The sequence below is a fragment of the Pseudonaja textilis genome, chromosome 6 (genome assembly GCF_049901715.1).
Source record: "Pseudonaja textilis isolate UNSWEBS1 chromosome 6, rPseTex1.2, whole genome shotgun sequence".
NCBI lineage: Eukaryota > Metazoa > Chordata > Lepidosauria > Squamata > Elapidae > Pseudonaja > Pseudonaja textilis.
The window spans coordinates 62,161,431-62,233,519 of NC_141995.1; the positions used below are offsets into that span (position 1 = coordinate 62,161,431).

At 40.5% G+C, this 72,089-nt stretch overlaps 1 protein-coding gene across 1 annotated transcript; it reads right to left on the bottom strand.

Annotated features, from left to right (window-relative positions):
• Window positions 1-24,722: 24,722 nt before the first annotated feature.
• WDR1 (WD repeat domain 1) lies at window positions 24,723-59,001 on the bottom strand. Its single transcript, XM_087936701.1, has 15 exons — window positions 58,496-59,001; window positions 57,972-58,093; window positions 52,924-53,014; window positions 52,267-52,414; window positions 50,920-51,100; window positions 48,393-48,470; window positions 46,676-46,756; window positions 40,699-40,932; window positions 35,631-35,720; window positions 32,641-32,795; window positions 28,475-28,562; window positions 27,462-27,572; window positions 26,999-27,172; window positions 26,181-26,325; window positions 24,723-25,373 (listed from the first exon to the last, which is right to left on the bottom strand). Exons 1-15 carry the CDS (start codon window positions 58,509-58,511, stop codon window positions 25,264-25,266), a joined length of 1,824 nt encoding a protein of 607 aa, XP_087792827.1. The 5' UTR covers window positions 58,512-59,001; the 3' UTR covers window positions 24,723-25,263.
• Between the last annotated feature and the right edge of the window lie 13,088 nt (window positions 59,002-72,089).

Below are 72,089 nucleotides of genomic sequence, written 5' to 3' on the forward strand. Positions count from 1 at the left end.
ATTTTATTAACTTTACAATTAAAACAAACCTACAACACATACACAAATGAAAGAAAAGAAAAGAAGGAGAAGAAAATAGAAAGAAAAAATAGAAAGCAATTAAAAACATTCTCATCTTCAACAGTTTGTAAGATCTCCTTTTTTTAAAAATCTTGATTTATGCCATATACACACACCTGATCTTTACATGTATTTGTATATCACTGCTATGGGTTTATTCTATCCTCTTTTGCCTTGTAGTGTAAAATCTATCTTTGGCCTAACCATTTGTACCAGCAGTTCCAGCTATTGTAGTATATTGAGGTGTCTTTATTTTTTAGTGCCAAGGTTAATTTGTCCATTTCTGCACAGCTTGAGATTTTTTGAATGATCGTTTCCTCTGATGGAACCTGAGGCTGCTTCCAACATTGGGCCAAAGCTAATCTGGCCGCTGTCAAAAAGGATGTGGCCTCCTCTAATGCCAGTGTTAATTTAGCTCCTTCAATAGGGATCTCATGGCCATGTAGATGAGGATATGGGCCAGGAAGGACCCCAGTTGTTGGGGGTCCCATTGAATTTCATGATGGGGTAGTGGCCTTCCTCATTTGGGACACCACAGCACTGCCCTGTCTCATAATCTTGGCTCTGGCTGTGTCTTTCAGTGGGGGGTCCCACAACTTTAGTAGCCCCTGCTGGGGTGGCAGATACTGCCACTGTGGTGTCAAGCCATGAAGGTTTCTTGTCTTCATTTTCAAATTGGGCTTGCTGGCTGTCTTCACTGGACATTCTGGCCCGGGCATCCTGCATTTCAATTTCTGGAATGCATCCATCATGAAATGCATGGCTTGTTTCATGAGATCGGCATGGTCGGGCTTGCCCCCTTCTTCTTCACTCATCTTTGAGTGCTTTCAGCTCTTCCTTCCATCCAGGCTAGTAACAGCCTCAGGTGAGAGTGATTCCTTTGGTCTTCCCCTTCCAGTCATCCTTCTTCCTGACACCGATGGACCACCTAGGTTTCAATGAATCTCCCAGGCTCGCAGCTTCCTCCATCCATCCAGGGAGCCTGGTCCCAGGTAAGCCTTGGCGGAGGCTTCATCCCAGCACTTAGGTTCCTCTTGTCACTTGTCACTCTTGTCACAAGGTCACTACCTTGTGTGGACATCCTTTGCCTGGTCCCCATGGTATGCCTCTCTGGGTTGGCCATTTTGTAGATTCCACCTAATGTAAGGACCTGCCTCAGTTCCTCCCTCAGGAAAGCATGACTCTTGAAACGAGTATCAAAAGGAACTTTTACTGAAAGAAGTCAGGCAAAATCTGAAGTTCCCATGCGAAGCGTTAAGTTAATTCTTCCCAATTCGAACCCACCCCCTGCACCAATCCACCAACGCAATGTTGCAGAGGTGTTTTGAGAACTCCAAGGTGTTAGCTTGATAGTAGTTCACCCGCAGAGAGCAGCAACATTGGTGTCATGCTAGAACTGGCTGGGAGGAAGTCCCTCTGTCTTCAAGAGAGTCCCCTCCCTAAATCCCACGAGGTTATAGCGAAAGCGAAAGCAGGCAAAGAATTGCAACCCCCATACTCTTTCCCCCCTCCTCCATCAGAATGGCACCCCAGAAGGCGACCCGACAGTCTGAGTTCTGGGCCACCACAGTTGTGGTTCCATTCCCACCCCCCCTTGGGGTGCATCATATTTAGAAAGAAAAAAACCCCTCCCTTTTTAACAAACCTGTTGTCCCTGTTCTGGGTAGAGTTGGATATCTAGATGGAGCTGAGTGTTTATTGCCCTTCCTGACGCCTCTGCAGAGTTCACCGCAGATATTTAGGAGAGATGTTTAGAAGAGAAACATCTGCTGCTACCTATCCTTGAACTCTCAACTTTCCGAACGGGAGGGGAGTGTTTTCACCACTAGGCTACCACGCTGCTCACCATTTTTAGAAAAAAGAAAAAGACAAGATAATACAGTTTTATCAGTACAATGAACTATATGGAAGAGGACAAGAGAAGATTTCCCTATTTTTCTTCTTTATTTTTATTTACACTGGATTCCATTAGCAATGAAAACACACCAAGGAAACAAAATTTCAGGAGTTGAATTTGCAACTCAAAAGCATTAACTGGAATTATATGTTGGTGATATTGTACTTACAATTCCTAAGCAGAAAGACCTCCTAGTCCTGTCAATTATGTTTTGCAAAAATACAGTTTAGCATTGGGTTATCAGATAAATAAAACTCTGTTCAATTGTTGACATGGCAACTGAAGTAAACAAGTGTCTGAATTTAGTATTGGGATTCAACATTATTGTCCAAAAGGTTGAATACTTAGAAATTCACATCACAGGAATTTATTCTAAAATAATTCCATATTGTGATGGATAAGTATAACAGCAAACATCTCCTGATAAAGAAATAAATCTATAATCATTAAAAGGAATACTTTATCAAGATTTAACTTTCTTTTCAAATTATTCCAATGCATATTGAAGCAGAATTAAATAATTGGCATAAACAAAGTGTAACCACATACAATAGAAGAACAGAACAGAACAGAACAGAACAGAACAGAGCAGAACAGAATGAGCTGGAAGGGACCTGGAATGTCTTCTAGTCCAGCCTGCTGCTCAAACAAGAGAACCTCTACCATTTTAGATAAATGTCTGTCTCTCTTCTTAAAAACCTCCAGTGATGGAGCACCCACGATTTCTGGAGGCAACTTCTGTTCCACTGGTTAATTGTCCTCACTGTTAGGAATTTTCTCCTTAATTCCAGGTTGCTTCTCTCTTTGATTAGTTTCCAACCATTGTTTCTTGTCCTGCCCTCTGGTGCTTTGGAGAATAATTTGCCCCCCTCTTTGTGGCAGCCCCTCAAATATTGGAATATTGCTATCCCAGGGATCTCAAACTCAGTTTCAATGAGGTTTCAATGCATCAGGGTTGTGTTTGACCTTGGAGGGGCCAGGGTGGGCAAGGCCAGGGTAGGTGTGACCAGGTTGGTGTGGCCAAGAGACGAGTGAAGTTGAGCTGGCAATGCCTACCCTGGCCACACCTACTCCAGCTATGCTCATCCCGGGCCCCCAAGGTCAAACCTAAACTTGATGTGGGCCGTAGCAACAATAATACATTGGAAAATCTGCAAGAAATACCTGCATTAGCCTGCATTACTACTACTACTACTACTACTACTACTACTACTACTACTACTACAAACATTTATTCATTAAACATGAAACTCAGTCAACTGAACATTTAAAAATGTATCATAAATAGCATTGACTGGCTCTGATGGTTGATACGAATTTCTGCCAGCATCCTAGGTATCAACCAAGTATCTTCTTAAAATGTATATTGTTCTTTTGAAGCTCTGCTGGCGCTACAGCAGGAAGCTGCAACTTCTTGATGTATTTTGCAAAATTCTTGGACGTGATACCAAGTGCCCAGATGACAGTGGGCATCACTGTTGCATGTTTCACCTATAATTGCATTGTTTCGATGGCCAGGCCACGATATTTCATAATTCCAGTTCTTTTTCCTCAACTCTGGAGTCTCTTGTTATAGCAATATCAATAAATTGTACATATCAATAAATTGTACATTTCAGGTTTCAACAACTGTATTGTTGTTGTTGTTATTATTATCTCATTTATTCATTAAACATGAAACTCAGTCAACTAAACATTTAAAAAATGTATCACAAATATCATTGACTGGTGCTGATGGTTGATAAAGGTTGCTGCCAGCATCCTAGGTATCAACCAAGTATCTTCTTAAAATGTACAGTGTTCTGAGTAGCAGTTTTTTGTAGTTCTGCTCAGTGGTGGGATTCAAATAATTTAACAATTGGTTCTCTACTCTGTTCTCTGTTAAATATGAGCCAGCACTGTGTGGCAGCAGCCAAAAAAGCCAGTGCAAACCCAGGCTGACTTAACAGAGGGATGGAATCAAGATCATGTGAAGTATAGGTAGTCTTCAACTTACAATCACAGCTGAGCCTAAAATTTATGTCACAAGTGAGAAATTGGTGGTCAGTTTTGCCTCATTTTACGATTTTGCTTGCCACATTTGTTAAATGAATCACTGAAGTTGTTAAATTAGTAACACAGTTGTTAAGTGAATCTGGAATGCTGATTAAAGGAATACAAATTAAAGCCTCATTGATTTTATTTTTTTCCAATTTTTATTTTTAAATATACATCAATATCAGTACATGTACAATGTGGCCTCTGGGTATTATTGATTTTGATACAAACAGCAATAATTATAATTATAATAATAATAATTGTTATATTAATCAAACTTATATAATCCTAGTATTAATATACATGATTGTTTTAGAGTAGTTATTGAGTATTTCAATATTCCGTTTTAATGCCAATGATATTATAAGCATACATGATAATACCATCTTTCAACCACTGATCTTTTCCATCTAATTATTACTTATATTCAGTTATATAAAAATATATCTGCTAATATTCCCCCATTTCTTATTTCTACCTCTATTCTAGCTTCTAGTCAGGTCACCATTGCTAATCCTAGTATTAATACACATGTTTATATTAAGACATAGTCATTCAGTATTTGGTTGTTCAAAGTCACAATACACCATTCAAGTACCAGTCATCCTATTATTTAAACATACCTAATAATACCATCTTTCAACCTCCAAACTTTACATCTATCTATTGCTTCATATAAAGGTGTGTATTCTTATTTCTACCTCTATTCTAATTTCTAATCAGGCCATCATTATATTAAAAAATGTGTGTGTGTGTGTGTGTGTGTGTGCACGCGCACATGTAATTCCTTTCTATCCATCATCTGTTGGTCATTTTAATACTTCAATTCTTATTTGTTTTTGGCTTGCCTCCCATACTCCTCTCTTGAATCTTTGTCTCTATCAAAATCTGTGTGTCTTCACCATTCAGACTGAATATTTCTCCCATCTCTATCCTCCTAAGCTGCCAGGTCTCCAGTGTATCCACCCAAACCCTATCTCCCTTTCAAAAGTATCTTCCAGGTTATCCGATTCAATTTTAAATCTCTTAAAGTACTTTTCGCTTGGTTTATGTCAGCAGACATTATTGTCTTTATCATCTTCTCCTTCTCACCTTCTTGCTTTGTTTGCTGGTTTGTCTGTTCTATCTTTTCTTCTGTTCTTTCTTCTGTCTCCTCTCTTTCCTGGACTCTTTGATCATTATCAGTTGTAGCATATTTTCTATTTTCCCATTTATGCCTTGCATTAGGTTCTTTATCTCTCTGTGATTTTTTGTCATATACCCCTAATGCTTTGAAACAACACAATTTTTCTTGCAATCTCACTCTTTTCTCCCTGATGGAGCATCTTGTCTTAATTTAATGTCCCACTCTTACTCAGATCCAAAAACAATATATTCCAGTCCAATGTTGTTCCTCAGAAAGTTCAATAATCATAGGGTTTTTTTTTTACATCTCAGGATTATTAATCAATTCCATTTAAGTAGTTCAGGCAAGCTTCCGCAAATAAAAAAGGTCATTTATTCTCACTATACAGTCTCTAGTAATCATAAAGTAGATAGTTATAGAACCGAAAGTGTTACCACAGCCCTCCAGATGAATGTTATTTACTTGTTATTACTTGTTAATGTTATTTACTAGAAATTTTTCTAAACTTGTAGGGGTCTGGTATATTCCATTCACCAGTAGATGATGCCCTCAGCTTAGGTTTCAGCATTGTTTCAAGTCTTATAGATTTGATTAATCCAAATTTAGTTCTATTTATGGAAGCAAAGTGGTTATTCAAGTAGATTCAAATAGATAGTTCCAGCATTTTGTAATGCCTTCCCAAAACAACACCTGACCAATTTAAAAATCTAATTTTCTATGTTTAAAAGGTCTTTAGCTTTTCTCCCCTTAGTTCCTTTCTTTTGGGTCTAGGATTTTTCTTTCTATTGTTGTTTGCCACTTTAAGAAATAGTTCTAAGAATCTCTTTTCCTGGGTTTTCCTTCCTTTTTTTTCTTCAAAGTTAGGGTCTAATAAAAAGGAATCTTCTCACCCAGCTCCAATCACTGTTCATCTACATTGCTCCTGCACATTTCATTTTTGCCTTGGCTGTCCCAGCTTTGTGGCAGCCATGATGGCTGCCTCTTCTCCTCACTGTGGATGAGAGAGAAGCAGCCCTGGGTCAGGCAGGAAAGTAGCTGCTCTCCACAACCTGCAGGGCACCCCTCTTTTCTTCACCACCCCTACAGGGTGACTTTAGCTCCTTTCAGAGCCCTCCAACAGGGAGAATTCAGTGTGGGAATGCAGAGACCCGTTCCTCACATCTGATCTCGCTGTAACGTCTAAGCCTCATCGACTTTATTAATGTTGATTGATGCTTTATTAAAAATGTTTTTTTAAACCAAAAAGAATTGCTAAAGACTTACAGGTTGAACTTCTCAAGCAGGAGTTCAGAAATTAGAAGTTTTTCTGAAAAAAATAGCAGTATTGCTCAATGCTTTAACAGGGAAAAAAGATAACAGTTTCTTCTCACTTAAAGAAATTGCATTCAAAAGAGATTTTGACCTTGTCTGTTATGAGACAGACTGAAACAGCATCCCTTAAGAAAAAGGGAGGGAAAAGTAAGTCATCCCTATAAGTCATTGACTTCTTTCTTTCTTTTTCTCTTTCTTTCTTATCCCACCTTTCTTATTTTTAAAAATATTTCAAGGGGGCTAACATCCAATACACCTTCCTCTATTTCCGTAGAACAACCCTGTGAGGTGAGCTGGGTTGAGAAAGAGTGGCCCAAAATAATTCAGCTGGCTTTCATGGCTAATGCGGGATTTGAAGTCACGGTTTCTCATTTTCTAATCTCAGACCTTAACCACTAAATCAAACTGGTTCTCATTTCACCTCGGCTGTTTTTTATTACCACAATCCAGTGTGATATTCCTAGTTTCATCTCCCTTGTGGAAATAAATTGGGCTTATTTATCTTGGCTTAGTGGGTAATCTTCTCTTTATTCCTAATTGCATCTCCTGTCCTGCATTTTACCCATAGAAGTGCAAGGCAGTAGCCATTCCCTCCTTAGGAAAATAAATAAGAAATTCTGTGATCCTATGCACTTTATGAGTCTTTATTTTAACAAAGACATCCATTACATAAAATATTTTATTAAAATAAACTGTTATATTAGCAAAAATGACCCTCTCTGAATAGTTGTACCTTCCCAGTGCCTCTCGCACAACACCAGGCCATTGTGTGCATAAGAAAAGAACCAGTATAGAAAAGAACCAGAAACAGCAATTCAGAGGAATAGGAAAACACATCTACAGACGAGGTTGAAGGAAAAGAAGAAAACCGGGCACTTCAAGAGAACCTGAAGTCACTACGTTGTGAGGCCTGAGCCGCCTCTTGTATGAATGTTATACAGTACAGAGAGTCTGAAATTGATTATAATTGGTGGGTCTGGGATTGGGGCAATGTGGCACAGTCTTCTTTTCTTCTGTGTCAGTGCTAGACAGTGGGACAACTTCAAAGTCCTGCTTTAACAGATTCTCCAGGTTCCACACTACCTCTTTTTCTATTTAATTTCTATCAGTTGGGTAACAGCAGTATACTGACAACACCTCTCAATTACAGGCAAAAACAGTGATGTAATCAAGTTTCTTTTCCCAGTGTCTGGAGGCCATAGTGCCTGAAAGGGCACTATATAGTGCCCTGAAAGAACAAGCTTCAGCTTAACCCAAGTTGCAGAGAGGTTTACTCGCCGCCCTCCAAAGAGTGCAGAGAAGAGCAACAAAAATGATTAGGGGATTGGAGGCTAAAACATATAAAGAACGGTTGCTGGAATTGGGTATGTAAGAAATAAAAAAAAAATCAAAAATAAAATGTATGTGAAGAGAATAGTATATTATAGCATTAAGAAGACAGTTGCTCTATAGCTATTTGCTATCTTGATGTAATCCTGCTGTAAATATATTTTCTAATGCATTTACTCATTGTTAAACATGCATCTGCAATCAATTACATCCTCCCATATCAAGTTATGCCACCGCTATTTCCTCCAGGAATTGGTACGTATCTCAAACTGTCAAGGCAATTCACACACACGTTCGACATAAGAAAAGACCAAAGTGATCAATTAGAAGGACAATAGGAGAAGAGATAATAAAAGATAAACATTACCCTAACTTCCTTGATCAATTGAAGTTAGATTTTGTTTTTCAAAGCTTAGTTTAATCTTTAATCAAAGCTAAGTTTAATCTTGGCACATTGTGATTTTAAGTTATAGCCAGACTTTTACTTTGCATAGGTGAATGTGTTAGAGATGCATATAATCATGATGTTGTTCTAAGATGGCTGGAGAGAAGATGTGCTGAATGTAACACCAATATGTAATAGTGTGGTGTTAGAAAATAGATATTTCTTTGTTCTCAGACCATTAGAAAGGGGCCCTCCTGAAGGGACATTCCTTAATGCCAAGTAAGATAAGAAAAAGCCATGTTGGCCAAATATGTGATGGGCGGTCATTGGGAGGTATTGAAGGAGATGATGATGTCTCCATAAGGTGTTTTGGATTAGTTGTGTTCAGTCACTAGGTCGATGTAGGAGGGGCATGGGGGGCGTTGGGATAGAAAAACTATAAAATGTAATGTTTTGAAGTCTTGAGGTGGGGGTCTTGGCTCGAACTTCATGTGAAGTTAAGCTAAGATCTAACTGCTCTTTACAAACAGCTTTTGATAGTTTTTCCTTTTGTTTGCTTTGATTTAAGCTTACAAATAAAATCTTTGTGTTTTCACCGATCCAAGTTTTTGATATTTGGGGTCATTTACAACATAGTTTAATGAAGAAGTTGATTGAGGGCAAAAGAAGGGGATTACGTCTGAAAGCAACAAGGTGATTTCAAATTGTCCTGTATGTTATTTATCTTGTAGCAACAGTGAGATGAATCTCGTGAGTACAGGCGCTAGAGAAGCACACGTCGTTTCTGCCTATCCAAAGACATTCCGAGTAGATTGTCTATGGAGGTTCTCAGTCCTCCAGGTCATGGTTGTTCCAAAGGTGCTTTTTTAAAGGGGCAACTGGACTTTCTATTTTTTCTTTGAAGACGTTTCACTTCTCATCCAAGAAGCTTCTTCAGCTCTGACTAGATGGTGGGGGATGGAAGGATTGCAGACAGCTGGTCATTTGCATTCTTTTAGCGGGTCATGAAGGTCACCTGGAGGTTTATCTGTGTCCTTAGGGTCACCTGAGTGGTGCAAATTGGTGTGGACCAGGGGTATCAAACTAGCAGTCCACGGGCCAGAGATGTCACGCATAGGCCACACCTATCCCAGTTCTGCAAATGGAAAAAACGTCACGAAATGTGATGGCAACATGACATGGCGAGTTTGACACCTGGAGCCTTCTTGGAACTGTTGAAAGGACTGTGTTGTAGATTGAAGATACATGATATTATATCCCCCCTCCCCTCTGTTGAGAGAGGACTATTCAGTTTTGACATAAATGGTCTCTTTAACTCCTCTTTCAAACCAGCGATCCTTTCTGTCCAAATTATGGACTTTGCTGTCCTCAAAAGAGTGACCTGATCTAAACCCAGATGGACTGCTGAATCTAGTCCTGATGTGTTTGTTCTCCTATGTTGCGCCACATGTTTATGAAGTGGTTGTTTTGTTTCTCCAATGTACAGATCTGCATATGACTCGATGCATTGTACTGCATATACATCAAATTCACAGGGAAACGTGTTAAGGAAAATAGTGTAGCCTTCCTGGACTTTGCAGTACACATCAAGGAAGACAGAAGCCTTAACACTGAAGTTTACAGAAAACCCACTCACACATACCAATATTTATATGTTGATTCCCACCATCCACTGGAACACAAAATAGGAGTTATATCCGAACCTTACATTACCGAGCTGAAGTCCTGCCTACCAGCAAAGATGGGGGAAAAATGTAAACACATCAAGGAAGCTCAAACAGACTCTGGGGGATTGTAGAGGACAGGAAGACCTGGAGGAATGTTGTCCATGGGGCTGCGATGGGTCGGACATGACTTCACGACCAACAACAAGAAGTTTAATGAAAAGGAGGACGAGGGGGTGACATGATAGCAGTGTTCTGATATCTCCGCAGTTGCCACAAAGAAGAGGGAGTCAAGCTATTCCCGAATGCACCTGAGGGCAGGACAAGAAGCAATGGATGGAATGTGATCAAGGAGAGAAGCAACCTTGCACTAAGGAGAAATTTCCTGACAGAACAATTAATCGGTGGCACAAATTGCCTTCAGGAGTTGTGAATGCTCCAACACTGGAAATTTTAAAGAAGAGTTTGGATAACCATTGGTCTGAAATGCTACAGGGTTTCCTGCCTGAGCAAGGGGTTGGACTAGAAGACCTCCAAGGTCCCTTCCAACTCTGTTATTCTATTCCAGACATGCTTACATCTTTAGATCTGGATGGGTAAACTCCAGGCGGAACTGGTGTGCAATTAGAAGATGGACACAGCAGCAGATGGCAGCCATAATCTTTGTACAAATCCATATGAGTTCTAATTGCCCTGTTCCTAGATCGGGATGCCCTGATCAGGGTTACTCCTGCCTTGGTCACCTCATTTTATGTATAGCATGGGGAAGCCCTTGAAGACTACAAAGAAGCTGTAACTGATCAAGAATGTTGTGGCACAATTAGTTATGGTTATTGGATATAAATGCAATTGAAAGTCACAGATTGTTGGTTGAGGAGCCATATAGCTTAAATAAACTAAAACAAAATTGATTAATTAAAATTGTTTGTGTGTGTGTTTGTGTGTGTGTATAAAATCGCTATCACAAAGAATTAATGTATACATTCAATATGAATTACATTATTAAAGAAAACTTTTACATTTGAGACCCAGATTGTTGGGGGCAATATGCTGACTCTGTAAACCACTTAGAGAGGGCTGTAAAGCACTGTGAAGCGGTATATAAGTCTAAGCGCTATTGCTTTTGCTACATTTACTGTATGTAGAAAACTAACAGAGATCAGTTAATTTTTCTTTAAGATTGTTTTGCAGAAATTATTTAGTTTGTTGAAAGCAATTTATAAGCCTAAATCAGGGGTGTCAAACTCACGTCATCACAGTGTCATCACATGACGTATCATGACTTTGCTAAAGAGCCATCGCCAGTGCGTGACTCATCTGGCCCGCAGGCCGCAAGTTTGACAACCCTTCTCCAAATGATCAAAAAGTCCCATTTGTTCTAGAAGCAACAGGACTTTTAATTTACATCTCAAATTTTCCAACATTTTTTTCTTGTGTTACAATTCCATCATAAGTGTGTCTGGGATCTAATCTACGAGATTATCAGATGCATTCCTTTAGAATTTTCCAACTTGAAAACCCACCTTCAAGGAAAAGCTAAAACAGGCAATTCTGTCTCGTCAATTTTTCAGATGATTATTGTGTTTTAACACATCATATTGTATCATACTATATTATAAAACACCAGAAATTGCAATTTGGCAGTAATTATATTCATAAATGTATTTGCTTCTGCTGTATATTTGTGAAAGATGAAAAATGAAATCCTTTGGTGAAACATTTTTAATATCAGACGCTGAAATCACTAAGTTTAAAAGTAGGCAGCTAACTCCTAGTTAACATTTTCTCCTTAGAATGCAATCTATAAGTGTGATTTAACTGAAGGGAGAAAATTACATGTAATTACAATGGAACAGAACTGTGATAAACACAGAGACATATTTAAAGATCTAAACGAATATTTACCCATCACTGGGTAAAATCACTGACCTGCATAGAAATAATGCGAAACATAAATAATAATAAAAAAACCATTGCAGGGTACTTACACTTTCGGAAAGGATCTCTACTTCACAAGCACCTGCAAGTACAGTAACTTATATAAGGCACAGAGACAGGAGGAAAAGGGAATTAAAAATAACCAATGTATAAGCCCACTTATTCCATCAGCAACTTTCAGTTTTACGGGTAATGAATCACAATTTTATCATGAGTAAGATATTTCAATATTTTGTAAATTCCCATTACCAATGTAACAGGAAATGGCGTCTCTCCAAATTATTTTCTGTTATCTGATTCAGGTATTCTGGACAAACATAGTGCAGAATATTTGCTTAAATAACACAGCTATTTATTTTACTTAATCTTTTGTTTAAAAAGCCATTACTTCCTTATATGCAGGATGATAATATTCTAAAATCAGTGCCTGTAGGCCAGACTAAGGCAGGACATAAAAATATATTAATTTTAGAGAAATAATGATACAAGTTTTATAGATAGTGAAATATGTGATACTAGCAAGAGAAAGAACAATGAACGGTGAAATTCCAAACCACAAGGATAGTCTACTGGTCACAAAGTCATATTTGCCAAGATACCTTGTCTCGCTTGTAACAAAACCACAAGCTAGGGAGTTTAGCAAGATAGGTTTGTGACATCCAGCCATCCTAGCCTAGCAACAAGGGATGGGGAAAGTTGTGTTTAACGTAACCAAGGAATGACTGACAAGTTATATTTCTGTGTTTTGCCCCTTCTGAAGAAGCACATAGGCATGTGCTGTTCAATAAGAAAGTTGTTCAGAAGTGACTCTCGCTAAAATACTCTGAACCTGTTTGCGCAAATAAAACCAACTTATTTTTGGATTCCAAGGTCTGAGTCTCATAATTTCCTGCAACATTTATGGCGACTCTGCCGGGCCTCAGAGCGATATTTTGCTGAGGACGGCACGGACCGACTGGTGCCCAGCTGGGGCTGTCTTGCTGACCCTTCAGCCGGCACGGATGATTTATCCGGAAGGGGCAGATGGCACCGTAGGGGTATCTGGTGGACAACCAACCGATCCAAGAACCTAAATGGAATCAAAAATAAGTCACGAAATAACACCAGCTGGAAAGAAGACGCCTGCAGGCAAGTATAAGTATTGGGGAATTGTAGACCCACTCATTTGAGAGTGGAAGAGGGGGCCTGATCACCTCCCTGGGCCCAGGATCAGTGAATCCTAACGAGGCCCAAGAGTTGTGTGGGTGGTTAAGCCATTTCAGTTCCTATTGGTGACCACTGGAACATCTGGCACCACAGGTCAGTGGCAGTGTCTAGAAATGGGTGGTGGAGGAAGTGTCCCCTGGATACCTCTTCAATGTATGCTGAGGAATTTTAAGAAAGGAAGCCCGAAGGCAGTTTTAATCTAGACATCATTTCAAAAGTCCACCAGATTGTTCCTGACCCAGATAATGGTCACCCAGATCAATACCAGTATATTGACCAGTGGCAAGTAGTAGTAAAACAGAATCCTGAATGGTTTCTCAAATGCTGAGTCAAACTCATGAGGGTCTGCGTGGCCCAAATGAATAGAAATCTCAGATCAAGGCAAGTCAGATTAAAAGTCTTGAAAACTGAACCCTATGAAGAAGATAATCCCCCCCCCACTCCCCCAGTGTTGATGATGGCAATAATCAAGTTTCCAGGGTAGGAGCGCAGGGAATACAGAAGGAAATGCCAAAAACAGATCACGGGGTTAGGCCTAAGGAACCTCTTCAGCCTCCTCTGAACCCTTGGCCTGAATGAAGCTAGGGGGCATCTAGATTTTTAGTTACTAAGTTGTTGGCTCCCCTTTTCTGTTGATGTTATAAATATACCAGAGGTTGATAGCTCTGTAAATTGCCACCCTTTTCTAAAGCCCCTGAGATGTTCCCTGAATAGAAGGGACGTTGAACATCAATTCCGATACATGCCCGAGTGTCCCATTCCCTTATTGGGCTGGGACATGTTATGCAAAATGGGGGAAAATTTGTCATTTGAGGAAGATAAAATGGCACTAGTCATCAGGCGTTCTCCCAATGAGATGTGGCAAGTAATGGTGGCCCAAGAGGTTTGAGTCCTCGATACTTGGCAGGAGTTTGACGTGCATCAATAATGGGCAAAAGGTAATCCGCCAGGATATGCAGTGCACCATATACCACTAGTCATTCAAGCAAAGCCTCTGACAGTACCTGTTCGTCTCCGGCAGAGAAGTTACCCTCGCCTCATTGCACAAGCAATTCAAGACAAAGAAGAGGAACAGTTACACAGGTTAGGGAATCTCGACAAGGATGGGGAATTCTTGTAGTTGTTGCAGCTAACTTTCTTGCTGCAGGAGGTAGAGCGAACCCTTAGGGGTGACTCTAACACGTAAGGGCGTGAAAATACCCTTTAGAGCAGCCAGTGGAGTGAGGAACACCTGCTCCCCTGGACTAAAAGTTTAAGTAAAAACAGAATGATAAATTTGTGCATTGAAAAATGGCAAAATACATAATCGAGGAACCACAATACAGGTAGGATCATCTGGGGGAAACAAGCAAATGTTGGTTGGGTAAATTAGAACAATACTTAATCAAGAGACCTACCTTTAAAAAGAAATTTAAATACCGTATCTTAAACCCTGCTATTTCGTAAATTGGGAAATACCTGAGCCCCCAGCGGATAGTAAAATGCTTTTGGCTAAAGAAGAAGAAACGCGAAACTCCTTAAGGACTGAGAAATAGGTAAGGTTGGTGTTATATTTGGAAACAGGCATAGGAGTGTTTATCTGGAACTGGTAAGATTAGGGCCGTGTTCTCCATGGAGCCCATGGGGACACGTTAAACAGTAAACGTTGTCTTTAAAAAGAAAAGTGGAGTGCAAACATGCTCATGAGAGCCCTGGCCAGGTGCAAATGAGGTGTGAAAGAAGGTCTCTATAGATCTTGATCTTTAAAAATAAGCCAGCATCGTCTGGGAGATTCTAAGATAGATAGAGAACAATCTGGATTTTTAAAAATAAGCCAGCATCGTCTGAGCGATCCAAACTAGAAAGATAAGGGACAGAACACCCAGGACAGAGACAGGTAGTACAAATCTAGTGCTTAACAATGAGTGTAACTTCAAGTAAAACTGAGAAGTTCACTAAAGCAATAAGAAAGAAAGCCCAATTAGTGAAACCCCAAGTTAAATACTTAGGTTATACTATAAGTCAGGGCCACAGAGCTATCGGACATGAGAAAAAGCAAGTTGTGTGCTGAATTACAGAACCAACTGACAGGAGTTTTAAGCAGCAGGCTATTGTAGAAGTTTTGCTCTGCTAGCCAAATCGCTCTATGAGTCCAGGGAGAAAGGGAACCCTTTGTTTGAATGTGTGAACAAAAACAGCTTTTTGAGATTTTAAAAATTGGCATCTCAAGCTCCTGTTATGGGACTTCCCAGCCTTGAGAAATCTTTCAATTTGTATGTGGACTCAAAGAATAATATGGTTCTTGGAGTCCTGACTCAAGAAAAAGGGAAGTGTCAACAACCCATTGCTAAAGAAAGAAAAAGCGGAGATTGAAAGGGACAAAACCTCCCCAGGTCTGGAAATGTTGTGTGTGTGAATGTGTCTGTGCGTAATCATTTCCAAACCTGGAGGATGAGACCCTCTAACAACAGTAAAATAAAATAAATAATGGAGCTCATTGGCTTGTGAGAAAAAGCTCTCAGAAAAGAATTGTAAGTAATGATTGATTTGCTTGGAGAAAGAATGAAAAAATGAAATGAAATTTTTGTGTGAGAAATTGCTTATGCAAGCAGTCTGATTACAGTATAAATGTGTGAGTATGTTAACGATGAAGAAAAAATGAACATTGGTGTAAATGTCTGTGTGTTGACCGCCATCCCAGATTAAAAGGAGAGTACTTTCATATAAAGAAATTGCATGTACGAGGAAATGAGAAAGCTCTCAGGGAGAAATGTGAGTGATTTACCAAAGCAAGAGAGAGAGGGAGGAACAGAGAAAATTAGATGATAGAAAAATAAAATATGTCAGGAGTCATTGTGTCTGAGATTCCACCAAGAACACTGGATAAAATTGCAAGTGGGACCAAGAAATTGCGAAATTGAATTTTTAGTGGATACTGGGGCATCCTGGACATCTTGAAGCATAATCCCTCTGGGATGCCACATTAGCCAGAATTTGAATTTCAAAATCAAGAAATAAAAATCAACCCATGCCACATCAAATTTAAAATTATAGTATGGAGAGAGAGAGATCAAATATATTGGACAACTTGATTAGTGAAGGGAGTAGAAAAATAACTCCTTCTAAAATTGAGGAACTAAGAGAGACTTGAGAAAGTTTTTTGGGGGCTGTTAGGCAATGGTCAACACTAGATAATGGACTTTACTGAAATAGTGGAGCCCCTTTATACTAAATTGCTTGATAATGAACCATGGAAACCACAATCAACTTCAGCTGACCTAGAAGCTATGGAAAAATTAAAAACAGCATTTAAAACAGCTCCAGTTCTCTCACTACCTGATGAAAAAAAAAAAACCTTTCCACTTATTTGTAACAGTCTGTGATGGAGTAACAAAAACGGTTCTTAGCTCAAAAAAATATGGGGAAATCTCTTAAAACCAGTAGCCTTCCTATCCAAATTAATGGGCGAGGCCAGTGTGCATTCAAGCTATTGCTGCCACAGCTCTCTTAGTACAAGAAAGAAGAAACCCCGCATTTGGGGAGGGGGCGTTGGTGGTTACAACCCAACATAAGATCAGGAACATCCTGCCTCAACAAGCTCCTAGATGGTTAGCCAATTCTCATATCCTAAAGTATGAGGGAATCCTCATTGGAGACTTTAATTTGGTACTCTCCACAAGCAATCATGTGAACCTTGCTCAATTATTGATGAGAGAGGGAATAAGCAAAGGAGACCGACGTGATTGTGTAGCACTACTTTATAGGTGGAAGTGCCAAAGTAGCGGAAGGAGAGATGAGATGTTGTTGGGGATCCCATACTGTGGGGAGGAGGGTTTGCCTAGAACTGAGTTAACTGTCAGCTGGTGCTCCGTTCAAAATCCAAGAAAGAAATACTTAAGACTCTTGTAATTAGAGAAAAGATATCTTGTACTGGAAGTGAAGTGGTAGCAACAAGAAAATTCTGAATCTGAGGAAATAGGCACGTACGTCACATCTATCAAGGGATTGAAATGTTCCCACCCCCAATAGTTCAAACGGTTCTTCCAATTAAAAGTTGTGAACCTCATCATGCGGACATGTCCAGGTGGTGATGATTAGTTGACCTTGGCTTACTCAGATAAAGGTCTGCAGTTGTGCAGAGAAGAGAAAGCTAAGCAAGACATAGAAACCCTCCTCAGTTTATACAATATTAGTGAGTAATACCTCCAGCTCACTTCCCACACTTTTCCCCTTCCACCCCCGTTACTCATGACAGCCAGAAAGAAGGAAGAAGATCTTGAAAGTTGACATTAACAGACAAAATTGTGAGAAAATATATTCTTGAATTGTCCCAGTCTCTCTTTTAAGACAAAAAGGGATACTTGCACAAACACTGCCTTGGACTTTGTTGTCCATAAATTTAAAGCAGGACAGTGGGTTTTGGTAAAATCCTGGAAGGAAGAAACTGTACATTCCTTTTCTACTTAGGACTGAGTGGTTGCCGATGTTATTTCCCCAACATAAAATAACCACCACACAACAAATCTCACTGCTAAATCTACCTGATGTGCTGATCTTATAATTGTCTTGAGACTGGTGTAAATACTGAATGTTTGGATGGTGAGAGTTGGGAAATTACATTGAGTGAGGACTTTCCATAGAAAGGAAGGAGAGAAACTTTGTATCAAACTTTTAATGGGACCAAAGTGGCCTAAGAACACGTGGACAATTTAGGAACCTTGAAAAAACAACACAACCAAAACCAAGACCTACAGTGTGATTGCAAGTATCTGCTAATAAATGGGAAAAGCTAACTCCAGCATCAATAGCCAGAGTTGGGAGATGAATATTAATTTGTAAAGCATTACTCAAAGAAAACGGTGGCTACAATTGTGCAACAGACCTGACCTTATACTTCCCAGGCTGGAGCAGCAATAAGGGTGCTTTAGAGCAGTGTCTCCAAACAGTGGGCTATGGCTCACTGGTGGTCCCTGAGAAAATTTTGGTGGTCCGCAGAGAAATGCCCCCCCAAAGCAATTAATCCAGGCTGTGCGGGAACACAAGGCTGCGCCACCCACATGGCCCACCCACCCACTGGCCCCCACCCTTCAGCCGAATGCAAACCTTCAAAAATCAGCGCAGCCCTCGCCGGCCAGGATGAGGTAATGGTGCTGTTGCAGCAAGCGGGGGCTGGCGGCACAGGGGGGCTGAAGCCGCGATAGAGATGCCTGGAAGGTGCAGGAGCACCTGCTACTTGTGTTTGCGTGGCATTCCCGCATCTTCCAGCTTGCCTCTCCTGGCCTGGGCTCTTCCTCGATGGCTGTAGGCTGTAGGGACGGCCCGGGACAGGGAAACACCAGCTGGTGTTGGTGGGAGGGGACGGAGTAAGCAAGTCTGCTCTCACCGTCCAGTTCAGAGGTCCGGAATGGGGCATCAGTGTCAGTTTCCTCGTCCCTCTCGGCGTTCTGCTCTGCTGCCCCCTCCATCGCCCCAGCTATCGCTGCCCAAGGAAGGCACAGGAAAAGCAAGCAGAAACACAGCTCTTGCTGTGGTGAAAGAGCTGAGATCGAGGAAGGCCCAGGGAACAGAAGACGCAAGTTGCCGCCTTTGAAAAGATAGCGGTCTTCCAATATTTGAGGGGCTGCCACAGACAGGAGGGAGTCAAGCTATTTTCCAAAGCGCCTGTAGGTCAGACAAGGAATAATGGATGGAAACTGATCCAGGAGAGATTCAACCTGGAAATAAGGAGGAATTTTCTGACAGTGAGAACAATCAACCCATGGAACAGAAGTTGCGCTCGGAAGTTGTGGGAGCGTCATCACTTGAGACTTTCAGGAAGAGATTGGACTACCAATTGTCAGAAATAGTGTAGGGTCTCCCGCTTGGGTGGGGGGTTGGACTAGACGACCTACAAGGTCCCTTCCAACTCTGATTATCTGTTATCTGAAAAGTGCCACAAGAGCTACGTTTCTGCTGTCTTTCTTTTCCTGTGCCTTCCTCGGGCAGCGATGGCTGGGGCAGGGGGGTGCCCAGAAATGTCAGGGCTGCTCCCCCCACTTAACAAGCCAGGCCTGGAGGAGCATGGAGCGTTGCGGGTGAGAACCGCCGGAGGGTCAGGAGAACACTTTGAATGCATTCTGCCCAGAGTTGACTGGAATCAGGTGGCGTTCAGGAATAGAATAATATTTTAATACTCTGAAGAAAAGTATGCCATTAAATTATAATTTATAAAAAAGTTAGCTAGAACAACTGAACTAGAAAGCCTAACAATAAAAATAAACCTTAATTAACAGTTCAATGTTTGTGCTGCTTTGTTTTTTTCCTCCTTGGGGAGAGGCTTCCCAGTTAGGAGCCTTGGAAAATACTTCCTGTAAAGCCTTAATATTGATTCTAGCTTTTTTCCCTTGCCAAATAAATTTAAGTGTTACCTTATTTATATCTTCAAAAAAAATTTGGGGTAATTTAATTGGGATTGTCTGGAATAAGTAAAGGAATTTTGGTAAGATGTTCATTTTGATCGTGGCAATCCTGCCCAGTAGAGAAAGCTGCAGCTTATTCCAAGATTCTAGGTCTTTCTTAATTTGCTGTAATAGTTTATCATAATTATTCTCTTTGAGCGATTTACTATGTGGTGTTAACCATATGCCTAAATATTTGACCTTTTTTGTTGCCTGTATCCCCATGGTTTTTTCTAATTCTTTCCTCTGATTCTCTGTTAGATTTTTAGTCAGTAATTTTGTCTTATTTCTATTGATCTTTAATCCTGCTACTGAGCCAAATTGTTCTAGTTCTTTTATTAGGTTATGTCCTTTTTCCATGGGTTCCTCTAGGAAGAAAACCATATCGTCTGCAAACGCCTGTAGTTTATTTTACTCTGCTTTGACCCTTACTCCTTGGATTTCAGAGTTTTGTCTTATCCGCGTTAACAGTGATTCTAAAGCAAGTATAAATAGGAGGGGTGAGAGGGGGCAACCCTGACGCCCTTTTCAATGTTTAATGGGCCTGTTTGTTCACCATTAATTAGTATATTGGCCTGTTGGGTGTTGTAAATTGTTGTGATAATGTTCTCGAATTTAGTGCCCAGACTCATGTTATAGATTTTTTGTATTAAAAAGTGCCAATGTAGATTATCAAATGCTTTCTCCGCATCTACGAGCGTAACATGAGCATGGGAACCATACTACGTAGCACTACCTGAGGAAAGAATTTGGTGGATCACAGGCCGATGCTGTTCTTCCTTTCCAGCTTCTTCCAAAATGATTGCTGGTGTTTTCTTAAATAAATAACTTAGTAACTTCCTTCTGGTTTTTTAATATTTGGTTTTTCTCCCATCTATGATATAGCTCTAGTATAGTAACAGAAAAGATTGCAAATGTTGGTCACAAGATTGGACGCTATTTGGCAACCAGTCATAATTACAGATTGACAAACACTGAAGATTGTGATCATGTGACTGTGGGGTAGAGGGACAATGTTTTTGACAGCAGGAAGTATTTTATGGACCATAAAAGCATCCAGTCGGTGGCCACCATAATTCTGGACTGTTATTAAATGAACAGTCATATCTTGAGGACTATCTTTTAATTGATTACTTGCTTGCATTATTGTATTGCATAGAGGTAAATATGTGAAATGGACAGCTATATAAACTTAATAAACAAACAACTACTTCTTGCTATTACATCATGTAGCTTGCTTTTTTGGTCCAAGTTGTGTAATGCATTGTAAAATACAAATAACATTTAAAAAATACAGCATGCGGTGATATTTATATAATAACCTAGAAACTGTTAACAATGTGATGTGTAAGATAAATTTAAATGTTGAAACCAAAGAAAAATATATAATAAATAAAATAACTCCATAGGTGTTTTCCCACAGTGTCACTCACACTTGGCATGAGAAGCGGAGGCTATATAATAAAGTACCATTGCGGTGGGTAGTATTAGTATGCGCTGAGTCATAGACATCTGGTGAAGGAATTCAGTCCTAAGATATTCACGAAGCCATTTCCTAAGTGTGTAAAGTACTTCAAAGCTTCTCAGAATATAAGTAGATCAAAATCAGTAATGAAATGCTTGGAAGAAATGTAATAATTAACTCACTTGATTACATTTTTATGAAATACTAAAGATGCTGCTAAACTTTGTTTTGTTACATTCCAAAGGAATGACATATTAGGATATAATTTGAAAATGTAAAATAGCATTTCCTTCTCTCCATAAAATACAATGGAAAAATAGATTGTTGTGTGATTAATGGCATTGATGAAAATAACAACATTCATTGAATTATTTTGTAACATGAAGAAAGTTTAGATCATAGAGCTCAATGCTACATATTTAATACCAAGGTCTGTTGTATTATTCCAAATATGACTGTTCATTTAATGATAGTCCAGAATTATGATGACCGACTGGATGGTCCATAAAATATTTCCTGCTGCCAAAAACATTGTCCCCCTACCCCACAGTCACACGACCACAATCTAAGTGTTTGTCAATCTATAATTATGACTGGTTGCCAAATGGCCTCCGATCATGTGGTCATCTTTTGCAATCGTTTCTGTTGGTTTCTCCAGAAAATCAATGAGAAGATTGCAAGCTGCTGCCGTCTGCTGTGGAATTGAGATTCCCTCCAAGCAGGCAGCTCTTTGGGAGCAAAAAAACCCCCTGCCTGCTGGTAATGAATCTTAGCTGGAGGGAACCTCAGTTCAGTGTGATTTCCCTCTTCAGAGAGCCTTGTTAGATTGAAAGAGCTCTCTGCCAAGGAGAAGGGAATTCTAGCAGGCTGCAGAAACGTAGGTCAGATCCCGAAGATCTGAGCTCTGTCCTGACGGGTCTTTGAGGAGTTCCCTCCTTCATATGGAGGGAGCTAAATTCAGCAAACAGCTGTTTCGCTTCGTTCGCTTAGTGACCCAGGAGATCGCTTAACTATCACAACCAGGAGTGCCAGGACTATAGTCATAGGGTGAAGCAGGCCAGATGAGCGTTGTTTAAACATCATTTCACTCAATGGCTGGGATTCTGGTCTGAATGGTGGTTGTAAGGTGAGGACTACCTGTATAAACCAACAGTATAATACAACGATTTAAAAATTTAAAACAAAGATATAAATAAGATTATAGGAGAGAGAGAGAGAGATGAATGAAGTGGCCGACCAATGCCTTTCCTGACAGGCTAAGCCTTTATAAGAATACAAAATCTTAACTCCTGGTTTTTCCCTCAAATGGTCCTGGTCCCTCTGGCCTCCCCTATCTGCCGCACTTTATGATGATTGATCACCAAGTCCAGGATGGATCCTTTCCACCTAAATGAAAGACATGTAATCTGAGGAAGAGGGTTGTTCTAGGGAAGTAGGGAAAGGTGCATTGGATGTGAATTTGATGTATAGGCAGTACAATGCATCGAGTCATATGCAGATCTGTACATTGGAGAAACAAAACAAACACTTCATAAACATGTGGCACAACATAGGAGAACAAACACATCAGGACTAGATTCAGCAGTCCATCTGGGTTTAGGTCAGGTCACTCTTTTGAGGACAGCAAAGTCCATAATTTGGACAGAAAGGATCGCTGGTTTGAAAGAGGGGTTAAAGAGGCCATTTATGTCAAAACTGAATAGTCCTCTCTCAACAGAGGGGAGGGATATAATATCATCTATCTTCAATCTACAACACAGTCCTTTCAGCAGTTCCAAGAAGGCCCCAGGTGTCAAACTCGCCATGTCATGTTGCCATCACATTTCGTGACGTTATTTGCCATTTGCAGAACTGGGATAGGTGTGGCCTATGCGTGACATCTCTGGCCCGTGGGCTGCTAGTTTGATACCCCTGGTCCACACCAATTTGCTTCTTGTCCTGCCCTCAGGTGCATTCGGGAATAGCTTGACTCCCTCTTCTTTGTGGCAACTGCTGAGATGTCAGAACACTGCTATCATGTCACCCCCTCGTCCTCCTTTTCATTAAACTTCTTGTTGTTGGTCGTGAAGTCATGTCCGACCCATCGCAGCCCCATGGACAACATTCCTCCAGGTCTTCCTGTCCTCTACAATCCCCCAGAGTCTGTTTGAGCTTCCTTGATGTGTTAACATTTTTCCCCCATCTTTGCTGGTAGGCAGGACTTCAGCTCGGTAATGTAAGGTTCGGATATAACTCCTATTTTGTGTTCCAGTGGATGGTGGGAATCAACATGTAAATATTGGTATGTGTGGGTGGGTTTTCTGTAAACTTCAGTGTTAAGGCTTCTGTCTTCCTTAATGTGTATTGCAAAGTCCAGGAAGGCTACACTATTTTCCTTAACACGTTTCCCTGTGAATTTGATGTACAGGCAGTACAATGCATCGAGTCATATGCAGATCTGTACACTGGAGAAACAAAACAACCGCTTCATAAACATGTGGCACAACATAGGAGAACAAACACATCAGGACTAGATTCAGCAGTCCATCTGCATTTAGGTCAGGTCACTCTTTTGAGGACAGCAAAGTCCATAATTTGGACAGAAAGGATCGCTGGTTTGAAAGAGGAGTTTAAAGAGGCCATTTATGTCAAAACTGAATAGTCCTCTCTCAACAGAGGGGAGGGGGGATATAATATCATGTATCTTCAATCTACAACACAGTCCTTTCAACAGCTCCAAGAAGGCTCCAGGTGTCAAACTCGCCATGTCATGTTGCCATCACATTTTGTGACATTTTTTCCATTTGCAGAACTGGGATAGGTGTGGCCTATGCGTGACATCTCTGGCCCGTGGGCTGCTAGTTTGATACCCCTGGTCCACACCAATTTGCACCACTCAGGTGACCCTAAGGACACAGATAAACCTCCAGGTGACCTTCATGACCCGCTAAAAGAATGCAAATGACCAGCTGTCTGCAATCCTTCCATTCCCCACCATCTAGTCAGAGCTGAAGAAGCTTCTTGGATGAGAAGCGAAACGTCTTCAAAGAAAAAATAGAAAGTCCAGTTGCCCCTTGAAAAAAGCACCTTTGGAACAACCATGACCTGGAGGACTGAGAACCTCCAGAGACAATCTACTTGGAATGTCTTTGGATAGGCAGAAACGACGTGTGCTTCTCTAGCGCCTGTACTCACGAGGCTCATCTTACTGTTGCTACAAGATAAATAACATACGGGACAATTTGAAATCACCTTGTTGCTTTCAGATGCTAACTCTGCTACAACATACAGACTTGACAGATTTCGTGCAGAAGCGCCCAACATTTGTTAGGTGAGGAGTTCCGACTTTTAAGAAAAAGAGGTCCTACAGAAAATCAAAACCTGCTTCCTCTCCTTTCACAATTCAGGACAAGCAATTGTGGACTTAAGGCACCGAAAGACAGGTGCTTATTAAATCTTAGGGAAAAAAATCCTCATGGTCAGAACAATTGAAACATGGAACCAAGTTCCTTTTCATTGGAGCTATTAAGGGGGTTATGGGTAGTTATTTGGCAGCAGATTGGACTCCTTGACCCTTCAGCTATGTTCTAAAGCTATACAGATCTGAATTTAGAACATGAATTTCCTAAAATTATTCTATTTCACTGGGTTTAGATTGATCTTTGCAAAGAAAAGTTCGAAACAAAATAATGATTTGGTTTATTTTAATAATTAACAATGAATCTTTTTATGATAAATCCACGTTTTGTTACATCAACATCTTTCTCCACATGAAAAATGTATATTTAAAGCTGATCTTGAAGCATTCCTTTTCCAAACAAATCATGATCAAATATTCTCATTTGTGCAAAACAGTAACAAGTGTCAATCTGAAAAAAAAAGCCTTTATCTTAAAAATAACTACAAATCTGCACAGGAAATACCAAAAACTTTATTATGGGTGCACCCCACTGTTTTCATTTGCAGGAAATCTGAGACCACAGTTCGGGGGATTACAGATAAGCCCATATACAGTAGCTGCACATCACAATTCATTTTTGTGGATCACAACAAGCATTCGTATGACTTAGTACAGAAATGTTCTGCAAGTAGAAAAAAATGAGAGTTTTCTCACGCTGTTCAAGATCAGATGGATATGTGTTTCAGATATAGTATTAAAAATAAGGAACCAAATCAGGTCTATCACCCAGCTAAAGTTGCAATCTCTGGAATGTTCAGCACACAAAAGATTTTTTTAAACTCCAAATATAATTTAAGTGCTTTTCATGTGCAAACCGTTACTGACTAAAGCTTTTCAACAGTTATGTAATTACAGATATAAACACTGTCTGCAAAGATAGTAGAATATGCTATAGAATCCCATTATACATTTGCTAAATTTTCAGAAAAAGAAATGCTTTGTGTCGCTCTAGTAGTCTCTCCTGATGAAGTTATTCTGACTGAAGGCATTTTACTTGTAGGAAATAGACCACTCTTTGACTGAGGCATCATGTGATGTTGTTACCAAGGTATTTTCATCCAGCCATGCTAAACCGCTAATGTGATGTAACCTGTGTGCATCTAGCAAAGAGAAGATGAAAAAGAAACGTGAGCAAGTTACAATCTTGTCCAATTGTTTAGATACATTCTGAAAAAAAGCTTAGCGCTAATGTGACTTTTAGTCTGCTAGCCCCTATAATTGCTTTCTTGGCTAATACTGTTTGCTTACCTTGCACTTCTCTGCTACAGAAAGTTGGATCTTAATTCCTTTTCTGAGGCTCTTACGGTTCTTCTCTTTTAACATTAAAACACTTTTGCAGGCTTTCCTTAAAAAATAAGTCTCATGAAAAGAGCGGGACTTTAATTTGCCAGAAAGCAGCTTCCAAATCAAAAAGGGGGGAAAAATTGTTTACAGGAGCTGCTATTTAATAGCAGGACCAATGGCTCGTAAAGATGGTAGGAACTCCTTCCTTGGACATTTCAAAGCTGAAACTAAATGGAATCTATTATGGATTTCTATGCGGAGAAACGGCTACAGAAACTGAATGAACAAATGCGTCAACTAAGTAAAATGAAAGAAAGAATGAATGAATGGTCTCCCTGGTCTCTCAAAACTCTACAATTCTTACGGGGGGAGAAACAGGGGAGATAAACATGCACAGACTGGACGCTCTTCGTTAATTAAGCCTTGTAGAAACAACGGATTGTAGAATTTCCAACTAACTGTGGAAAATTTTATTTTCAAATTCTAAAGTTCTTCTTGAAAACTTCAATTCTGTCTATCAAACAGAATGCAGCCTAGATAAGTAATGCAGACGTCACACTACCTTTTTCAGTCAATTTCAGCATTCATTCTTTCAAAGAAAGAAAAAAAAAAGCCTGAATCACCTGGTATTTTGACTCGGGTTTCTGGGTCGTTTAGAGTCCACACATTCACCAGCATGTCCATGCCACCAGTAGCAAAGTGCTCGTTATCAGGGGACCAGGCAACACAAACTATTTTTGCGTGATGGCCATAGAATACATTATGTTCCTTTTGAGAGAAAAAAAATACAATATTTTAATGCCCAAATTAAATTAATTATTTTTATTATTGTAGTTTGTCACACAATCAGCCAGGTGTTCATACTTTATCTGGCATTTTTGTCTACCTATAGAGTCCTTTCCAAGGATGTGGGATAAGCATATGTGGATATTTGGTGGTATTAAAGGTATATTGCAGAATGAAAGCTGTTCTGAGTAAAGCTGCCTTTTGCAACTTACTAGTGATGATTAATTATTTATTATTCTAATAATTATTCAACCATTTATGTACTTTCATCCTCTAATTACACCAAAGGCACAAGCAAAATCAATACAGGTGAGTAAACAATGCAAGATTACATTTGATAGCTACATTTAAATGGTTATGCATACTTTTTTTAAAAAAATGGAGGAACAGGTTCCAACAATAAACTTTGATCATTTCAACCCATCAATACTTTCATTAGGCAACATAGTTCTTCCAAAGTACCTCTTAATTGCCAAAACTATAGGCCAGCAGCCTTTATATTACTAATAAATCTGCTTACGAGGATCGACCATAAACCTACCAGATGCCACTGCAAACTGATTAGAATAGAGACATGTGGCAGAACTATTATTATGCTTTCTATTTAAGACCTGAAACTAAAAACTCAATTGGAGATGATTAACGTCGTTCTTACCCCGTAATCATCAGCAACGCTGAACACCGTGACTACTTTGTTTGCATCGGTCACAGCTAGGAAAGCACCATCGGGAGAATACGCCAGGTCAGTTACCGGTCCTTTGGCTTCCAGGACCTTCTCTTCACTTTTTAGAGAAGCTCCATGAATCGCATATAAATGCACTTTCCCATCCTGGAGATACAAACACAGTCAGTTTAAGCGCGCACCCAAGGAAGCGGTGGCTGCTTTCAAATCTGAAGAGAGAGGCGGAAATATGACACTCTGGCCAGAAAATAATATAACACGGCTTATGAAGTTCAGTTATAATTGTATAATAAAAGGAGCATATTCAATGACCCCCCCCCCAAAAAATTAAAAATTAGAAGATTTTAAGAAAATTCTGTTACAAAAAAAAGAAAAGAAAAAGATTTTACTGCATATCTGTATGTATGTATGTATGATTTCATGAAAATATTCTTACTGTTCCTCCGACTGCTGCGGTTCCACCTGCAGGGTGAACTGCCACTGCTTCTGGTTCAAAATCAGGGTTATCAATTGTAAGACACTTCTTCTTATCTTTCATCAAAATAATCTGTAATTGAAGAAAAGTAGGCATGAACTTTTGTCTATATTTTTTTCTTTCTACCATTTCCCCCCTGCAAAGGCGGGGTCCACATTATTTCCAATCAATTGAGTGCAGCAGGAATTGACTGACCAGTTGTCAGGCCTGATCTCATGGTCCGAGAGGGGGACTGGCTCAAGGTCACTCAACAAGCTTTCATACCTGTGTCCTGTAACTAGAACTCGTTGTCTCCCGGATTACTAGCCTGGTGGTTTAACCCAAAGTTCCCCAACCTTTCCGGCTTTGCGGACCGGCCAGGGAGGGAGAGGGATGGTTTAATGCACACGGCGTGAAGTGCGCGTATCACTCACACAAATGGAGCACACCTGCCCAGGCTGGCCTGCTGCTCGCGCAAGTGGGGATGTGTGCATGTGTGCTTATCCGCCACTTCTGCAGCTCATTCCAAAGGGATCAAGGCTCGGTGGTGAGCTAGGCCTGGAGGTTGAGGGACCCCTGCCTTAACCGCTAGACCAAACTGGCTCTTGCTCTTTCGCCTAGAGCGCAATGTTCCAGTCGGGGATTTCTGCAACAGGATTTCTCCCTTCTATGAGTTCAAATCAATTGCCACAACCCTTTTCCTCCACATGCTCATTGCATATTCATACCTCTTTCCCTAATCTGTAATTAATTTGTGGGGAGGAACCCCCAAAATCCCCATTGCTACATTCTAACAGCATCTAACAGCACCTAACAACATTCTAATATTAGCTTAGTTACTGAATTATGTTTTTACAGTTTACACAATACAACGAAATGTCAACTGCCCACAGCAGTTGGATTTATAAAACGTACTAAAAGCACAAAGCCACTTTCCCAAAGCAACAGGATTAAAATAACTGAATAAAAGAATGAACTAGGATTTGTTTACTCACTTCTCCAATGCATATGACCACTGCATATCCTCCAGGTCCAACTGCTACACATTTTGGTTGAACATCCATTTTGATAACATCTTGGTTGCTTAAAAAAAGAGCAAATTTTCCCAACTGAAGAAACACAAGTAGGTGCATACCGTGAAGTATTCAAGCTGCTTACAAAAACAGCCAGAACAACAATGGCACCGGTCTGCAGACATTATCATAGCTGAATATATTTTACAAGTTCACGGCCCACCCCAAGCACTACTGACTGACCTGGACTTGTTCTGTTAAGTATTGTCTGGATTAAAACAAGCTAAATACAATCCACCAATCAGAGCTTTTAAACTAAACCCGAAGACCATAAAAAGGGTTGTGATCTATCCCTCTGTCATTAGAATTCTTTCCATTGGTAGTGGACAGACATCTCATTCAAATTCCCAGGGTTGTTTCATTTTATAGATTTTCTAAAGGTCAAATGAAGAGAGACTTCAATTGTCTGAGGGGTGCTTTTCCAAAAGGGTGGGGGGGGCGGCAATAGAAAAGGCCACGTTTCTGTGGCCTCTTGAGCAAGTAGATGGACCACCTCATCCAGGCAGATACCACTGGGAGAAGGAGGACGTGCAGATACATGGAACTGTACATGGGTTTCAAGGTGACAACTAGCCCCTGGAATTCAAATGGTTAATCTGTTTTTTTTCTCCAGAAGTGCTACACAGCACAACAAAGAACCCCACAATTACTTGTAGTTTCCAAATACTTTTCAAGAACAGTCTCATGTAGAATATACTACAATAACTCAATCGAGATGCATGAATCAAGCCTCCCACTCCAAACAAGGATGCAAGCGGCGATGAAGATGGGGCAATAACTTCCCAGGACGTAATTGCCACCTTCTAGTTGCGGATCCTAGAGCTATGGATCGTGGAGAACACCTCCGTCACAAGCCAGTTTGGCAGGAGAAAAATATGACCAAAGCCAAAACTAAATAGGGAATCTTTCTCAGATTCAATAGCACATATAATCCAGAGCCAGTCTGCCTCGCTGGGATTGAACATCCACCGGTTTCCCCCTATCCAGACTCAAGCCACCTCAGATCACTCTGCAGGTCAGGACTGAGGTAGAGTATTTGGTATCCTACACTGATGGATATTCTCCTCTAGTGATTGTATGCGAGTGTTGAATGAGACTTGGGAGATCATCAAGCCCTCCACCTGCAGCACCCCACATGGACAACGTGATGGCAACGGTCCCACCCACAGTAGTTCAGTTGGCTCATCCAATAAAAAGTTGTGTATAGCGTCACGTGGGCATCTCCAGGTGGCGATGAGGCCTCTGTCCGTTGACCTTGACATATTTTGATAAAGAGTTGCGGCTGCGCATAGCATAGGATAGAAGCCTAAGCAAGACTCTTCCCCCCGCACCCCCCAGCTTATACAGTTCTGTTTTGTAACACCTCCAGCTCACTTCCCATAATCATATCCCCCCTCCTCCCCCCCTGTTACTTATGACAGCGGGAAGATGCAAAGCAAAGGGAGAAAATCTTGAAGGCCGACAGGCTCCTCGGGGTTCTCTGTATCACTGCTGTCAGACTCCATAAGCTCTGAAGGTAGCACTCCACTCTCTGACAGTCCTGGCCCCATCTCTGCATCACACACAGGCCCCTCATCTGAGTCCTCACTCTTCGAGACCTCAGCTGTCCGCACCTGCTACCGGCGAACCACAACACAGGGTCATTGTCCCCTTTACGTTGCGTCTTGACTTGAAACCTGACTAAAATAGATCCAGATAACTGGTTTTCTCCACGGTTCTCTTCTGCTGCAGCCCCATCATTTTCTCAACCTTTTCCCCAAAAGAAAGATTTGCTTGCTTAATAACTGCCCACATATCCTGTTATAGTTATCAAATCACGGTCTTCTTTAAGGAGGATAGTAGCACAACCCTAATTCAAGGATTTACCAGCCTCCTAAACCAGGCCCTTTCACCTTTCATCAACCAGGAAGGGCAGGGATCGAGATTCCTTGGTAGAACCAAGGCACCACTTCCTCAGAGTTCACACAGTCAAACTAGACAAGATATAACTAAGTTGCGGAGGCGGAGCTGACGACATGGCAAAACGGTTTGGATTCATGGGGTTCCATGAAATCCTGCCAAATTCTGCCTGCCAGGAGGTCCTATGGGCCCAAAGTCCCCGTTGAGGGGTGACAAAGACAGAAGGGACATTCTGTCGATCACAAGGAGACCGCAATCTCCTTGTTTGATCTGGAGAAACTTCTCAAACTGGTGGGAGAAAAAGACAACCACTATGGCCAGACCAAGGCTATGACGGCCTGACTAAAGAAGCAATGAAGAAATGATCTGACAACAGTGTGGCTGATCTGGATAAGATTTTTTTCCTACTTCTGTTGAGGAATTTGCCCCTTTAACACTCTTTTATTGAAAGTAGGACTCAAGAGAGGAAGAGGTGGACTTTTCTCCCACTCCTCAAGAATAGCGGCGACAGATCTGGAAAAGGTAGAAGATAACTTTTTGAAAGAAATGAATTTTATATATTTTAAAGCTTTAGGAAAATGGACTGGTTGCTATAGCAACCCCAATTGAGTTAAAAATGCTAGAATGTATTTAGAACGAAACTTTGACTTTTGAAACTTAAAAAAAAAGGATTTGGGACATTTCAGAAACTCAGAAGCAAAAGTAGAGAAATAGAGCAAAGGCGACACCTATTGATGGGGACGGACGACGGGAAAGTGAAAGGACCTTAACTGTCTATTGCTGATAAGATTGTGTTTGTTACAAGTAACATCTGCAAATAGTTTACACTGGATATTTGGAAACAGTGAAAACACTGACACTTTTTGAACACTGTAGCTCTCTGAACCTGTGGATTATAAATATGCTGAGCAGTTTGAAGTTGGGAAATAGCATGGATTTATCCTGAGACTAAGTTGATGGCTTTTTGATCTGCAAGACACTGTGGTTTATGAAACATTGATGATTTGATGGGCCCTTGTGGATTGCAAATATTATTTGCTAAGAAAAGAAGAAATAACAGCTGTTCTCGAAGAAACTTTCTGGACTAATTTATAGACAGACTTTGTGAATTATAATTGTAAAGAACTGGGAAGCTGGCTGACAACTGAGGGGGTGGAAGGACCGTTTGGTGAATTTCTCTTGGTAATATTTTAGAAGTGGGAAGAAGAGTTGGCTGGGGATTTTGGATTATTTTTGTATTAGTGTGAATCATTGCTGTTTATCCTTTTTAAATTTACTGATACAGCTTAAAATAACATCTTTCTCCTCCCTCCCTCCTTCTTTCTTTCTTTTTCTTTCAGTCCCTTCGTTCCATCCCTCCCTTTATCTGTCCCTTTATTGTTCTTTCCCTTTTCTCTTTCTTTTCTTCCTTCTCTCTTTCTCTCTCTCTTTCTTTTCTCTCTCTCTCTTCCCTCTCTCAGGCTCACCCCGTTGACTTGGTGCACTGATTTGCTCAGATTTGCTTGGGCAGGTCCCTCCGGTGCAGCGGGCTCAATGGGGTGGACCTGCGGGGCTGGCACACAGAACGTGGCAGTGGCAGCATGTTTGAAAAATAAAGCAAAGCCAGAGGACAGTAATTTTTGCTGCAAAGAATCACATAAGCTTCTGGGATGTGCACAAGAAGGGACACACATGTCAATGTAATTCAGCAACATAAAATAAATACAAATAAAACAAATCAACAAGAATCGGCAAAGCATCTCTGATTAGATTCTATTTACTACTCGGACCTAATCAGAGATGCTTTCCCAACTCTAGTCCAATGACCTGCTCTAGCAGGATTAGGAGTGTGTGTGTGTGTGTGTGTGTGTGTGTGTGTATGGCTGTCAAAACTCCAAAAACAGGTCAAGTAGCACTGGGGAGGCCAGTCATAAATTAGAACACTTGCTAGACAACCAGCCATTTAGTGAGGACCACTTGTATTTGGTTTGCCAGTTACCTGGCCACGCCCACCCAGTCACGTGACCAGCAAGCCATGCCCTCAAATTAGGTCACACTCACAGAAATTTGAATTCCACCCCTGGGTGGTATTGTTGCTTGTGAAAACGGCTTATCAGATACAGATTTTCATATATGGTACTAAGTTGCCTAAAAACTGAAATAAATATATTAATAGGATGATGAAAAAAATTATGATGAAATATAAATACCTGTATTCCTTTGTGTTAAGACTGGTATAACGCACAGTATCATCCATACTACAGCTGACCAACTGCTCAAAGTCATCCACAGCCATTCGGGAAACTAAGTTTGTATGTCCTTTTCCACCAAATCCATCATTTTCTCCTGTTTCAGAATCCCAATAATGTGCAAAAAATTTTTTAAGGAAATTCTCTTCAGGATGAGGAAAAGAAAATCCAAAACCTAATCCATGTAACAAGCTATATCAAAAGTTCTGCCACATACATTTAGATAATCAACAATGAACACCTAAACTAAATGATGATTTTTCTCCCAAAGTTTTAAGAAATCAATGCTGATATCAGCACTGTAAACCCTAATGCAGCGTGTCAAGTCAGGCATTTTTTGGTAAGAAGGACTATAAGCCTTTCATTAATTCAAATTACTTTATCCTTGCAAAGAGGGTCTTATAATGATGTGACTCCAAATTATAATTTTTAAAAAGCCAACTGTGATCTCATAGCTACTGCCCTCGCATCTCTTGATTGGCACCATTTGTTCACAGGTTGTAATACTGCAGAAGACCATTATAACTTTTTTTCTTGAAGTCTATTGACAACCCCCCCCCCAAAAAATTACCCATAACAATAAGTTACAATCCCCCCCCCAATCTCTTTGGCGAGAAAACAAAACTGGCTCCGTAGCTAACTTTAAGAACCGCTACAAAGCCTTATGTCGCCAGATAAAGGCACCAATTACCATTGCAAACAGGCGGAAGAGTTGTTAAACTCGAAATCCACTCGAGCGTTCTATAATTTCGTAAATGCCAAACTTAAAAGCCTTGAAATCTATCCCACCCCTAAAAGGGCCTAACAGGGAGGACTGTAACGATGAAGCTGATAAGGCCAACCTCTTCAATATGTTTTTCAGCTCAGTCTTTGCTGACAGCAATGGCTGCTGCCCTCCATTTCCTAGTCGTACCATAACAAATTGCAACAATTTACTGTATATTGATTTTACAGTAGATAACATTGAAATGGCACTACATAACCTAAAGTCATATTTAACTATTGGCCCGGATGGATTATGTGCCTACTTCTTGAAAAAGCTTGCCACTGCCGTAGCCGAACCTCTACGCACCATCTATGAGGTATCTTTCAGAACCAGCTCCTTGCAAGACTTATGGTCATTAGCCACAGTCACACCTATTTTTAAAAAGGGAGACCTTAGTCTAGTAGAAAATTAAAGACCAATCTCACTGTGTTGCGTCACCTGTAAAGTCATGGAATCAATTATTAACCAATCCATCACCCTCACTTAGAAACAAACAACCTGCTTTCTAACAATCAGTTTGGTTTCAGGAAAAATTTGCCCTGTAATGTGCAACTCCTACACTGTAGAAATATTTGGACCACGCATCTTGACCAGAGTAAAGCAATAGATGCAATTTACATAGACTTCTGCAAAGCCTTTGATTCAATGGTACATGACAAACTCCTGTTGAAACTAAGTTCTTACGGCATCTCCGGATCCCTGCACAAGTGGATAGCCACATTCTGTCAAACAGGCAACAAATAAGTCAAAATAGGGAGGGTCCTATCAAATCCGGCACCAGTTAACAATGGTGTCCCCCAAGGCAGCGTTTTAGGACCCACACCTTTTCTGCTTTACATCAACAACCTGTGCGATAATATTAAAAGCAGCTGCCTCCTCTTCACCAATGACATAAAATTATTTAACACCACTGACAATGCTGCTGCCCTACAAAGTGACCTTAACTATATGTCAGTATGGTCGCATAATTGGCAACTCCAAATTTCGACTAATAAATGCTCTGTCCTTCACATTGGCAATAAAAATCAGAACACCAAATACAAGTTGGGCAGAAATGATCTCGTAGTAGATAATCCTCACTCTGTCAAGGACCAAGGAGTATTCATCTCAAATGATCTAAGCCCCAGAGCTCACTGTAACAGCATTGCCAAAAAGGCATTAAGAGTTATTAACCTTATTTTGCAAAGCTTCTTCTCCGGTAACATTGAATTGCTAACTAGGACATGCAAAACCTTTGCCAGACCAATTCTAGAATACAGCTTGTCCGCCTGGAACCCACACTGCATATCAGACATTAACATGATTGAGCGGGTTCAGAGGTATTTCTCAAGAAGAGTACTTCATTCCTCTACTCACAATAGAATTCCCTATGCCTCCAGGCTTGAAATTTTGGGCTTGGACAATCTGGAACTGTGCCGCCTTGCGGTCCAAACTAAGCATAGTTCATAAAATTGTCTGCTATAACATCTTGCCTGTCAACATCTTCTTTAGCTTCAATCACAATACACGGGTAAACAACTGATAAAAACTCAAGGTAAACCGCTCCAAATTCAATTGCAGAAAACACGACTTCAGCAACCGAGTGATCAACGCCTGGAACACCCTACCCAACTCCGTTGTTACAGCCTCAACCCCTCACAGCTTCAACCTCAAACTGTCTACCATGGATCTCACCTCATTCTTAAGAGGTTCTTAAAGCGCTCCAGCATGCCTACCGTCCCTGTCTTATTGTCCCCATTTATCTGTATTTACTTCCTTTGTTCATGTTTATGTTCATACTTGTTATCTTGTACATGTTTGACAAACAAACAATTAAAATAAAATAAACTTACAAAGAAATACGATGATGGTTGTTACGGTGTTGATGAAAATATATTTGGATCTTGGAAGAGAAAGTCACTTGAAATTAGAGACGCTAGAAATGCTGCATGGAGGAGATTCTATGCTAACTTTTATTCAACTCAAATAGAATAATTTCCAATTATACTGAATGTGGCAATCTCAAAAAAGGATTAGACAACTTTAAGATTTTTATTCAGCAATTGAAATCAGCATGAACAGCTCTAGTATATCCTGTTTGTTAATAATATTTCAGGGGCAGCAGAGATGACAGAAAAATAATAATGAAAAAATAGCTATTTAGCCACCTCAGATTAGCACGAAAACTGTTAATCGTTTAAAGGATATTAATATGTCCATCGTGGCTTCCAGAGTATATATAGGATTTCCCTCCATTTTTATGCACTGTAAGACACTGTATTGATTTACTGTGACCCTGCAAGGAATAGATATAATTACTACAAAAGCCGCATTTATATTTTTTTAAAAACAAAACAATTTACTTAAACTTCTTCACATCAAAAACTAGAGGTTTAGATTGAATGGAGCAGGAATAGTTCCCAGATTCCCAACAAAACTACCAAGCTTCAGATACTTTAGTGACAGCCAAAGTGAAGTTTATAGACTATCGGAAAAACTGTCTGCCCAACTTTCTTTCACTTGAAAGTGACAACTGAAAAAATAAGGTAACTATATGTTAATATATACCAAAGACTGTTTTGCCATTGTAACCTTCTCAAACATTAAAAGGTTTACAGGATTCCCTCAACAGCCTACACTTCTTATGAAAAATCCCCCTTTCAGACATTTCAGATCAAAACACTTTCAATTATGATCATGAGGATTATGATATCGAAAAGACCTGTCACATCCTGAATATAAACTGTTTCAACTCCTTTCCTTGGCAATGCTATAGGGAATTGCATGCCAAAACAAGCAGACACAGCAACCTTCGTGCCTTCATTCAATCTGCTGAACACATAATCCCCATAATGCTGTCTTGTGTTTACAGATATTTACCCATGAAGTATACCTGTAGGATTATCACTTATCTTACTATCTTCTTTTTTGGCAAGTTTTTTATTTTATTCTACATATACATAAACAGTGTGGCACCTAAGCGCCATACATTTTGGTGCAAACAAAAATAACATTAATCATATCTCTAATGTTAATACACATATTTGTAAATTATAACCTTTATTTAATTATTTAATACTCCAATACATTCTTCTAATGCCAATCACCATATTATTTAAATATACATGATAATTTCATTATTCAATTCCTTCTTTTATTTTTAATTTAAAAAAAACACTCTCTTTTGGCAAGCAGTGTGGGTACCAGGTTTTTACATTTCAGTACAAACGTGACCATAGTTACATATTCATCTTTCTTATTCAATTTCACATCACATTATTAATTATTAATATTAAATTCATTAAACTTATTTTATCCAATTTCAATTCTTATTTTAACTTATTTCATTTTTCTTGGGATATTCTCATATCTTACTTTACAATATTATCTAAGATTCTTATTTCATTTCTATATTCATTGCACGTATTACTTTTATCTGTCACATTTGAAATTTTATCAATCCTTGTTCTATTAATTTCTAGAAATTGTCCCCTTTAGTTGTCAATTCGACCTTACCACCTTCATTCTACGTTAATAACAATATTTTCCTATCTACTAAATATCAGATATACATATATTTTATGTCAGATTCCGCATGGTATTCTTTTCTCAATCACCTTATAAATCATCTATATATTGCAACAATATTAATCTAGTCAAAATTATAGAAACTGATATTAATCTTTCCATTCTGTTTCTCATAATTTTATACATCACTAATTATCAATTAATATTCTCATAATAAATTCTCACTTCCATATCTTAACTCACTTAACTCACCATGGGCCGAAACATACAGCTGAGCTCAGTCCATGGTGATGGATGATCTCACCCCAGCAGCTTCAACAGGAGCGGAGAGAGTACCGAGCTCTGTGGAACCCCGTAAAGCAGTGGACGAGGGCTGGATCTCTCCCCTCCTATCAACACTGACTGAAAGCGGCCGCAGAGGAAGGAAGTGAACCGGGACAGCCCAAGGCCTCCCACTCCCACCCCCCAAAGCCATCCCAGGAGAATCCCATGGTCAATGGTATCAAAAGCCGCTGAGAGGGCAAGTCGAGCAAGAATGGATGCACTATCCGCATCCTGCTCCCGCCAGAGATCATCCAAAAGTGTGACCAATGCCGTTTTTGTCCCAAATCCAGGCCTGAATCCTGACTAGTAGGGATCAAGATAATCAGTTTCATCCAGAAACCTCTGGAGCTGCTGCGCGACCAGCTTCTCAACAACCTTCCCTAAAAAAGGGAAGATTGGAGACAGGTCGGAAATTATCCAACCGGGTGGAATCCAGCAATGGCTTTTTAAGAAGAGGGTGGACGACAGCCTCCTTAAAGTGCTGGAGCATCATCCCCTCCTGTAGAGAAGCATTAATCACCACCAGAGTCCACCCGCCTGTCACCTCCTGGGAAGCTTTCACAAGCCAGGAGGGATATGGGTCTAAAACACAGGTGCTTGTGCACATACTCCCTAGGATCCTGTCCACTTCCTCAGGATAAACAGGGTCAAACCGTTCCCTGATAACAGGGCAAGAACCTTCCTCAGGAGCTTCTACCAGACCAGCAAACATGCCGGCATCTACCTCGGAACAAAGTAAAGCGATTTTCTCTTCCAGAAAATCCACAAGTTCCTCAGCGTGCCCCTTCAGGTGGACCTCAATTTCCTCCTTCCCCAGGAGGAGACGGCTCACCTTAAAGAGGGTTGCTGGGCGATTATCTGCAGATGCAGTTAGCGTGAAGAAGTATTTACACTTCACCGCACGAATCGCCACAAGGTAGGCTGTAGCAGCTCTTACCAGTGTTCGATCAAGTTCATCTCCTGTCTTCCGCTAGCAGCACTCTAGACCTCTCTTCATGCGTTTCATCCCTCTCAGTTCCTCTGTATACTATGGGATTCAGAGAGGTCTATGGGTGAGGAGGTGTCGCAAGGGTGCAATCCTATCCCGAGCCTCAGCCACTATTATGCAGTCCAGCCAAGCTCTTAGTCATTGTTTGGAATTTCCTATTTCAAACAGCGACTAATAGCTCAGCTGGACTACATAATAGATCCCCAGCTCCTTCTGGAAGCTATCTGGGTTCATTAGTCGACAGGGGTGGACCAATCTATTAGGTCCTGCCTCCCTGCGGGATGGTGGTGCAGCTTTTGAGAAACTCATTGCCACCATGACAAGGGGACCCCAAGGACAGATCCACCAATTCCAGGTCACATAGACACTGCTCCAACAAGAACACCAAATCAGGATTGTGACCACTATTATTAGTTGGGTTCTGGATAATCTGGGGCATAATCTGGGGATAATCTACCACCATTTGTACAGTTTTGAGTGTATTTAGTTCAAGATTGTTCTGGTTGCACCACAAGACTAGTTCAACCTCATCGCTGTCTCAAATGAGACCAATCACTGTTGTATCAACTGCAAACTTCAGTACTTTAACAGAGGGAGCTTTTGAGATGCAGTCATTGGTATATAGAGAAGTGGAGAGAGCACACAGCCCTAGGGGGCTCCTGTGCTAATCGTACAGGTATCTAATGTGATTTTGTCTAGCTTCACCTGCTGCTTCCTGTCTGTTAGGAAGCTTATGATCCACTTACAAGTGTGTTCAGGTACAGCTAGCTGATTTAGTTTAATTAGAAGAATATCTGGAATGATAGTATTAAATGCTGAGCTGAAGCCTACAAAGAGGACCCTTGCATAGGTCTTTGGAGATTCAAGAAGTTGTAGGATGTAGTGTAGAATCATATTAACAGCATCATCTGTTGATCTATTTTCTTGGGAGGCAAACTGCAAGGAATCTAACAGCAGATCCATGATGGTTTTCAGGTGGGCCAGCACTAGCCTTGCAAAGGTCTTCATAACTACAGATGTCAGAGCAACCGGTCTGAAGTCATTCAGTTCCTTGATGAAAGGTCTCTTCAGCACTGGGATGACAGTAGAGCATTTGAAGCAAGAAGGAACATAGCACATCTCTAGTGATTTATTAAAGTTGCGGGTGAAGACGGGGGCCAGTTGGTCAGCACGAGCTTTTAAGCAAGAAGGAGTTATGTTGTCTGGGCCTGGTGCTTTTCCTGGCTTTTGTTTGTGAAATAGACAATTTGTCTGTGAAATAGTCCTTGCACCTCATTATCTCTAATCACCAGGTGGTGGGCCCAATGCGATGGAGTAGGTTGTAGGAGGCTTGGCTGTTGTTGGTGTGTCTGACATGGGGACTGTGGAGATGGGTGGCGGTAGTTTTCTCTCAAATGTGTAAAACACATTTGAGTCATCTGCTCTAGGGAAGGTGGAGTTCTAAGCCACGTCCGGGAAGCAGTGGTGGAGAGAAGCAGCCAGGCTGATTCTCCAGCATCTCTCATCTCTTGCTGGATCTCACAGATGCTTCTTCTGGTCCTTGTTGGTGCTGGGCGCACTTCACAGTGAAATTTACCATGCTTCACAAAGGGGGGAGTAGAGTCCATTACAACACAGAGCCGCAATGCAACCCTGTCCCACTCATCCCTGGCAACAATAGCAGCTTCGGCTGTGGTGTGGGTCGGGCCAGTGCCTTGGGGCAGAGAGCAGGTTATGCATCTCCCTGAGCAACCAAGGCACATCCAGCACCAATAAGGGCCGGAAGCAGCTGCCCGCTATTTCCTGCTTCAGTTTGTTGGGCAGTGAGACTCAGCTAGAGATGAGGTGCCAGAGAATCAGAATCAGAGAAAGAGAGAAAAAAAAAAGACACAGAGAGAGAGAGAGACAGACAGACAGACAGAGAGAGAGACAGAGAGAAAGAGACAGAAAGACAGAAAAAGAGGCAAAGAGACACACAAAAAGAGACAGAAAGACAGAGACAAAAAGAGAGAGACAAAGACAGAGAGAAAGAGAGAAAGAGAGACTAATACAGAAACTATTTTTTTATACATAGCATAAAGGTAAAAAATGATATATGCAGTGCTTTCTTCTCTTTAGATGTTAAAAGGACTTTGTGGCTCCCGGTGTTTTCTTTTCTGTTGGAAACTGGTCCAAATGGTTCTTTAAGACCCCTGCTCTAGAGATATCAACATGCTCCAATACAATTTTTTTAAATTGCATTTCCCATAATGGTATAAACAATATTCACCTAAAATGTAGAGTTGATTTACTTTTATTAAAACCACTGTGCTTAAACTAACTCAATAATAGTCAACAGAATAATATAATCACTGTGATTCAAACCAGCCTTTGGTTGAATTATTTTTCAGTCATGATTATTATTGCTAACCAGAGGTTGAAAACTAGAATTCATTGCCTTAATTATTCCACAAACCTTTATGATGCGAAGAGGCTTATTAGGATTGTTCTTATCCAGATAGTTGATATAGCCAGAAAGAGATAATGTCAATAAATGATCTTTTTGCCACAAACAGCCCAATTGCTGATCCAGAACATCTGATCCCATTTTAAACGTAGTCACCACGCTCTGAGCACCAACATCCCAGATCTTAGCCGTTTTGTCCCCAGAAGCAGAAAGAAGGTGATGGCCATCGGGACTCCAACTAATCTGTTAAAAGAACAGAAAATAATTTACCAACAGGAAAAAGAAACTATTTAAGAAATAAATGATTCCTTTCTTGAGGGTCGTATCAAACAAAAGTAAATTTAAATTCTGGAAAAACACCTCAATTATGCACCAGATGCTTATTGCTCCAAAGGCGCCTGGGATACTTGCCCGTTTGATGGAATCCATCGCAGAAATTAAACTCACAACCACTTTAGATCAAAAGCCTAAGAATATTTTTAAGAAGACACTGCTGGAATATATCAAACATGTACTGAAGAATTAAGAGTGTCTGATAATGTTCTAACAATGGCTGCAAGTCCGTAGAGTCATTAAAACTGTATCAACAGATTTGTTGTAAAAGCCAAATCATCAAAGTTACAAAGGACCGGAGCAAGATATAGAGAAATAGGACCTATTTAGAGATAATGGGTGAAAATCTAACTGAAAAAGGGATTCTGTAAAGGTACATAAGATTGTATTGTTATATTAGTAATAGAAATAACTTTAGAAAATTGGAAACAATGTATGATTAAAATGAGGGATAAAATAATTAGTGTAATTTAGTGAAATGTTTGTGAATAAAATAAGTGAAATAAAATAAATGAGAAAACATACAGATCTTAGATATCTGAATGTAAGGCAATCTGTAAAAAATGGTTTAATTAGACTGGAATATTGTATGACTGTACAAAATATTGCTGATCAATTTACAAAAGCCCAAGGTGCAGTGAAACACAAAGAAAGTTGTGATGACTATGGGTTAAGGTTGTAAATAGATATATATATTATTATATTACCCAAAAGGGGAGAATGTTAGGAATAACAAGGTTACCTAATGTAGTTTGGGTAAAATAATATATATAAACTATGATAGTAAGTTTAAGTGTGTGTCACTTTAAACTGCAAAGCATGTAATTTTGGGTGTGGTGTGAAACCGCCATAAGAGGGAGCAAGAGAACCTGACGATTCCTGATGATTGCTGGTTTGATGAATTGATGTTTTGCTAACTGCGTGTTTCCCTACTGCTGAGTTGCTGAACTCTGAAGGAAGAAAGGAGGTTTGACTTCTTCATATCTCTACTGCGAGGAGATATATTACTGGACTGATATTTGTAAGTTTACTGACCTCTTTTTCGACACTGGAATTTGCAACTGAATAATCCCCGGACGGACTGAACTAGTGTATGATATATGGACTGTTTGACTATGCTAAAAAATCTTACTGGAATAAACTATTTAACTAGCACAGTGTATCTGTTTTACTGAGTGTAAGCTACAAAAACGTTTATCTCACATATTTTGCCTGCCATGCAGATTCTGCTAGGTTGTATCCCTAACAGCCATGTTATTTAACCCTATATTCTAATCATTTATTCCTTTTCTTTCTTTCTCTTTGCTGGTAACCGGGGGGGGGGGAAGGGGAGGGTTTCCGGCCTCACCACATTTCTAAGGTGGGAGGAGTGGTTAGATAGTGTGGATTGTTTTGGCTAGGTGACTTTCTTTCCTGTGGGAACAGAAGCTGTCTCTGCCAACACCTGGAGGTGGAGATTGATGACACCAGGCAACGTTAATTTATTCCTATTGGGGAATGTGACTTTTGGGGGCTATTTCTAATTCCCAATATTATGTGGTGTAATTCTGGTTTGTGTCAGATCCGGAATTACAATAGACTTTGCCAATTTGATGTTTACCTAAATAAAAGAAAATTGTTTTGGAAGATAGACTTCGCTCATTTCTTTTTTAAAGGAATTTCATCACTTGGAAACTAGACTTCAGCAAGGCATTTGTTGTGGTTCGCCAGTAGCAGGTGCGGATGGCTGAGGTCTCAGAGAGCGAGGATTCAGATGAGGGGCCTGCGTGTGATGCAGGGATGGGGCCAGGACCATCAGGGAGTGGAATGCTGCCTTTGGAGATTGTGGAGGCTGGCAGCAGTGATGAAGAGGCCCCTGAGGAGCCTGTGCCCAGTCTTATTTTCATGTACTAGCGGCTTACCCTGTCAGTGTTGATCAGTTGCTTCGCAAAAAGTGTTTTGATTCGTGCTGAGTCTTTACAGCCTCAGGCAGAGAAGGGCTATTCTGCACCCCTTCTTCAAATGTTCTTTAAAATACAGAGTTTGCCAGCATTCTTTTAGGAACCTCCAACATATAAACTGGAATACGGAACCGGAAGTGAGGTTGTGGAGATACCAGTCACAAGGGAATGGAGCTCTCCATTGCACTGGCTTCTTCTTGCTTGTGGGCTCCGGAAAAGGCAAAAAATGCCTTGGAGGGGCGGTGAAGCAAAAGAGGGGTGTCCTGTGAGGTTCCAGGGGAGAACGCACTACCCAGGGCTTTCTTTGCCCTCTGTGCCACGCCAGGAAGAGGCAGCCAAATTGGAGGCAGCTTCAACCTAAGAAAAGTGCTGGAGCGGAGCCAGTGAACAGTGTTTGGAACTGGGTGAGAAGAATCCTTTATATTTAAAGTGCAACCCGAGAAAAAGAAGATTCAGAAAAAGAATGACTCAGAACTATCTTTAAAGTGGCAGCATCTCAGCACAGTGAGTAAAATTTCTATATTTTTAAAATGGAAGGAAAAGGAGGAAAAAAGAAAATGTGCTAAAAATACAGAAAACTGGACTTTTTAATTGGACAAACGTTGGCTGTGGCTAGGCATTGTAAATTGCTGGAACCACCTATATAAAAAGTTGATATTACATTTGCATTTTGGAGAAAATGAGTAAAATCGAATAAGAAATTAGAAAGATAAAGTGAAAACTGATGCAAGACTGCCACCTGCTGGCAAAGGAAGGCACAACATATTCCCAAAACTCTAATAAAGGCCTGGTTTTGGAAGACTCAAAGGGGAGAATAAGGAAAACTACCATTAAAAAGACCCCTGAAAGTTTTAATATAGACTGATTTTATTTTTCTGCATTATCTAGAAGAACAGATTGACTAACTTAACCAAGATTCCTGGACACTGACATTGAGCTCTTTGTTTGAGAAGGGACTTCGGTTTGAATAAAGGATTGTTGGATTATTGGACAAAAAGAAAAAAAAGAAACAAAACAAATATGAGTGGAATTTGGGAAGAAATCGCGTTAGAAATACAGGATATGAAGAATTACTTTGACAAGAAGATGTGAAGAGATCTTGAATAAAATACAGAAGAGCATGGATGTAGACTTGGAAATTAGGACACAAATGATAAAGAGAAAACAGGATGTCCAGGAAGAGGAGGAGTTGACTGAAAGAGCAGTTGGAAAAATGCAACAGACAAAACAACAAATAAAATAAATAAGATGGAGATAAAAATAAAATCAATAACGACTGACGATATAAACCAAGGGGAGAATATTTTAAGTGAAGTTAAAAAGGAACTGGAATTGCAGGGAGCTTCCTTTGGGAGAGAGACAGGGGTAAAAGTAGAGTAAGTTGAAAATGAGACAATTTAACTGGGTAGAGAAGGGAGAAATGTCTCAGAGGATGGGCCAAAAAATGGTAGCATTTAAAGATCCAAGAGAGGAATATGGGAGGCAAGGTAAGAAACAAATAATCCAAGCTTTATTGCGAGCGAGATGATGGGATAACAAAAAATGGCTAGGAATTAGAGAAAGGGGAATTAAGGGAATAGAATTTTTATATTATAAGGTGAATTAATAACAAGGGAATTTAGAATTTCAATGAGAGTAATATTGAACATGTTATATGGAATAATTAAATAACTGAAAAATACAATCTAACATAAACATGTGTATGATTAACCAATTTATATAATATTGTAATAAATATGAATATTAACATTTTACTTGAAGGAAAAGGAATGACATCTAGAATTTGGTTGATGTAAAAATAACAAAAATAACACTGAAATAAGATAATAATGAAATACCATAACAATAAAACTGTACTATTATTAGAATTATATAACTTGTCAAATGAATACAATGAATACAAATGAATACGATGAATACAATTTTACTTGTAATAAATAAGTTGTAAAATGTGATTAGAAAGGGGATATTTTTTAAATATAATAGTGGCATAGTTAAAAATCAGAAAGGGGATAACTAATGGAAGATTGTAACCCAATATAAATTGGTGAATTTTTATTAGAATTATGTAAGTCTGTTAAACACCACAAGTATGATTAATATTTTATTTGTAGTTAAGAGAGAGAAATTCAGAATATGGAGATTGACACAAAAATAAGATATTGAAATGGTGAATAATCAAATAATGAAAGATTACAATTTAACAAAATCTGTGTATCAATATTAAGATTGTCAACTGTATTAAATATCAAGAATATTGTCATATTTATTCCAAAATGTAAGTCACTCTAGTGCCACACTGTTCACACAATGATATGTTTGTAAAAAATAAGAAAAAAATATTTTTAAAAAATGTTCTTTAAAATACAGTTTGCCAGCATTCTTTTAGGAACCTCCAATATGTAAACTGTGGTTGCTCATCCTAAAATGAATCCTCTTTACCTGGAGCTTCAAAATTTGCTGTTTGCTGGAAAGGTGTGTAGCTAAAAGTCAGTCTACATTTAGTCTATATGTGACTTGGGGATATATCTTCATAACTAAACAAAAGTGTACTTTCTGTGCAGCTCACACCCCTTGCTCGCTGGATCTGGATGTCACAAAGCAAAGCTCACATTTTGTAATTAACCCCCGTGCTCCATTTGGGCTGGCAGAGTGCTGCAGGAGGCAGGAGTGCTGTCACGCCCACCCTGGCCACACGCGCACATCCCCGGCCCTCCAAGGCCAAACACAACACACTGGTGTGGCCCTCAATGAAATTGAGTTTGACACCACTGCTACAGGGCATGGCTCACCAGAACAACTAGACACAAAGCCAGTTTTTCCCCCTACACCATCAATCTACTAAACAAATAATTCCCACAACACTGTCAAACTCTCAGTAAGGCTATATTCTATTATTCTTCTCATCTTTCCTATTACCTATCTCCTTCTCTTCTTTTAATTGTAACCTTGTTGCTTGTATCTTATGATTTATATTATTTATTTAGTATCCTAGTGTGATTTGTATTGATTGCTTATTTAGAATCCTATGATTATCATTAAGTGTTGTCTCTTCTTTTATGATGATTGTATTTTTAGATGTCTATAATAATTGATCACTTATTGCTTGTATGTACACTGAGAACTTATGTACCGGAGACAAATTCCTTGTGGGAGGAGGGGGGGCAGGAGACAACCTATGACTTGTTGGGTGATTGTTTCAGGGATAATTTCTTACTTAACTTACTTACCCCCCAAACACTCTTCCTGTATGTTTTAGAGCCTCCCTCGCATCTCTGTTTACCTCCACCTATCCTCTCCAACTCATGCCACACCCCCATGAATCCTCTCTGAACCGTGACACCTTTCGCGCAGTCTCAACCATGGTCGTAAGTCGAGCACCATCTATCTGCATGTCCTGGACTGGATTTTCTTCAGCTTTCCTCTAAAATCCAGGCACTTCCATACAATACTGTTCTAACAGAATCATCATCCTTAACACAGCTCAGGCTTGATCCCTCAAATAATGTAATCTTGGGACAGTTCTGAGCTTGGTGGATCCAGAAACTTATTTGTCTGTGCCTAACATGGGATATATTGAATTCTGGTATAGCTGCCCAACCATACTATTATGATGCTGTTTTAGCCATTACAAAGTATCAGTACTAGTTCTGCAGCTTAATAAGTCATTTAAACTGATATAAATCCATAGAGCGTAATTGGAATATACTTACTGCATAAATACCTCCATCATGCGCTTTGTTTCCACCAAGACCATCAATTTTTTCTCCAGTTTTGCCATCATAAATAATGATCTGTTCAGAAGTTTAAAAAGAGACAACTATCTTGGAAGAGTTCATTTATGAATTGCATTAAAGTAAAACACTAATATTTCAAGAAAAAAAAACATTTTTAGTATGGCAATAGCAATAGCGCTCTTATATACTGTTTCACGGTGCTTCACAGTCCTCTTTAAGCATTTACAGAGTCAGCACATTGACCCCAACAATCTGGGTCGTCATTTTACCAACCTCGGAGGGATGGAAGGCTGAGTCAACCTTGAGCCTGGTGGGATTTGAACTACCAAATTGCAGGCAGCCAGCAGTCAGCAGAAGTAGCCTGAAATACTGCATTCTAACCACTGCACCACTGCGGCTCAAATCAGTGAGTAAAAAAAAACTTATTTCTTTGTAACACAAGAGCTAAGAAGCGTGCAGGCCTTGCTAAAAACAAAAAGAATCCCTTTACTTCAGCTACATATATTTCTTTTTCATGTGGTCACCGCCATATTTCTACTTGGAGAAGCAGTAGGCATTAGAAATGGGTCAGCACTGGAACCGTAGGCATCCGACTCTGACTGCCGCTTCTAAAAAGTCTGATTTCAACCACTGTACCATCAATAGCGGTTACTAGTTATCGCTTGATTATCTCAGAGGGACACAGAGCACCTCCCAAAGCACATATGGAAAGTAGGTCTGCATGAGGAAGACCTTCTCCAAATAGCGACACCGCTACTAGATGTAAACTTTGGTTGAGAACTGAGTCCCAAGATGATGCACTCAAGGGTGGCAGGAGGCTTTTGTCTGTAGATAATCCATGACCACTGAGCCAAAAATTTCTATTGCTGAGACATCTGTTAAGTGAGTTATGCCCCATTTTATGACCTTTCTTGCCACTGTTGTTAAGTGAATCACTGCAGTTGGTAAGTTAGCAACACGGTTAAGTGCACCTGACTTCGCTTGTCAGAAGATTGCAAAAGATGATCACGTGACCGTAGGACGCAGCAAGTTATCAATACAAGCAAGTTACCCATCATCTGAATTTTGATCACATGATCATGGGGATGTTGCAAAAGTTGTAACTGTGAAAAACTGTCATAAGCCACATTTTTCAGTGCTACTGTAGTTCTTAACAGTCACTAAACAAACTGTGGTAAACCGAAGACTACCTGTACTTCTTCTTTCTCGATCTCTCCTTAACGCTATTCTTTTCACCATCGGTACAAGGCATCCATCTTTCTTGGTATTATTTTTTTCCCCTTCTGTCCACTGTTCTCATTTTCTCTACTACTAGAACGTTTATGGCCATCCATCCCCTAGCAGTCTGATTCTCAACCCAAGTACTTCAGAGAGAATAACTGCTCTCCTGTAAATTCAGGCAAATATATTAATGGGGACGGTTCTGTTCCCACGTGAAATGCTTCTAAAACTCTGCTTCTTTTGTTGGTGCTGAATACCTAGAAGGAAACTACTGTACAAGGAAACTATACAAGAGGCCTCAGGTATATCCACCTGCAAATATTAAATGTTCGATTTTAATGCATGTGAATTAGAACCCAGACCAAGGTGAGTCATATGCTCTTGAAAATAGGTCCAATAACTTATTAGGGACTACTGACACCTGTTCCATTCAAAGCATCCCTTGCATTTTAATATATATATATATATTTACCTGCCCATCTGCACTGGCTGTAGCAAATCTATTTCCATCAGGAGAGAACCTCACACAGTTAACAAAGCGGCTGTGGTCCTAAAGAACAAGAAATAGACAGTATGAACATTATACTAGGTGAGATGGGCAGCCAATATGTCTAATAAATAAATGTACAGCACAGTATCCTGCTTCCGAAGCTCATAAAAACAGCATCTTCCAGATGCACAAGGTATCTGATATTTCAGTCTTGTCCATCAAACTGCTGAGAATTATTACTGGCAATTCACAGGAGGGACACTAAGAGATCATTAAAAGAGGATAGGAATATACAAACTATGTTTTCTGAGGAAATTCATATTTAATAAAAGTACAGAGTATGATTATCTCTGTGTACCAGGCACATATTGGTGGAGATACAAGCAGTCTGTGTTAAATCTTATTTAGTACTTCACAGGCTGAAACAGAAGGCTAGTTTGTGGCCAGCTGGTTTCCAGACAAAGCATAGTACCCATTTTTAACTGCAATAAAGTCAGGAGCCCCCTTCAAAGATGGCAAGGTCTGAAACTTGCATGTTAATCTACCTTATTTCCTAAGCATGGGAAATAGTGAAATAGGAATACCTTGAGAATGTTGAAAAGGTCTAAGTTCAAAACTATGCAAATGCTGGTTATATTAAACTATTGCATGTGCTTGAGATATGCTTTGTGCTTATACAAAACATGGGAATCAGGCAGCTTCATCTAGTACAGCGGTTCTCAACCTGTGGGTCGCAACCCCTTTCACAGGGGTCGCCTAACCTTCTCTGAGGCCGGCACCCATCCAGGCTGGATTGCAGGTGGAGCCTCGCAGCAGGCTGGCGCATGGTGTCTGCAAGCCCCGCCGGCCGCGCGGATCCTCCTGGGGGCCCAGAGGCACTTCCTGAGAGCAGCCTGGGAAGGGCGGCTGTGGGTGTGGGGAGATCTCGCTCAGTGCCACCGGCGGGACGCCCGAAAGGCAGAATCCCCCCAAGGGATGAAGGAGGCGAGTGGGGCTTCTCATAGTTCCCTTTTCTGTGGAATATACTTTAAAAGTCTCTACTTATTACAAATAGTTGTTAAATCTTTAGCAAAAGGTAATCTGACAACCACAGATAAACTTTTATTTAATACAGATCAGTGATAACAATTATCATGCTAATAACATGTGGTTGTGATAACCAAGCAAATATACATAATCTTACAAATGTATTTGCTTTCAGAAATAATTCTGAAAGAGTGATAGTAAATATTATTCAAGTAGAACATCCTAAGTAAACTAAATAAAAATAAACACAATTTCAATAATTTTCATAGAGGATTTAAGTAAATATTTTTAAACACACATTTTTTTTAACATTCTGCTCAGTTTCTCATAATAAAATAGCAGGTACTTTGTTATATGAATGGTAACGAAACTAGAAAGAATACATAAAATTACAAACAAGTGAGATTCGAAAGTTTGTGTAACAAATAGATATTGTTTGTTTCTTATCCATATGCTTTAATTATGTTCAATTTGTAACAATGAAAATACATCCTGCATATCAGATATTTACATTACGATTCATAACAGTAGCAAAATTACAGTGATGAAGTAGCAACGAAAATAATTTTATGGTGGGGGTCACCACAACATGAGGAACTGTATTAAAGGGTCGCGGCATTGGGAAGGTTGAGAACCACTGATTTCTAGTACAACCCAATCTAGATAGCCTGTTATGTCGGTTTCATGCATGATGCTATCAAGAAACTTTTACGAAATGACGGCGTGGACATGGAGCTGCAATCTTGATTCTCCTTTATACATGAACCGCACGCTAGTAACCGTACTAATACAACATAAAGAAGTCAAAAAGATATACCTATGCGCGAGCAAGGGAATATCTATGCAGTTTAGCTTCAATGAACCAAGAGAGGGAGCAAAGAGATGGGCAGAATTATCTCATTGTCAAGAGTTACTACATACTTCCCCGAACCTTCTGGACAGGCATTCAGAGAAGGTCATTGTAAGAGTGTTCAGGATAGAGTGTACGGATAGAGGTGTTAAGAGTAGAGAAAGCATATATGGCTTTCTCGATCCTTAACACCAGTGTAGATTTCCACATGTGGAAAAATCAACACACATGGGTCCCTATCTATACAGGCTTCTCCGAGACTTTTAACGTATTTCCTACAAATGCTTTTCATCTTGTTTGTACAAAGGAGCTTTCAGGTCTCCAGAAGCAATACCTCATTGACATACTGCAGAACCTCTACAACAGGGCTGTCAGATTCCTGGCCCATGGGCCGGATGCACCATGTTCTGGCCACACGCACACACCCAGTTTAGTGAAGGGAGAAAAAGTCCCAATACGTCCCGTGACACCGCCATGACGGTGTGAGTTTGACACTCCTGCTTTACAACAATCCTCCATAAGTAAAGTTGCCTATTTCTCAAGATGTGGAAACTGCTTTCAGCTACCACAGGGGGGTGAGAGGCGATTCTGACCCCAAAGCTAGACTCTGCTTAGGAAAGAAAATAAACTCACACTAATGGTGAACTTGAACTTGAATGGTGGTCCTTCAAAGAAAGCAGCACAGTTGTCATCGCTGCCAGTTGCTAAGCGATAAGGCCTCGTCTGTTTAATGTCCACTGTATTGATTATTTTGTTGTGACCCGCAAGCTCGCCCACGGAAGAACCAGTATCCCACAAGAAGACTGCTCCAAATCTATTTATGCAAAACAAAGACTTAATTCTTTTTAATACACCTTAAAGTAACTGGTTATGCTCATGCAACTTCAACATTACTCCTTATTGGATCATTTAAAAAAAAATAATGGAATCAAAGGCTAAAAAAATAAGTTTCTATTTGTTTCTCTTCATTTTTTTCTTCCCACTTAATGTTTTTATCATGTTATTTAGTGTAATTTAAGAATAAAAGAAAAAAAGGTTCTCAAAGATGAACAAAAATAGGCTGCAATACTAACTGATTTTTTTTGTAACAACTGCTGAAGATTAATTCTACACTTCAAGAACACACACAAAAAAGAATTTTATCTATAAGCAAATAATAATTTTAAATAAACCTTCTTTGCTTGGTAAATACCAGCAAAGCAAAGCATGAGTTACTTATTGACATAATAACGTCTTAAATTACTGCTTTATTTACAAATACATAATTCCTGAAAAGAAATATCCTATGTATTTATATAAGGAAGCTGGAAGGAAAAATAGACAATATTTCATAGCAGAAGCGCCATATAAAGAAAAAAAGATGTTGACAGCATTCAAAACTAGAGAAGAAAATATGGTGCCAATATTTCCGGACATAAAGGCAACAGAACTCATTATAGCAAAGCTGAAATTAGTTCTCCTTTTTCCTAGATTTTCTCCACCTTTTGACATGTAAGAGCTTTATAATCATAGTAAGATAAAAATGGTTGATGCTGAACTACAGTGAAAAGATAAATGTACATACAACAACAAAGGAATAGATTATGTTGTACATGGGAGATTTCTTCGAATTTAGAATTCTTTAAAACGCCACTTCAGCTTTGGATGTGGAAATTTAAAAACAAAAGCTAGAATTTAGTGATCTAAGAAATAATTCTTGCACCAACCATTTTCCTGTGTTATCCCACCTCATTTTAAACAGGGTTAAGTTTTTATATTTTGAATTCCAACAGGATGAATCCCACGATAGTGAGGATTTAATACAACAAATTTTTGTCATTAATGCCATCAAAAGAGAGTGTTTTGCTTATGGGGTCCAAGGAGATGCATTCTTAAGAAAGATTCAGGTCTTAAACAAGTAGATTTCATCCGGAAACTAAAAACCCCAAAGAGCCAAGAATAAAGAAAATAAGGGATTTAATAGAATTTGGGCGTACTCACTTTTCCCTTCCTTCTCCGACAACAGCAATTCTCTTACTATCTTCAGTCCATGCAATATCTTTTATCTTTCCTGCAAATGGCTGATACTCATATTTTAATAAATGTTCTTTCTGTGTGGTGTCCCAAATTCTAAGCTTTCCAGAGACATCTGTCAAAGCACAAACACATAGAAAAATAATTTGTCAAGCAAGATTAAACTACTCTATCAGATTCTAACTTACAAAATTTAAGACATACCAGCTCTAAAGTACTCATATGACTACATTGAACAAACATTGGTTTTGCTTTTATTTATGCTTATGAAGTCTTTCTGCTCAAAAAGAGTATTCAAGATAGCTTTATAAATTATAACATATGCTGAACATGAACTGCCAGGGCTGTTTTAATTTGCTGTTACTGATATAATCCTGTATCAATATTATTTTCTTGGGCTGCCGTGTGAATCTTTTGAATGATTCTTTCATTGCAGGATCCAATCTGGGTCTGTCACTGGACCAGAAGGTACCGCCGTAAACAATTTGCTGTTGCTAAGTGTGCAACACTGAAGGTCATAGAAAACCATAAGGAAGCAGAGAAACACGCTTTGTGATGGGCGTAAGTTAACATGAACCTGCACTGGATTACCAAGAAATGCATATTTACACTTTTACACTCTACCTCCAGATGCAATATAGAAGCCACTCGGTGCATACTTGGCCACCACAACTTGATGGGCATGTTCAGTATAGATGTCAGCAATTGCTGGGTTCTGTAAGAAAAATAGAATTTCAAAATATAACTTTCCAAAGGAAGGAAGCTGAATAGAGTCCCATAATGGTTATATAACTATTCTTTTTGGTCACCATTTTATATTTCATATTTATTTTTTTTAATTATACACCAATGTATGAGTTGAGCAGTTCTGTAATCCATTAAATAAGATAAATAAGTAACATAAAATAGATGTGATTTACTGAATTAAGATATCTTCAAAGTAATCCTACCATTCTAATAAAACTATTTCTAAACATAAATTGTCAGTTTGCACAGAGCATTAAAAGCCAAAAGAGAAGTACTTTTCCTTATTGAAATTTAGATTTTAGCAAATTTTCAGATTACATTTTGTCTTAAATTACATCCTGAGACAAAATGCAATCTGAACATTTCTGTATTTAGCATACGGAGATCTATCTGACTTTGCACACTATATATCAAAATAAGCCCAAATGTGGCTACTGCCTTACTGATGTGATAGGGCGCTCTTGGGAATGACGAAGGCAGGGATGCATGCCCAGAGTATAGAATCCCAGTGTGGCCACCAAGCAGGTACCTCTAACGGGCAGTACCCACATGTGTACTGCCCATTCGATCACTTGAGCAATAATGGCAAAGCTTCAATAGTGCGTAGGAGAAGGCAATAGTAAAATATTGCTAAATTTAACCAAGAAAACCACATGGAAAGGCAAGATAAAATCACTGAATCACTGAATATAGTGCTGAATGATGAATGTCTCAAAATAGAGGGCACTGAATAGTATGCTACTGAAAAGATGCGAAGACCTTTTGGAATACGGGTGATATTTATGTTTATGGCTAGGTTAAATTCAGGTCACCTAGTTTCCAATGAGGCCATCCAATTTCTTGGATGGAAAAAGCTGCAAAGACAAGATTACAGTGGGACTGTCGAATGAACATGCTCAACACAAGTGAAAGATGAAACAGACAACCCAGGGAGGACTGGAACTGGATGCTTGCAGAGAGAAGGTGATCCTGTTTTATATGAAAATGGAACCTTTCATAACCTAAGATGTGCAAGGACAGTACCTGAATACTATACAGTCAATGACTGATTAGTATCAATTCAACTTTGCAGATAACCTTTTATTATAATGATTATCTGAGTTTATGCCTCGATTGCTTAGGCTATAGAAGATGAGGCTGGTGAGTTTTATAATCAAATTACATCTACAACTGACAGAACGTGAAAGCAAGATGCGGTTGGAAACAGGGATGACAAAGTTGAAAATACGGAGATTACATGGCCCCAGGGGCCAAAACGAACCTGGCGCTGATCTACAACCTGGAAGCGGCCACCAGGGGCAGAAAGCGGTCAACCTTAGATCAGCGGGACGGGAGCTGGCAGGGAGCCACCCCCGCCTCCTAGCCTCGCACACACTAGGCAGCAAGCGTGCAGGGCCTGGTGTCCCTGGGGTCTGGCTTTCCAATACGGGGGGAGGGGGGGGCTGGGGTGATCCCAGTGAAAGGGAAGCCTCACAGGCTACGAGGCCAGGCTGAGAAAGGGAGAGACAGGCAGCGCTTCCCTTTCACTAGGACAGCCCCCGCCCCCCTGTTGGAAAGTTTGTGCTCCCCCCCGGCACCCGTGGGCTCCCATGTCCTTTGAACCCGCTAGAGTTCCACCGGCAAAACTGGTCTGGGTTTCCCAATCTGGGGGTACAGCCTCGCCCCACTCTTAAGGTGGCACCTGCGGACGGGGCTTAGCCAGGGGCGTCCGTGGGTGAGGCAGCGAGAAATCACATCTGGAGGGTGCAATATGAGTTTGGGATGAGCTGAAGGGGCTGTGCCCTGGCCTGGCGCTTGGGTGGGTAGATCGGGAGAGAGACTGCCTGGGAGGGGGGGTCTAATGAGGTAGCCTCTGGGCACGTGCAGAGAGCGCCCCTCGCTTCCTTCGCCTGAGTCAGGGTTTGCAGCAGAAAAGCCCAGCCTTGGCTTTCCAACCGGGGAAGGTTGGGTCCCGGTGAAAGTGAAGCCTCTCGGGCCAATGAGTGGGGCATGCGGGCTCTGATCTATTCTACAACCTGGTGGTGGCCATCTGGGTCTGAAGGTGGTCAGCCTTAGATCTGACTCAAGAGGCTGCCCTGCTGCCCCGCCCCCTTTCATCCAGGATGCACGCGCTCGCCGTCTCCTGTGGCGGGGTGGTCTCTTGCTGGGTTCAGATCTAAGACTTACCATGTTCCAGCCCGAATGGCCGCACCAAGTTATAGATCAGCACCGCGCCTGCACCAGCACCTCCATGTCCTGCTCGTCAGCCTGGCCTCTCACAGCCCTTTCAAAGGGACCACCCTGCCCCCGCATGGGAAAGTCACAGCCGGCGGCAGCACTGCCAGTCTCTCTCCCCCTGCCCTAGTCCTTTCCTGAACGCGGAGGAAGATTTGGGGCACTTTGGGGCAGGCAAAATCTGTTAGATTTTCCAGCAGAAATTCAAATGCAGAAAGCACACACCGATGACTGATTCAGCAGGATTCATGAACTTCTTTATATACATAATGAGAAAAATGTACAGTACCAATAGTAGATTCTTCCAATGTAACACAACCAAAACACAAGCAGCAGCTTCAAAGTTCTGAGCGGCGACTAGAGCCACACCCAGGCTGCTTCCAGTTTCACTTTCCAACTCAGCTCCCATTGGCTGGTCTGTTGCCATGCCTATTCATTGGCTGACTTTGTTACTAAACTCTATTCCAGTTCATGAATATACTCTGATAAAATCCCTTGCTTCAAGTCTCCCATCGGCTTGCAAACGCCTTTTGCACTGTCTTTTGCACAGTCTTGGCGCAAAGAGCATTTGCAAGCCGACCAAACTTTGGGGCGGTGAAATCGCCTTGCTTCAAGCCTCCCATTGGCTTGTAAACCCTCTTCGGACTGAGACTGGAATGGTGCAAAAAGGCATTTTCAAGTCGATGGGAAGATTCGTGAAAGGCTATTTCAACTGCCCTCAAACCTCATCATCTTGCACTCTTTGGCCAGATCTTGTACAAGATCTCAGTTCACAAAGAACAGAGACCTAAACTCCAGTAGTGCGAGATCAGTAGAGCAAGATCTCACACTACTAATCTCCTGTGATCTTGCACTACAATACTGCACAAACTGCGGGGCACCAATGCTTGGGCGCAGCTGAGGAGGGTGCCTGAGGGGGTGTCGAACAATATTGCAGAAACTGCAACGGGAAAGGTGGCTGAAAATGGGAAGCTGCCGCAGGCAATAGGCAGGAGCTTCCCATTTTGACCGCTCCCCACTGCCGTTGCCTCTGCACCTGGACTCCAGCCTAAAACTGAATGGGCAGTTCAGCTGCCCCCCCCCCCCGCCACTGCACCTCAGCACTGTTTGACACCCCTAGCTGTGTGCAAGCCCCGATGCTTAGCTGACCTCCTCCCGCAGGCTTCGGCACTCACTCTGGATCACCCCTCCCAGTCTTGTCTAGCCCGTCATAGGTACCCCTCAACATCGCAGGCCAGGTCAAGTTGGTCATGGCCACCAAATGTGGTTTTAAAACTGGACCAAGAACACCAAGAACCTGAATGAAGCTGATGACACTACTCTGATAGCTGAAAAAAAATCTACATTTGCAAGCTCAAAGTTAAGGAACACGGTGAAAACTTGTGACTAAGATTTAAAGTAAAGACCAAACTAATGACAACAGGTACGGTATTGCAAGCAGCTTTAGATTAACAATGAAAATACAGAAGAGGGAAAGAAAGAGAATTGACGCTTTTGAACGTTGAAGATGGAGAAAGTTGAAATACTACGGACAGCCAAGAAAACAAGCAAATGTATTATAGGATAAATCTATCCAATGCAATCTAGATGGGTTGGATTTGGCTGAGAATTTGGGGACTTATATGGATGGTCCTTGCTTAAAGCTTACTTGTTCAGCAACCATTCAAATTTGCATTAGGGCTGAACTTATGACTGGTCCTCAAAGTTCCAGCCATCGCAGCATCCCTACAGTCATGTGATCAGGAATGTCAGAACTGCCGTTGCTAAGCAGCACAACGGCACGATATTGCAGTTTATGACAGCAATTCCAATCCCACTTGCATCAGATCATGAAAAAAGGATAATTTATGTTTGTTTGTTTGTTTATTGGCTGGGCCAATTTCTTCCTTTCCCGTTTCCTTCCTTTCTGAGTCCAAGATAGCATAGCCAGGGCGTCTGCTTGCCAGAGGACCTGGCCCTTGAAGGATGCTCCTACACGAGCTCTCTTTTCCCTTTTGGTAAAATAAATAATTTTATACAATCCGAACATGCAATCTCATAACTCACGACACTAATACAGGAGTTCTGCCCCGTTGGTTACATCAATATTAAGGAAAATACAACATGAAAGGTCTTAATATTTAATTGTTTAATTGGTGTTTTATTCAAGTATCTAGTGCTTTGCATGTTTATATATAAATTAAGGTTATGTATAATTTAAAAATTATTCTGATCCATTGCTTTGGACTTTATGCAAGTACAATCGCAGCCCTTCTCTGTTAGTCATTAAGACACACCCTCTTTTCCCTGGCTTCCACATGAGTAGGAGGAAGAAGGAATAAAATCCACTTTAAAGTGACCTGGATGGGGGGAACAAGAGGGGCTTGTGGAGGGAGGGCTTGTGCTTGCAATTCAAGGCACTTACTCTGGATCTTTTATTAACTGTGCACACACCCAACCTAACTATATCTCACAGTAATTATAGCCCTTGAACTGGGCTTTGTTTTTGGGGATTTTCGAGCTATTTTAAAACAGCTGCCCTCCACCATTCCCAACTCTGGATTTCACGCCCTGCAGGCAACCTGGGATATTCTTAGCCCTTCGGACTTTGCATCCGCTCCAGCGGCTTCTCCCCAGACCTTCCCGGCCCTCAGCCCCACAGAAAGCACCGATCAGGCGGCTTTACACGCACACGGGAGCTTTTACAAGACAAAAACTAGAATATACGTTACATCGATGTTTCGGATGACGACGGATTTCCCATTGGTGTATAAGAAGTGGTTCCCTTTCGGGTCTCCGCCGATGATTTTGGAGACGCCCCGCTCGACCTGCGGGAGGCTGGCGAACACCGTCTCTGCGAGGGAGGAGAGAAGCGGGACAGGCGCGGCGTCAGCCCCGGGGAGGCGCGGCGTTAGCCCCCAAGGCAACCGGTGGGCCCCGGCTCAGCCGAGAAACGGCCAAAGCGGCTCCGGCCAGCCCGGGACCCCACCCCACCCGCCCGCCATCTCTCCCCTCGGCTCTCCGGGCCCCTCCCAAGAAGATCGGTCCGCCATCTCGTTCTGTCGAAGGGAGAAGCAGCAGCAGCAGCGCGGGGAGAGCCTGGGGGGGGGCGCGACGGGGACGCCGCTCTCGGTCCTCCGCCTCCTCGCCCCGCCGGTCCCGGAGGGAGCCAGACTCCACGTCCCCACCGCCGCCACCCCGACCTCCCCCCGCGGCCTGCCGGGCAGCCCCCCCCGCCCGCCCGCGCCCGACTCACTCAGCTGGTAGGGCATGGTGGCTGCCACGCGCGGCGGCGGCGGCGGCGGCGGCTTCGGGGGCTTCGGGGTCCCGGGCCAAGGCGAAGGCGAAGGCAGCGGCGGGGCTCAGCCGGCCTCGTCTCTCTCTCTCTTCCAGCTCCTCCGGCGGGCGGGGAGCGACGTCAACTCCCGGCTGCGCAAAGCAGGAAGCGCGGCTCGCCCAGCGCTCGCTTCCTCCCCGGCTTTGACCATATATAGTCAACTCGCGCTGGCGCGGCGGACGGGCGGAGAAGGAGCGGCGGTCGGGGCGGCGGCGGGGCTGTGATGGGGGGCGCCCGGAGGGAGAAGGGGCTGGGATCCCGGCCCGCCCTTGCGTCCCCCTCCGCGGGAGGCGGTTCCCAACCTCGACCGGGGCGCCCTTCCAGCCTTGGACCCGCGGCGGCTCCCCCAAGGGGGGCAACAAAGGGCGGAGCCGGCGAATGACCCCCCCTCCGCTGCCCGCGGCGGGTCTGCCTGGATTCGAACTGGCAACCATCCGGATGCCCCTCACTGCCCTCCGGCGCTCTCCCGCATCTGCCCCACTCTCCCTCCCCCCCCCCGCTCCCCCTCCCCCGTTTCGGCCGTTCTGTAAAAGCCGAGTGGAGGTTTTGTGCAGCGCTGATTCTCGCCCGAGGAAGGAGGATCCGGGCGGGAGGGAGCTCCACACGCCGACAGTCAGCCCTTTTTTCAGGAGAGATGCCGACTTAAAAGTGCCCTCCTGGTCCTTCTTCCCGAGTCGCGGACTTACGTGGCAACAGGCGTTTCAGGACTATATTCGTATTCATGTACAGGCATGGCATTTAGCTTCAATTTAGCACTCTTTCTTTAAAAAAAATTAAAAGGTTTTATTATTTTTTAAGACCAACGTAGACAAACACAACATAAAAAACGTCAAGCCATCTTCCAGATATATACATACAGTGTGTCGGTTGGTTTACAAATGTTTTTGTGCTTCCGCTTTTTATTGATTTGATTTGTCAATCGCTTACAAGATAATAGGTATAAGTAGGTACGTAGTTATGAATACATGGATACATATAAGACAAATAAAAAAAATAAAAGAAACAATAGGACAGGGACGGTATAAGTATAAACATAGTTATGGATACATGGACACATATAAGAAAAATAAAAAACAAACGAGGACAGACACGGTAGGCACATTGGTGCGCGTATGCACGCCGCCTACAGACCTCTTAGGAAAGGGGTGAGGTCAAAAGTAGACGGTCTAAGGTTAAAGTTTTTCGGGTTTGGGGAAGAAACCACAGAGTCAAGTAGAGCAGGGGTCCCCAACCACCGGGCCCCGGACCGGTACCGGTCCGTGGAACATTTTCTACCGGGCCGCCGGTTTGCTGGGCGCCGCCATCTTGTTTTGATGAGAAAGTGCTTCCGGTGAGCTTTTCCGGTTGGAAAGCGGCGTTTGGGTCCTGAAGGAATCCCCGTGCCTTAGTTTCATTGAAGGGGGGGGGCGGCTTCGAACAAAACGAAGGCGCGAGGATTCTTTCAGCACCCAAGGCAAGGCGAGCCGAGCGACTGTCCCGAAGCCGTCCCGAAGCCCATCGACAAAGTTACAAAGGAGGAGTTGAAGGTGGCGGGGAGAAGCGGGGGACGGCTGGCTGGCCGGTCGTTCGGCTCGCCTTGCCATGCGTGCTGATGCCGGTACTGGGCCGCGGATCATTTTGTGATTCCGGTACCGGGCCATGGCACAAAAAAGGTTGGGGGCCACTGAAGTAGAGTATTCCAGACATTGACCACTCTGTTGCTGAAGTCATATTTCCTGCAATCAAGTTTGGTGCGATTAACCTTGAGTTTGTATCTATTGTTTGCTCTTGTGTTGTTATGGTTGAAGCTGAAGTATTCATTGACAGATATTGTCTTCACTTAAAATTACATTGTATATGTTCTTGTATTGTCAATCAAATATTCCTAAATACGTTAATATCATTGTTAATCATTTGACTATACTATTATTCATGTTTTACAAGGTAATCCATATTTTACTTAATTCGTTTTATAGCAGTTCATGTTATCATCTCAAATCTATCCTATAATCATTTTGTAGATATAATAAAAATAATACATCTTTATATATTCACTGTATTCTAAAAATCTACATATTTCATTACCATGTTTTATTGTCTAACCATTGATATAATAGATCCCAGATCTTATAAAATTGTTTATCTTCTTGTTCTCTGGTTTCAAATGTCAATCTACTCATTTCAGCACATTCCAATATTTTCTTAATAACTTTCTGAATAACTTTCTTAATAACCAAAACGAATAATCTCAGATAGAGGAGTCCAGTTCACAGCTCATTTCTGGAAGGAGTTTATTCAACTTATTGGCTCATCACAAGTGCTAAGTACAGCATACCATCCATGTACTAATGGAGCGGTCGAAAGAGCTAATGCAGCTATTGAGCAATATTCATGATGCTATATAAATTATCAGCGAACCAACTGGGTTGATACATTATTGTTCGCTGAAGTGGCTTATAATAATACCATTCATAACAGTACTGGATATACTCCCGTTCAAATAGTGAACGGGGTGGATTTTATTCCTATACCAGAATGGCCCCATGTGCCTAACGAACCAATCATCACCACTAAATGGATTGAAGATATACAAGCTCATTGGAACGCAGTAAAAAACGTGTTGTTCAAATCCACTGAAATATATAAAAAATATGCATACAAGAAACGATCTGAACAGAAATCATTAGAAGTAGGAAAATAGGTATACCTATCCACAAAATATATTATTTTGGGTTTACCATGTAAAAAATTGGGCCCAAAATATATTGGTCCATTTCAAATACCTCAAGTTATTAACCCAGTTACAATCCATTTACAATTACCATCACGGTTTAAAAGGATTCATCCCATTTTCTATAGTAGCTTGCTGAAGCCTGCTGACATGACATGGCTTGAACCTCGCTTAAAGTGCCCAGGGCCCATTAGGTGTGCATATTATGAAGTAGCAGACATCCTTGATTTCTGACAATGACGAGGGGTCCTACAATACTTACTGAAATGGAAAGGATATCCAATGGCAGACACTTCTTGGGTAACATCTGCAGATATGTCAGCCCAAAATTACAAAGACTATTTCATCGGCAACACCCTACCAAAGCGGGGGGGAGGGAAGAAATCTATCAAAAGAATTTTATTAAATCTTTTCCAGGAGGATCCATGGTAGAGGGGGTGGCGTATCGGGCTTTACATATTACCAGCGTCCTGAAGCCCAACATTACAGCTGTGCCTTTGAGCTGTGAATCCCTGATAGCTGTGAATCCCTGATCTGTACTTCGAGTCCAGCATTGCAACTTGGCAGGCAGCCAAACCAGACCAGCAGAGAAGGAAAGGAAGGCTATGGGTGACATTTCGCAGTCTTAGAAGTCAACTTCGGAATGTGGGAGGGCTGTGTAGCCTTGGAACTCAGATAATACAGATAGATTTATATATTTTTTGCAATGTTTGGCTTTAACACAGTGCTGGGTTTAAAACAAAGTGATCACTGTTATTTAGGATGGGAGGTAGGGTGAAGGGAGGAACGTAATATTAGCTTAGGCGTGGTGTAATTAGGCACGGGGGTGGTGGTGTGGATAATTAGATAATGGGTGGATTCAGGTGGGGCAGGGATGGATAAAACAATGTTGGGAGTTAACTGTTTTCAGCGCTGACTTTACATGGACATCCGTTGTTATCGCTCTTGCCATGATTGTGAACACAGCAATAAACTCTTCAACTTCAACTCTACAAGTGTGACTAACATGGTTTATTGATTGAAGTCTCCAGTTCTTGGCAGAGATCGACAGTAGGTAGAACTCAATCTAGCAGGAAAACATATCTTTTGATGCAGGGCTAGGATTTCAAAAAACACTTCATTTTCATGTTCTCCAGGGTGGAAAATGTTGAAAATCCGCATCATTTTGGGATCCGAGATTTCCCTGAGGAGTTATCCCAAGGCATATCTCAAAATGGTAGGTAGAACTCAATCTAGCAGGAAAACATAACTTTTGATGCAGAGCTCATATTTCAAAAATAAGCTCATTTTCATGTTCTGCAGGGTGGAAAACGCTGAAAATCAACATCATTTTCAGATCTGAGCTTTCCCTGAGGAGTTAGCCCAAGGCATATTTCAAAACGTTGGGTAGAACTCAATTCAGCCAGAAAAATAACTTCTGACGTAGAGCTCGGATTTTGAAAATAAGCTCATTTTCATGTTCTGCAGGGTGGAAAATCACCATTTTTGGATCCTAGCTTTCCCTGAGGAATTATCCCAGGGTATATCTCAATAGAAGTCAATTCAGCTTGAAAATGACAGTTTGTGACAGAAAAACCACTTCATTGTTGGATCCAAGCATTCCCTGAAGAAAATTTTGCCAAAAACGCAACTTTTGAAGCAGAGCTTGTGTTTCTATAACAAGCACATATTCATGTTCCCCAGGGTGGAAAACGTTGAAAAACCACTTCATTTTCGGATCTGAGATTTCCCTAAAGAAGTTATTCCAAGGCATATTGGTACTCACTATTGGTATATTATGGCTTAATTCAGGAAGAAAATTTCTTTTTTGACAGAGAACTTAAATTTGGAACAAAACACATATTCATTTTCTCTTGGTCAGGAAAGCTGAAAAAACATTTTATTTTGAGATCTGTGGTTTCCTTTTGGAAATGCAATGCACAGCTTCCAATTGGTGGTAGAACTCAATTCTGCCAGAAAATGCAACTTTTGATGCATAGCTTGGATTTCAAGAAAAAAAACCACATTCATGTTCCCCAGGGTGGAAAACATTGAAAATCTACTTCATTTTCGGATCTGAGCTTTCCCTGAGGAATTATCTCCAGGCATATCTCAAAATCATGGGTAGAACTCAATTCAGCCCAAAACAACAACTTTTGACGCAAGCTCAGATTTTGAAAAGACGCAGAGCTCAGATTTCTTTTTTTTAAATTAAATTTTATTAGTCAAACAAAAGGGAAGAACATTTAAAAACAATGAATGTGAACTCTCTTCCATATTTGTTGCCTCTGTTCCTCTTTCCTCTGTCAAGTCTTTTCCTTCCACCACTTCTGCTGCTTTTCACTGCTGCCTCCTCTTCATTGACAAATTGTTGGTCGTAAAACTATTCTGCTTTATCAAGTGTGTCTAATCGATATCTTTTCTCCTTCCAGTTGACCATAATTCCCTCCGGCATCAACCATCTAAAACTAACATTATATTTTATAAGTTTTGCTGTCAAAAAATGATAGGGTCTCCCTAGATCCCTTACTCTTCTCAGCACCTGTTTAAGGACAATTATCTACTTTCCACTATACTCTGTTGGCTCATCTCTCGTTCTGTGCAGTATTTGGTCACGAGTCGATTTCTTGATCAATTGGACATGAACTTCTCTAGGAAGATTGTGCCTCCTTGCATAGTTCATCTGCACTCTATACATTTCATCCATTTCCATGACAATCTCTTCTTTTTCTGTCCCTAGTATGTTTGCAATTATGCCCACCATCATATCCAGATCTGCAGGATTCACATTTTGGAATCTCAGGCAATGGACTGCCTTTTCTGCTTCCAAGAAAATTACTGTGGATTCCAAATCCTTATTTGCTTGCATCAGCTTACCAGTCAGATCATCCAGCCTTTCCCCCCCCTCTTTTTCCATTTTAGTCTCTATTTCTGCTATTTTTAAAAAAATTTCCTCACCTCTTATTGATAACATTCCAATTTTTCATCTATAATTTGAATCTTTTCTTTTAATTCAGATCTTACTGATCCAATCTCAGTTTTCAAATCTTCATGATTTTTTTTCATGATTTTTTCCTGCATGCTCAACATTAGTCCTTGTAAATCTTTTATCAAATTTGATCTCTCCCTTGGAAGCATTTTATCAATAGATTTCTGCATGAAAGGGCTTGCCATTGTTAACATTGTCAATGTTTGTGTGGGTACTTTTCCCCCAGCTAACCTAACTTAGGCAAATTTGTGTTACTTGTCATATTAAATAGCTTTACTATAATGTTATTTTCCAACCACCTCTTCCAATTCTTCTCTTCCCTTTCAAAACCCTCCACTTCTATACATTCTAACTTTTAGCACAACACAATATATGGCTTCTTTTTATTATATCAATTCTATGTCAGCTATCAAATATAAGTGATAATATCAGTCTAGCATTAAATATTCAGTACTATATTAAGCTATATTAACAATCAATGCATACTTATTAATTTTAATAAATATATTACTTAAAATAGTCTCAATTAATCAATCCTTAAAGACAATATTTGTATAGCTAAATAATCTATAATATTATATGACAATGTATTAAAGTGTAAAATATTAAAGAATTACTTTTATAATTATATTAACTTAACTACTAAATATATATGTAATTTATATTTGTATAGTTATATCAGTTAATATTTTTAAGTTAAATATATAAAATCTTGGTATCAGATATGTATAAATATCTAAATCCCAAAACAGGTGTTATACATACTATATAACTACATATAATATAATATTATATTATCTTATACAGTATATTCAGAGGTTTAGAAGTCAGAGAAACAAAAGCTTTAACATGAAAAGAAAAGAAACCAAGTATCCCTTTTTTTAAAAACTTGTTACTGTTCAATTTCAGTTCAGTGGCCAGCAGGTGTCTCTCACAAACCGCTACAATGTCTCTTTGTCTTCTTCAAAACTGTTGTCTCACTGTATTGTCCATTTTAGTTAGTTCAAAGTTTCTTTATTCAAAAGTTTCAAATCAGATCAAAAGGGAGAATAAAACAAAAGTTAAGAAGATCCGGTCTCATCTCAACATTTGTTTAATCATAGTTATCAGTTCTCTAAGGCTTTTAATTCAAATCCATTTGACTCTTCTTCGTAATCACCACAGGACTCACACCTAAACAGCTCCTTAACACTTTCAAATGTCTCCGTTATCCAAACTAAATGCAGGGTTTATTTCCTGCATCAACTCCAAACATCGATCCAGTCACCTTTCTTCTCCGCCATATACACGTCTTCTCCCCATTCTAGCTGCCAGATCTTCCCTCTTTCTTGGCTTCCCTATCTTCCACCAATCTTTTTGCCCGCCATTAAATTTGCCGCTCCATTCGCTCTTAGCTAGGGCTAGTTTCAAATACTGGGTTTTCTCTATTGTCCGCTTTTGGCATCCCTTTCCGTTTTACTCACTTTAGAATTATCGAGGTTGTCAGTTTCATATGCACCTTCATTTTGCTATTTCACTGATAATATGACCAGCTGTCAGTTTCTTTGGACAGCTGTTGCTGATCATCCTTCCTCTGCTTGTTTGATCCAGGTTCTCTCCACTCTCCCACAGAGAGCTCAGATTTTGAAAAGAAGCCCATAATCATGTTCTCCTGGGTGGAAAATGGTAAAAATCCACTTCATTTTTGGATCAGAGCTTTTCCTGAGGAGTTATCTCACTATTGGCATTGACTCAATTCAGCTAGATCTGAGGTTTCCCTTAGGAAACACAGTGCACAACTCCCAATTGATGGTAGAACTCAATTCAGAAAGAAAACTTCACTTTTGACACACATTTGAAAAATTATCACATTTCTTTTTCCCGTTAGTCTGGAAAGCTGAAATACAACTTCATTTTGAGATCCGAGGTTTCTGTGAGGCTGAAGCACAAGGCATATGTCACTATTGGTGGTGGAACTCAATTGAGCTAGAAAACTTCCCTTTTGACTGAGAGCTCAAATTTGGAAAGGCCCATATTCATGTTCCCCTGGGTCTGGAAGGCTGAAAATACGAGGTTTGAAATACGAGGTTTCCTTGTGGAGTAAGCGTCTCAAAGACTGAAATACCACTACCTTCTGGGAGCCAAAGTTTCCCTGAGGAGTAAGCACAAGGCATGTCTCACCATGGGTAGTAGGACTCAATTCAGCCAGAAAACTTCACTTTTGACAGATAACTCAAATTTGGAAACACATATTCACATTCCCTTGGGTCCGGAACCTTGAAGAACCACTTCATTTTTGGACCCAGAGTTTTCCGTGAGGTGTTAGCACAGTTGAAATCTCAGTTTGGTAGAACTCAATTAGGAAAGAAACAAATATTCATGTTCCCTTGGCTCTGGAAAACTGAAATAAAACTTGATTTTGAGATCAGAGCTTTATTGAGGAGTTAGCCCAAAGTATGGTTGGACATATATTGGTGGTAAAAATGTATAAATGTAATAAGAAATAATAGTCCTTACCTTAGATTAGTTAGTTCAAAGTTACAACTGCATGAAAAAAGGGACATGACTATTTTTCATACTTATGACCATTCCCAATGGTCACGATCAAAATTCAGATGCTTGGCAGGCTCACGTTTATGACAGTTGCAGGGTCATGTGGTTACCTTTTGTGTCTTTTGACAAGCAAAATAAACGGGGAAGTCAGATTCACATAACAACTGGCTTACTAACTTAAGGTGCTTAATTCACTTAACAACTGTGGCAAGAAAGGCTGTAAATGGAGCAAAACTCACTTAACAAATGTTTCATGTAGCAATATAAATTTTGTGCTCTATGGTCACAAATCAAGGACTATGTGGATAAAAATACGTAACCCCAATGACAACGGACTCAATATCTAGCAGTTTTGTGACTTACAAACATGTCAACAGTCTTGATTCAATTCTTCCATTTTAGTGTGGCCGTTTCTTCACTCCAAATAAAGTTCCCCTAAAACAGTTTTTGGATTCCCATTGGAAAGTCAAGCTGAGATGGGATTCATGAACAAGTTTTGTGAAAGCTACAATATGTGTTAGGGAGAAAATTGAAGTTCGGTGAAGCTAGAACCAGCTGATTTTGTGAGCTGATACCATATTTGAAAGGGATACCCATAAATGTGTCTTATAAAAGCTTAAAAATAAGCACAAAGTTTCACTGTTTAGGAAAAAGTTATGAGAGCATAACAATAATGAAGCAAGTTTATGCAACAAATTCTTTTAGCTCATCTTGGAGTTCCTGCTGAGAAATCTCTTGTTTTTCTCTGTTCAGGATCATTTCATTTGCCATTCATAGAAACCTCAATGATTTAAAAATAATAGTACAAATACAACATCTGACCTCTAACCTGCCCCCCGTTTGATTAACTCTCATTTTATAGCAAAACAACGGATAACGTGTCCCCCTTCCTCTTTGATAAACTCTCCTATATAATCTATTATTTTTAATATCCTCTTGATCTAATAATGTTCTTTGTGTTTTGTTTGGATTCCCCTTAAAGACTTGAATATTATACCGTATCTGTAACCTACTGGAAGACATTGCTAAGGAGATATATTGGCAAGATAATTTTGTTTTCACAGGTGTTTGTACTTGGAACAGGGTTAGCTATAGTACTGAGAATTCTGCCATATGGGTAGCTCACAGGAGAACCATGTGCTGGTCGTCTCTGACTTGTGAACTGTAAATTGGGGAGGAGAGGGAGGCCAAATTAATCATTTGTCCTTTATTTGATGATTTCTTCCTCGGGAGTGGATGGCAGTTTACTTGACTAAGGAATTGGATTGTTAGCAACGTGCTCTGGGCCTAAACAGCCCTAGCATAAATTCTGGCAGGCAAAGCCACTTACTAGTTTTGTCAGCTGTACCGGGTAGGGATCTGCTCCAGCACCGGAAGATCTTTTATGCAATTGGCTCAGAATTGCATTACAGTGTTTTCTTCTGTAACTACTGGCCAGCCCTCAGAACTAATCCCACAGCTCTGGTCTCTTTAATAAAGAAGTCATGTAAATTAAATCCTTTTGCCTTCCTCTAAGAGCGCCTCACGTTTGCGGACATGGCTCTTTGTAGAACTCAGGTATGGAAGGGACACGAGATTGTCGCCTTTGTGGAATTCCAATAACAAAGAGAGAATTACTAACACCTCCGTGCTCGGTTGTGTGCATACATTTTTTTTTATTTTTGAAATATTTTATAAACGATAATCGATACTTCAAGTGTCATGCAATCTGAAAACTTTATTAATAAGCCGATCCCGCCCTGCTTCCTACAGATCTGAAACAGATAAACATATGGAGTAGCAATATTCAAATATTGGATGTAAATCTGGTACATTATGCAAATATTAGCACAGCACAGCACAGCCAGCATAGCACAGCACAGCATAGCACAAACGGTTAGCAAGATCTTTCCTAAGTGTGCCTATGCTTTTTAAAATTATGAACAATCCCCACTATATGAAAAGAAAATACACCATGGGAAAAGGAAATCTAATAGCCTTTTCCGCTTCCCTGATATAAACCCTAAAAGCCCCAAGTACTTGTTTTTCCTTGCAAACCACTTCTGAATGTACATTTGAGTCCATGTGGGATTTTGATCAGAGAAATGGCAAAGGGAAATGATTACACTCTCATTCTGTGTCATTTCTCTGAACTTTACAGCAGCAATGTTGAGTTGATAATTATTAATTCCACCCACCAAATCTACTTTTATCCCTGGCATGGGGCTGAAACTCAAGCACACGCTTTTCACCTATTCCTACAGTCATAGATCCGTCTTCATAGATCAGTCCCCTGCCCAACATTTCAGCCTGGTCATTGCAAGGTCAAGTTTCAAATTCCAAGGATTTCTGACCATGGTATTCTGCAATCTTCTTTCCCATCAGCACTTCCCTCCTGCCATTACTTTTAGTCATTGTCAATCATCAGGAAATTAGGCCTGCCTATTTCTGTTGCATTTAGTAAAATTACCTGTTGCCAAATAATAGAAAACCAGCATAGAGCAGAAGTAAATGCATTACATCTATCCTCTACTTCCAAGCTGACTTTGATATATTTGCAGCAGCCATTTCATCCTTTCCACAGGACTATGAATGAAAAACTCTTTCCTCCACTTATTAATGCAAAAATCAATTCCACAGACATCCAGTTAAAAGGCAAGAATATTTTTAAAATAAACAAATGTGTCTCTCATGGAATCTGTAATTTCCCATAACATCTGGGGCACATATGTTGCCTTGGATGGCTATGAACCATACTTCCTGGATGGCTTTGTTGTCTTTGAGCTCATAAGGTATGTCTTCTGTCTATCAAAGCCTCCACAAAGGCTCAACATAGTGACTTGCTCTGTGAGATCACTGTTTCCAGAAGGATTTTATATATTTTCTAACTCGTAAGGCTGACAAAATTTCCTAAGCACTTATTATTTGGCACATCCAAAATGTTCAATTAAACAGCCTTATGGATGACAGTCTTATAGATGACAGGGATTTAATTTAAGGTTTATGAAACTGATTAATAATTTGAAGGAAAACATTTGAGTGAATTGGACTAAGAAGATATAAAAATTTCAAAATGGAGTACAATGAACGGCAACTTCAGTCAGTAGAATCCACCAGAGTTCATTATTCTCTAGTCAAAAATTTCCTCAAAATGCACACATTTGAGGAGACTGTATGAAAAGAACACTTTGGGGAAAATCTATTTTTCTTCTTTCCCCAGAGAATTTTTAACCCTAAAGATATGTGTTGTGGTATCTTAAAGGTAAAGGTTCCCCTCGCACATATGTGTTAGTCGCTCCTGACTCTGGAGGGCAGTGCTCATCTCCGTTTCTAAGCTGAAGAGCCAGCACTGCCTGATTATTCTTTGTTCATGTGGCTGTCACGACTAAACACCAAAGTTGCACGGAATGCTGTTACCTTCCCACCAAGTGTGGTCCCTATATTTTTACTTTGTCAGTTGTAACTGAAATTTATTTATTTATTTAATGAATTTATATTGCCACCTATTCGCCCATGGCGACTCAAGGCGGCTTAGAGAATATAAAACCTCATTTAAAACAACAAAACTAATAAAAAGAAATTAATACAATATAATATAAAATTACCTCCTACCCCAGCGACAGCAGATCACATGAGCCATTTAGTGGGTTCCATCCTGCTTTATATATTCCTGCTTTATACTATTCCTCTTTGTTGGGATGTTTCTTGGACTTCTCAGAAAGAGAGTCACAGTTTTGGGCCAATTTTTGGAACCACAGAGTAGATTGTGGTGGTTCCTTCCAGAGGACCAGTCACAACACATTAAGATTCTACTTGAATTCCTGGAACTTTTCAACTACTTGGAATGTCACATCTTTTATTTTTCTTTTTTTGCCTTCAAGTCTGTTTTTAACTCCTGGCAACTGTCTGGACTAGCTCTTGCAATTTTCTAGTCCCTGTGGTATGCTATTGCCTCCTTCCTAGAGCTAAGAGAAAATGACTGGTCCAAAGTCACACAGCTGACTTTGTGCCTGAGGCAGGACTAGAACTCATAATCTCCTAATTTCTAGCCTGATGTCTTTCCTACATCAAACTGGCTCTCTGAAGATCTTTTATATTGGGGATATTTACAGCTGCCGGTATCTGTGGCAAGAGTTCAGCCCTTACTAGAAGTAGCGAGTTTTGCAAGCTAAGATCAATGTCCAAAACAAGCCGAATCGGACCGTGTTGCCCTGCCAAAATCTCATGATTTATCCCTATATTTCTACAATCCCCCTCCCTCCAGTATTTTACTTTCTGTATTGGGGGAAACAACCTAGCCCACAGTGACACCTCCGTTTTCAACCATACCCTAATCATTATTAATATTTATCTATTTCACAGAATGTAGATGTTGCCTGGGAACTCCCTGGGGCTGTGTGGCAAATTAAACACAACTCTGTGAAAGCAGAGACAATTGCAACTGCAGCAAAAGGCAGGAAATGATGATTAGCTCCGTGGAATCTTTCCAGGTCCTGAGACGGCAAGAGATTGCCTATGTGTGCTCCAGACAACTGCTTCTTGAGAGGAGACAGCAGGACTGATCTTCTGTGGGTTTGAGCATTGGCAGATGACAGAGTTAACCATTTTGCTCATCATCACAATCCATACTTTTAAAGAACACCAAGTTTACAAACTTTACTTTCTAATCATTTTTAGAAATTGCTCATTAACTACTTTTACGCCGTTAGAGACCTTATGAATGACAAGCTTAAAAAAACTAGGTGAATCTGCCTTCAATCCTGAACAAAATAAAAATTAATCCTAAAATAAAGAATTTAAACAACCTGAAATAACCAGCAAAAAAGAAATAAGCCTGTGATATTAGTAAGTTATAAATGGGCTTAGTCCAGATAAAATTGGAATATCGAAACTTTTCAATAAGATTTTGCAATTAATTATGATAAATGAACAGCTTCTTATGGAAATAGATTCTGTTTTGATTTTTCAAGACATAACAAAGATAAGCAATTTCATTATTTCAAAAACTTAGGTTGGACCTACGTTTTCAGATAAAGGAAAGATTTACATGCCCGTAAAATATTGCAAAATATTATAAAAATAAAATATGGAACGAAACTTTTGAAAAACTGGTCTAGTCTAACAAAGAGAAGGATTAAGATGATGACATGAAAAATGATGCTTTATGAATTTGTTTATAGACGGATATGGGATGAGGAGAAATGTTTGTAGCCTTAGAAGGGTGAAGAGTCACTAAATTTATACTTGTGATAAAGGTTGGAAGACAGTATTTTATATATTTCTTTTCTCTTTATTCTTATTTTTCTCTTTTCTTTTTCTTGCAT

What these genes read in the sequence shown, in the direction of transcription:
- WDR1 (XM_087936701.1), bottom strand. An exon ending in GTCGGAGAAGGAAGGGAAAA is followed by an intron (nt 51,101 to 52,266) that starts GTGAGTACGCCC and finishes TTGCATAAATAG; the next exon opens with ATTTGGAGCAGTCTTCTTGT. An exon ending in TGGTCATATGCATTGGAGAA is followed by an intron (nt 27,573 to 28,474) that starts GTGAGTAAACAA and finishes CTTCAATTACAG; the next exon opens with ATTATTTTGATGAAAGATAA.